General features: G+C 45.8%; 2 protein-coding genes and 1 pseudogene across 2 annotated transcripts; 1 reads left to right on the top strand and 2 right to left on the bottom strand.

Annotated features, from left to right (window-relative positions):
- Positions 1 to 28,280: 28,280 nt before the first annotated feature.
- On the bottom strand, positions 28,281 to 29,333 carry LOC147966995 (uncharacterized). The gene is made up of 2 exons (XM_087527436.1): positions 29,128 to 29,333; positions 28,281 to 29,041 (listed from the first exon to the last, which is right to left on the bottom strand). Exons 1-2 carry the CDS (start codon positions 29,282 to 29,284, stop codon positions 28,536 to 28,538), a joined length of 663 nt encoding a protein of 220 aa, XP_087383562.1. The 5' UTR covers positions 29,285 to 29,333; the 3' UTR covers positions 28,281 to 28,535.
- A 12,417-nt stretch (positions 29,334 to 41,750) lies between these two features.
- On the bottom strand, positions 41,751 to 42,679 carry LOC125513121 (uncharacterized). Its single transcript, XM_048678165.2, has one exon. The coding sequence runs from the start codon at positions 42,621 to 42,623 to the stop codon at positions 41,883 to 41,885; it is 741 nt and encodes a 246-aa protein (XP_048534122.2). The 5' UTR covers positions 42,624 to 42,679; the 3' UTR covers positions 41,751 to 41,882.
- A 10,675-nt stretch (positions 42,680 to 53,354) lies between these two features.
- On the top strand, positions 53,355 to 54,597 carry LOC147966994 (uncharacterized; annotated as a pseudogene).
- Positions 54,598 to 72,089: the final 17,492 nt, after the last annotated feature.

The raw sequence follows: 72,089 nt of genomic DNA, 5'->3' as shown, positions 1-72,089 counted from the left end.
AGACAAAGCAAAATGTAGAGGAAGAAGAGGCAGAACATACTGGCATCATCATCGTCCTGGTAGCGCATGCTACACATAGTCGTGTTGAACACCTTCACGGTGAGCATGGCGTCGTTGTCGTACCTGAAGAGAAGGAGCTACCCGTGCCGCAGGTCGTAGGCACGGTAGAACTGCTCCCAGCCACGACACAGGTACATGTGGTCGTACTTGATCACCAACTCCACGTCCCAAAGCCTGCGAAGCCCGCTGCCGGCCTATCGCAGCTTCACATTCTTTGGTCGATGGCCGTCCAGCATCGTCATAAAAGTGTCAGACAGCCTCTGCAGTTTGGGACAAGGAGTGATGTAGCAAACAACAGAGTTATCATAATGAGATGGGTGAAGGGTAGATCTCTCCTTTTATATACCTGCCTCTTGGAGGAAGTCCCAAGTATGATACTGAAGACCTCGAAATTATCCAACTCGTACTCCGGTGTGGCAGAGCGGAGCCTGCGGTGACGGCCTCCCCCCATCTCTAATAAGCAGCAGAAGAGACCAATTAGTATCTAGCTAGAAGCATATCTATAAACATAGAGCCAAGTTTCTAGACATGAAAGAAAACTGAGAAAAAAAGCAATGCACTTGTGCTCAACAACATCAACAACACTTAATTAATTTGGTAGGTTAGTTAGCAATGGCAATTGGCACCCTTCAAAACTAGGAATTTCTTTAGACGTGAAAGAAAACTGAAAATGTTGAAAAAAAGAGCATAGTAATCTAAAAATAGGGAAAAAAATACACTTCTCCTTCCTCCTCTTTATCTTCTTCTTCTTCTTATTTTTTTCATCTTTCATCTTTCTTCTTTCTTCTTAACCAAAACTAAACCTAAAGTTCCTTGTGTTGTGATCACATTGGAATACTTGTGGCAACAATCATAGTTGCACCATATTTTAGGTGATTCTAGGTACCACACACCAAGCAAACAAACATACCTCAAATCATAAACTAAGGGTAGTGTCCTAAAATCAATTTACTTTGTATGCAAATTAGAACAAGTACCACATCACATTACCATAGGATCCTATTACAGAAAAGGTATGTAAATGCAAGCTGGGGTAAGACATTATAACCATACTGCAATCTTATACTTGCTCAACTATGATCACAGGAGACGCAACTAACATACGAGTTTGAGGCACACACACCTCAACAATGATGTTGCCACTTGCCAAGACTGTGACCATCGCAGTCACTCCGATCAATACGGCCTCCTGTTTAGATTGAGATTATGCTTTCATGCCTATGCTAGTGAGAAAGACACGCTAGACTTTCCTTCGGCTTGCTGAATGTATAGTTTGCCTTTCCGCAAAAAAGAAAAGAAAAAGACGGGTATAGTTTGCCTCTTATGATAGATTCCATAAGCAATATGCATGCCTTGTTGTTTTCTCAAATTAATCTAATTCGAGTGTTGCTGATTACTTCAACAGGTTCATGCTTAATTATTTCAATATTTTTAAAAATGCTTTATTATGTATTATTCTTGTAGGGGGCAGAATTATCATATTATAGGGAACTAATCTAGTTATATTAATATCGTTGAGATGCTATCTCGTGAAAAAAGTAGCACTACAAACTCAGGTGTGATCAACAGCTGGATTATACACCATGCTTCACATCAGTGCACCAGCACCGCATTTCAGTAGAAGGCTACGCATCTTGAGCTACTGGTGTGTATCAGCAAGCTATCAGGTTCTATTCGCATGGACCCTAAGAACTTCCAAGTATGGATGAGCTATCATAATCAATTCTTGCACTGCAATATAAGCCTCTCTGCTCTAAACCTAAACTAAACCAAACCTAAAGTAAACCTAAACTAAACATAAAATACAGAAACAAAAAAATACAAGAGGTCTCACCAGGTGGAGGAGGGGGCGCCAGAGTGGTGGGGCGGCCGGGTGGAGGAGGGGGCGCCGAAGCGGCGGGGTGGCCCGCGGTGGTGCAGCAGAGGGGCGCCAGGGCCGCCGGGTGGAAGAGGAGGCGCCGGAGCGGCGGGGGGGGGGGGGGCGGTGGTGGAGCAGAGGGGCGCCGGGGCCGCCGGGGTGGAGGAGGGGGTGCCACGGCGACGTGGGTGGCGTGGGGCGGCGGCGGCTCGGGCACGGGGCAGCGCAGCGCGACGACGGGGATGGCGCGGGGCGGGGAAGGGGGTCACCGGGGCTGCTGGGGCGGCGCGGCGACGGGGGTGGCCCAGGGTGGCGGTGACACGGGGGCAGCGTGGCGCGGGGCGGCGGTGGCTCGGGCGCGGGTGGAGAGAGAGAGGGGACAGAGAGATGGGGCGCGGGCGACCGTCAATGGATTTTAGTTAGGGCACGGTTCTTTGCCGTCCGCCAGCAGACGACAAAGATCCTAGCTAACGGACGTTAGCTTCGCCACTTTCTTTGTCGTCTGCTAGCGGACAGCAAAGAAAGTGTCCATTAGGTCGTTCTCGGTAGTGGGCCACCCTAGCGGACGGCAAAGATTCTATGACGTCTGCTAGCGGACGGCAAAGAGTTGGCTGACGGTAAATAGCGTGTTTGCCATCAGGCCTGTCTTTGCCGTCCGCTTTGTGAAAACGGACGGCAAAGAGGCTCTTTGCCGTCAGCTGGCCGACGGCAAAGAGGAAGCAGACGGCAAAATGCCAGATTCCAGTAGTGACCAGGGACTGTTGGGGAACGTAGTAATTTCAAAATATTTCCTACGCACACGCAAGATCATGGTGATGCATAGCAACGAGAGGGGAGAGTGTGATCTACGTACCCTTGTAGATCTACAACGGAAGCGTTTGGTTGATGTAGTCGTACGTCTCCACGGCCCGACCGATCAAGCACCGAAACTACGGCACCTCCGAGTTCTAGCACACGTTCAGCTCGATGATGATCCCCGGACTCCGATCCAGCAAAGTGTCGGGGAAGAGTTCCGTCAGCACGACGGCGTGGTGACGATCTTGATGTACTACTGTCGCAGGGCTTCGCCTAAGCACCGCTACAATATTATCGAGGACTATGGTGGCAGGGGGCGCCGCACACGGCTAAGAATATGATCACGTGGATCAACTTGTGTCTCTAGGGGGTGCCCCTGCCTCCGTATATAAAGGCTCAAAGGGGGGGTGCGGCCGGCCAGGAGAGGCACGCCAGGAGGAGTCCTACTCCCTCTGGGAGTAGGACTCCCCCCCCTTTCCTAGTTGGAATAGGATTCGCGGAGGGGGGAGAAGAGGAAGGGGGCCGGCCACCTCTCCTTGTCCTATTCGGACCAAGGGAGGGGAGGGGCGCGCGGCCCATCTTCGGCTACCTCTCCTCTCTTCCACTAAGGTCCACTAAGGCCCATATAGCTCCCGGGGGGTTCCGGTAACCTCCCGGTACTCCGGTAAAATCCCGATTTCACCTGGAACACTTCCGATATCCAAACATAGGCTTCCAATATATCAATCTTTATGTCTCGACCATTTTGAGACTCCTCGTCATGTCCGTGATCACATCCGGGACTCCGAACAACCTTCGGTACATCAAAATGTATAAACTCATAATATAACTGTCATCGAAACCTTAAGCGTGCGGACCCTACGGGTTCGAGAACAATGTAGACATGACCGAGACACGTCTCCGGTCAATAACCAATAGCGGGACCTGGATGCCCATATTGGCTCCTACATATTCTACAAAGATCTTTATCGGTCAGACCGCATAACAACATATGTTGTTCCCTTTGTCATCGGTATGTTACTTGCCCGAGATTCGATCATCGTTATCCAATACCTAGTTCAATCTCGTTACCGGCAAGTCTCTTTACTCGTTCCGTAATACATCATCCCGCAACTAACTCATTAGTTGCAATGCTTGCAAGGCTTAAGTGATGTGCATTACCGAGAGGGCCAAGAGATACCTCTCCGACATTCGGACTGACAAATCCTAATCTCGAAATACGCCAACCCAACATGTACCTTTGGAGACACCTGTAGAGCTCCTTTATAATCACCCAGTTACGTTGTGACGTTTGGTAGCACACAAAGTGTTCCTCCGGCAAACGGGAGTTGCATAATCTCATAGTCATAGGAACATGTATAAGTCATGAAGAAAGCAATAGCAACATACTAAATGATCGGGTGCTAAGCTAATGGAATGGGTCATGTCAATCAGATCATTCAACTAATGATGTGATCTCGTTAATCAAATAACAACTCTTTGTCCATGGTTAGGAAACATAACCATCTTTGATTAACGAGCTAGTCAAGTAGAGGCATACTAGTGACACTCTGTTTGTCTATGTATTCACACATGTATTATGTTTCTGGTTAATACAATTCTAGCATGAACAATAAACTTTTTATCATGATATAAGGAAATAAATAATAACTTTATTATTGCCTCTAGGGCATATTTCCTTCAGTCTCCCACTTGCACTAGAGTCAATAATCTAGATTACACAGTAATGATTCTAACACCCATGGAGCTTTGGTGCTGATCATGTTTTGCTCGTGGAAGAGGCTTAGTCAACGGGTCTGCTACATTCAGCTCCGTATGTATCTTGCAAATCTCTATGTCTCCCACCTGGACTAGATCCCGGATGGAATTGAAGCGTCTCTTGATGTGTTTGGTTCTCTTGTGAAATCTGGATTCCTTTGCCAAGGCAATTGCACCAGTATTGTCACAAAAGATTTTCATTGGACCAGATGCACTAGGTATGACACCTAGATCGGATATGAACTCCTTCATCCAGACTCCTTCGTTTGCTGCTTCCGAAGCAGCTATGTACTCCGCTTCACATGTAGATCCCGCCACGATGCTTTGTTTAGAACTGCACCAACTGACAACTCCACCGTTTAATGTAAACACGTATCCGGTTTGCGATTTAGAATCGTCCGAATCAGTGTCAAAGCTTGCATCAACGTAACCGTTTATGATGAGCTCTTTGTCACCTCCATATACGAGAAACATATCCTTAGTCCTTTTCAGGTACTTCAGGATGTTCTTGACCGCTGTCCAGTGATCCACTCCTGGATTACTTTGGTACCTCCCTGCTAAACTTATAGCAAGGCACACATCAGGTTTGGTACAGAACATTGCATACATGATAGAGCCTATGGCTGAAGCATAGGGAACATCTTTCATTTTCTCTCTATCTTCTGCAGTGGTCAGGCATTGAGTCTGACTCAACTTCTCACCTTGTAACACAGGCAAAAACCCTTTCTCTGCTTGATCCATTTTGAATTTCTTCAAAATCTTGTCAAGGTATGTGCTTTGTGAAAGTCCAATTAAGCGTCTTGATCTATCTCTATAGACCTTTATGCCTAATATGTAAGCAGCTTCACCGAGGTCTTTCATTGAAAAACTCTTATTCAAGTATCCCTTTATGCTATCCAGAAATTCTATATCATTTCCAATCAGTAATATGTCATCCACATATAATATCAGAAATGCTACAGAGCTCCCACTCACTTTCTTGTAAATACAGGCTTCTCCGAAAGTCTGTATAAAACCAAATGCTTTAATCACACTATCAAAGCGTTTATTCCAACTCCGAGAGGCTTGCACCAGTCCATAAATGGATCGCTGGAGCTTGCACACTTTGTTAGCTCCCTTTGGATCGACAAAACCTTCCGGTTGCATCATATACAACTCTTCTTTCAGAAATCTATTCAGGAATGCAGTTTTAACATCCATCTGCCAAATTTCATAATCATAAAATGCGGCAATTGCTAACATGATTCGGACAGACTTAAGCATCGCTACGGGTGAGAAGGTCTCATCATAGTCAACCCCTTGAACTTGTCGAAAACCTTTTGCGACAAGTCGAGCTTTGTAGACAGTAATATTACCGTCAGCATCAGTCTTCTTCTTGAAGATCCATTTATTCTCAATTGCTTGCCGATCATCGGGCAAGTCAACCAAAGTCCATACTTTGTTCTCATACATGGATCCCATCTCAGATTTCATGGCTTCAAGCCATTTTGCGGAATCTAGGCTCACCATCGCTTCTTCATAGTTCGTAGGTTCATCATGATCTAGTAGCATGATTTCCAGAACAGGATTACCGTACCACTCTGGCGCGGATCTTACTCTGGTTGATCTACGAGGTTCAGTAGTTTCTTGTCCTGAAGTTTCATGATCATTATCATTAGCTTCCTCACTAATTAGTGTAGGTGTCACAGAAACAGGTTTCTGTGATGTACTACTTTCCAATAAGGGAGCAGGTACAGTTACCTCGTCAAGTTCTACTTTCCTCCCACTCACTTCTTTCGAGAGAAACTCCTTCTCTAGAAAGGATCCATTCTTAGCAACGAATGTCTTGCCTTCGGATCTGTGATAGAAGGTGTACCCAACAGTCTCCTTTGGGTATCCTATGAAGACACATTTCTCCGATTTGGGTTCGAGCTTATCAGGTTGAAGCTTTTGTTAGGGAACGTAGCAGAAATTCAAAATTTTCCTACGTGTCACCAAGATCTATCTATGGAGAGACCAGCAATGAAGGGAAGGAGAGTGCATCTACATACCCTCGTAGATCGCTAAGCGGAAGCGTTCAAGAGAACGGGGTTGATGGAGTCGTACTCGTCGTGATCCAAATCACCGATGATCCTAGTGCCGAACGGACGGCACCTCCGTGTTCAACACACGTACAGCCCGGTGACGTCTCCCATGCCTTGATCCAGCAAGGAGAGAGGGAGAGGTTGAGGAAGACTCCATCCAGCAGCAGCACAACGGCGTGGTGGTGGTGGTGGAGGAGCATGGTGATCCAGCAGGGCTTCGCCAAGCACCGCGAGATATGAGGAGGGAGAGAGGTAGGGCTGCGCCAGCAAGAGGAGAGGAACTCGTGTGTATTGGGCAGCCCAAACCTCAACTATATATAGGGGGAGGGGAGGGGCTGCGCCCCCACCTAGGGTTCCCTCCCTAGGGGTGGCGACAGCCCCCTAGATGTTGGAATTATGCCCTAGAGGCAATAATAAAAGCATTATTATTATATTTCTTTGTTCATGATAATTGTCTTTATTCATGCTATAACTGTATTATCCGGAAATCGTAATACACGTGTGAATACATAGACCATAATATGTCCCTAGTAAGCCTCTAGTTGACTAGCTCGTTGATCAATAGATAGTCATGATTTCCTGGCTATGGACATTGGATGTCATTGATAACGGGATCACATCATTAGGACAATGATGTGATGGACAAGACCCAATCCTAAGCATAGCACAAAGATCGTGTAGGTCGTTTGCTAGAGCTTTTCCAATGTCAAGTATCTTTTCCTTTGACCATGAGATCGTGTAACTCCCGGATACCGTAGGAGTGCTTTGGGTGTATCAAATGTCACAACGTAACTGGGTGACTATAAAGGTGCATTACAGGTATCTCCGAAAGTGTCTGTTGGGTTGACACGGATCGAGACTGGGATTTGTCACTCCATATAACGGAGAGGTATCACTGGGCCCACTCGGTAATGCATCATCATTATGAGCTCAAGGTGACCAAGTGGTTGATCACGGGATCATGCATTACGGTACGAGTAAAGTGACTTGCCGGTAACGAGATTGAACAAGGTATTGGGATACCGACGATCGAGTCTCGGGCAAGTAACATACCGATTGACAAAGGGAATTGTATACGGGGTTGATTAATCCTCGACATCGTGGTTCATCCGATGAGATCATCGTGGAGCATGTGGGAGCCATCATGGGTATCCAGATCCCGCTGTTGGTTATTGACCGGAGAGTCATCTCGGTCATGTCTGCTTGTCTCCCGAACCCGTAGGGTCTACACACTTAAGGTTCGGTGACGCTAGGGTTATGAAGATATGAATATGCAGTAACCCGAATGTTGTTCGGAGTCCCGGATGAGATCCCGGACGTCACGAGGAGTTCCGGAATGGTCCGGAGGTAAATAATTATATATAGGAAGTGCTGTTTCGGCCATCGGGACAAGTTTCGGGGTTATCAGTATTATACCGGGACCACCGGAGGGGTCCCGTGGGCCCACCGGGTGGGGCCACCTGTCCCGGGGGGCCACATGGGCTGTAGGGGGTGCGCCTTGGCCTACATGGGCCAAGGGCACCAGCCCTACTAGGCCCATGCGCCTAGGGTTTCCACCACGGAGGAGTCCAAGTGGTGGAAGGCACCCCGAGGTGCCTTGGGGGGGAGGGAAACCCTCCCCTGGCCGCCGCACCTAGGAGATCAGATCTCCTAGGCTGCGCACCCCCCCCTTGGCCATCCTATATATAGTGGGGGAGAGGAGGGATTTTATACCTCAGCCTTTGGTGCTTCCTCTCTCCCCGTTACGTCTCTCTTTCGTAGTATAGGCGAAGCCCTGCTACTGTGACGCCCTGCATCCACCACCACGCCGTCGTGCTGCTGGATCTTCATCAACCTGTCCTCCGCCCTTTCTGGATCAAGAAAGGAGGAGACGTCATCCGTTCCGTACGTGTGTTGAACGCGGAGGCACCGTTCGTTCGGTGCTTGATCATCGGTGATTTGAATCACGTCGTGTTCGACTACATCATCCCCGTTCTTTGAACGCTTCCGCTCGCGATCTACAAGGTACGTAGATGCATCTAATCACTCGTTGCTAGATGAACTCCTAGATGGATCTTGGTGAAACGAGTAGGAAATTTTTTTTGTTTTCTGCAACGTTCCCCAACAGTGGCATCATGAGCTAGGTCTATGCGTAGTTCTCTTGCACGAGTAGAACACAAAGTAGTTGTGGGCGTTGATTTTGTTCAATATGCTTGCCGTTACTAGTCTTATCTTGATTCGGCGGCATCGTCGGATGAAGCGGCCCGGACCGACCTTACACGTACTCTTATGTGAGACAGGTTCCACCGACTGACATGCACTAGTTGCATAAGGTGGCTAGCGGGTGTCTGTCTCTCCTACTTTAGTCGGATCGGATTCGATGAAAAGGGTCCTTATGAAGGGTAAATAGCAATTGGCATATCACGTTGTGGTCATTGCGTAGGTAAGAAACGTTCTTGCTAGAAACCCATAGCAGCCACGTAAAACATGCAAACAACAATTAGAGGACGTCTAACTTGTTTTTGCAGGGTATGCTATGTGATGTGATATGGCCAAAAGGATGTGATGAATGATATATGTGATGTATGAGATTGATCATGTTCTTGTACAAGGAATCACGACTTATATGTCGATGAGTATGACGATCTACAAGGATGATCATGGAGCCCCATGATGGAGATCAAAGGAGCTATGTGATATTGGCCATATCATGTCACTATTATTATTTGATTACATGTGATGTTTATCATGTTTTGCATCTTGTTTACTTAAAACGACGGTAGTAAATAAGATGATCCCTTACAACAATTTCAAGAAGTGTTCTCCCCTAACTGTGCACCGTTGCTACAGTTCGTCGCTTCGAAGCACCACGTGTTAATCGGGTGTGATAGATCCTTTCGTTCACATACAACGGGTGTAAGAAGATTTACACATGCAAAAACACTTAGGGTTAACTTGACGAGCCTAAGCATGTGAAGACATGGCCTCGGAACACAGAGACCGAAAGGTCGAACACGAGTCGTATGGAAGATACGATCAACATGGAGATGTTCACCGACGATGACTAGTCCGTCTCACGTGTTAATCGGACACGGATTAGTTGACTTGGATCGTGTAACACTTAGATGACTAGAGGGATGTCTAATCTGAGTGGGAGTTCATTAATAATTTGATTAGATGAACTTGATTATCATGAACTTAGTCTAAAATCTTTACAATATGTCCTGTAGATCAAATGGCCAACGTTGTATTCAATTTCAACGCGTTCCTAGAGAAAACCAAGCTGAAAGACGATGGCAGCAACTATACGGACTGGGTCCGGAACCTGAGGATCATCCTCATAGCTGCCAAGAAAGATTATGTCCTACAAGCACCGCTAGGTGATCCACCCGTCCCACAGAACCAAGATGCTATGAACGCTTGGCAGACACGTACTGATGACTACTCCCTCGTTCAGTGCGGCATGCTTTATAGCTTAGAGCCGGGGCTCCAAAAGCGTTTTGAGAGACATGGAGCATATGAGATGTTCGAAGAGCTAAAAATGGTTTTTCAAGCTCATGCCCGGATCGAGAGATACGAAGTCTCCGATAAATTCTTCAGCTGTAAGATGGAGGAAAATAGTTCTGTCAGTGAGCACATACTCACTATGTCTGGGTTGCATAACCGCTTGACTCAGCTGGGAGTTAATCTCCCGGATGACGCGGTCATTGACAGAATCCTCCAGTCGCTTCCACCAAGCTACAAGAGCATTGTGATGAACTTCAATATGCAGGGGATGGTAAAGACCATTCCTGAAGTATTTGCTATGCTGAAATCAACAGAGGTAGAAGTCAAGAAGGAACATCAAGTGTTGATGATGAATAAAACCACTAAGTTCAAGAAGGGCAAGGGTAAAAAGAACTTCAAGAAGGACGGCAAGGAAGTTGCTGCGCCCGGCAAGCAAGCTGTCGGGAAGAAGTCAAAGAATGGACCCAAGCCTGAGACAGAGTGCTTTTATTGCAAAGGGAAGGGTCACTGGAAGCGGAACTGCCCTAAATACTTAGCGGATAAGAAGGCCGGCAACACCAAAGGTATATTTGATATACATGTGATTGATGTGTACCTTACCAGTACTCGTAGTAACTCCTGGGTATTTGATACCGGTGCCGTTACTCATATTTGTAACTCACCACAGGAGCTGCGGAATAAACGGAAACTGGAGAAGGACGAGGTGACGATGCGCGTCGGGAATGGTTCCAAGGTCGATGTGATCGCCGTCGGCACGCTACCTCTACATTTACCTACGGGATTAGTTATAAACCTCAATAATTGTTATTTAGTGCCATGTCTGAGCATGAACATTATATCAGGATCTCATTTAATACGAGATGGCTACTCATTTAAATCCGAGAATAATGGTTGTTCTATTTATATGAGAGATATGTTTTATGGTCATGCTCCGATAGTCAATGGTTTATTCTTAATGAATCTCGAGCGTATTACTACACATATTCATAGTGTGAATACCAAAAGATGTAAAGTTGATAATGATAGTCCCACATACTTGTGGCACTGCCGCCTTGGTCACATAGGTGTCAAACGCATGAAGAAGCTCCATGCAGATGGACTTTTAGAGTCTCTTGATTATGAATCATTTGACACGTGCGAACCATGCCTCATGGGAAAAATGACCAAGACTCCGTTCTCAGGAACAATGGAGCGAGCAACCAACTTATTGGAAATCATACATACTGATGTGTGCGGTCCAATGAGTGTTGAGGCTCGCGGTGGCTATCGTTATGTTCTCACCCTCACTGACGACTTAAGTAGATATGGGTATGTCTACTTAATGAAACACAAGTCTGAAACCTTTGAAAAGTTCAAGGAATTTCAGAGTGAAGTTGAGAATCAACGTGACAGGAAAATCAAGTTTCTACGATCAGATCGTGGAGGAGAATACTTGAGTCACGAATTTGGCACACACTTAAGAAAATGTGGAATAGTTTCACAACTAACGCCGCCTGGAACACCTCAGCGTAATGGTGTGTCCGAACGTTGTAATCGCACTTTATTAGATATGGTGCGATCTATGATGTCTCTTGCCGATTTACCGTTATCTTTTTGGGGCTATGCTTTAGAGACTGCCGCATTCACTTTAAATAGGGCTCCGTCGAAATCCGTTGAGACGACACCGTTTGAATTATGGTTTGGGAAGAAACCTAAGCTGTCGTTTCTAAAAGTTTGGGGATGCGATGCTTATGTCAAGAAACTTCAACCTGAAAAGCTCGAACCCAAGTCGGAAAAATGCGTCTTCATAGGATACCCTAAAGAAACTTATGGGTATACCTTCTACCTCAGATCCGAAGGCAAGATCTTTGTTGCCAGGAATGGATTCTTTCTAGAGAAAGAGTTTCTCTCGAAAGAAGTAAGTGGGAGGAAAGTAGAGCTTGATGAAGTATTACCTCTTGAACCGGTAAATGGCGCAACTCAAGAAAATGTTCCTGAGGTGCCTGCACTGACTAGAGAGGAAGTTAATGATGATGATCAAGATACTTCTTATCAAGCTCCTACTGAAATTCGAAGGTCCACAAGGACACGTTCCGCACCAGAGTGGTACGGCAACCCTGTCTTGGAAATCATGTTGTTAGACAACAGTGAACCTTCGAACTATGAAGAAGCGATGGCAGGCCCGGATTCCGACAAATGGCTAGAAGCCATGAAATCCGAGATAGGATCCATGTATGAAAACGAAGTATGGACTTTGACTGACTTGCCCGTTGAACGGCGAGCCATAGAAAATAAATGGATCTTTAAGAAGAAGACAGACGCGGATGGTAATGTGACCATCTATAAAGCTAGGCTTGTCGCTAAGGGTTATCGACAAGTTCAAGGGGTTGACTACGATGAGACTTTCTCACCGGTAGCGAAGCTGAAGTCCGTCCGAATCATGTTAGCGATTGCCGCATTCTATGATTATGAAATATGGCAAATGGATGTCAAAACGGCATTCCTTAATGGTTTCCTTAAGGAAGAATTGTATATGATGCAGCCGGAAGGTTTTGTTGATCCTAAGAATGCTAACAAGGTGTGCAAGCTCCAACGCTCGATTTATGGGCTGGTGCAAGCATCTCGGAGTTGGAACATTCGCTTTGATGAGATGATCAAAGCGTTTGGGTTTACGCAGACTTATGGAGAAGCCTGCGTTTACAAGAAAGTGAGTGGGAGCTCTGTAGCATTTCTCATACTATATGTAGATGACATACTTTTGATGGGAAATGATATAGAACTCTTGGAAAGCATCAAGGCCTACTTGAATAAAAGTTTTTCAATGAAGGACCTTGGAGAAGCTGCTTATATATTAGGCATCAAGATCTACAGAGATAGATCAAGACGCCTCATAGGTCTTTCACAAAGCACATACCTTGATAAGATTTTGAAGAAGTTCAAAATGGATCAGTCCAAGAAAGGGTTCTTGCCTGTTTTGCAAGGTATGAAATTGAGCTCAGCTCAATGTCCGACCACGGCAGAAGAGATAGAAGAGATGAGTGTCATCCCCTATGCCTCAGCCATAGGTTCTATTATGTATGCCATGCTGTGTACCAGACCTGATGTAAACCTTGCCGTAAGTTTGGTAGGAAGGTACCAAAGTAATCCCGGCAAGGAACACTGGACAGCGGTCAAGAATATCCTGAAGTACCTGAAAAGGACTAGGGAAATGTTTCTCGTTTATGGAGGTGACGAAGAGCTCGTCGTAAAGGGTTACGTCGACGCTAGCTTCGACACAGATCTGGATGACTCTAAGTCACAAACCGGATACGTGTATATGTTGAATGGTGGAGCAGTGAGCTGGTGCAGCTGCAAACAGAGCGCCGTGGCGGGATCTACATGTGAAGCGGAGTACATGGCAGCCTCGGAGGCAGCACATGAAGCTATATGGGTGAAGGAGTTCATCACCAACCTAGGAGTCATACCCAATGCGTCGGGGCCAATCAAACTCTTTTGTGACAACACTGGAGCTATTGCACTTGCCAAGGAGCCCAGGTTTCACAAGAAGACAAGGCACATCAAGCGTCGTTTCAACTCCATTCGTGAAAATGTTCAAGATGGAGACATAGAGATTTGTAAAATACATACGGACCTGAATATAGCAGATCCGTTGACTAAACCTCTCCCTAGGGCAAAACATGATCAACACCAGAATTCCATGGGTGTTCGATTCATCACAATGTAACTAGATTATTGACTCTAGTGCAAGTGGGAGACTGTTGGAAATATGCCCTAGAGGCAATAATAAAAGCATTATTATTATATTTCTTTGTTCATGATAATTGTCTTTATTCATGCTATAACTGTATTATCCGGAAATCGTAATACACGTGTGAATACATAGACCATAATATGTCCCTAGTAAGCCTCTAGTTGACTAGCTCGTTGATCAATAGATAGTCATGATTTCCTGGCTATGGACATTGGATGTCATTGATAACGGGATCACATCATTAGGACAATGATGTGATGGACAAGACCCAATCCTAAGCATAGCACAAAGATCGTGTAGTTCGTTTGCTAGAGCTTTTCCAATGTCAAGTATCTTTTCCTTTGACCATGAGATCGTGTAACTCCCGGATACCGTAGGAGTGCTTTGGGTGTATCAAACGTCACAACGTAACTGGGTGACTATAAAGGTGCATTACAGGTATCTCCGAAAGTGTCTGTTGGGTTGACACGGATCGAGACTGGGATTTGTCACTCTGGATAACGGAGAGGTATCACTGGGCCCACTCGGTAATGCATCATCATTATGAGCTCAAGGTGACCAAGTGGTTGATCACGGGATCATGCATTACGGTACGAGTAAAGTGACTTGCCGGTAACGAGATTGAACAAGGTATTGGGATACCGACGATCGAGTCTCGGGCAAGTAACATACCGATTGACAAAGGGAATTGTATACGGGGTTGATTAATCCTCGACATCGTGGTTCATCCGATGAGATCATCGTGGAGCATGTGGGAGCCATCATGGGTATCCAGATCCCGCTGTTGGTTATTGACCGGAGAGTCGTCTCGGTCATGTCTGCTTGTCTCCCGAACCCGTAGGGTCTACACACTTAAGGTTCGGTGACGCTAGGGTTATGAAGATATGAATATGCAGTAACCCGAATGTTGTTCGGAGTCCCGGATGAGATCCCGGACGTCATGAGGAGTTCCGGAATGGTCCGGAGGTAAATAATTATATATAGGAAGTGCTGTTTCGGCCATCGGGACAAGTTTCGGGGTTATCGGTATTGTACCGGGACCACCGGAGGGGTCCCGTGGGCCCACCGGGTGGGGCCACCTGTCCCGGGGGGCCACATGGGCTGTAGGGGGTGCGCCTTGGCCTACATGGGCCAAGGGCACCAGCCCTACTAGGCCCATGCGCCTAGGGTTTCCACCACGGAGGAGTCCAAGTGGTGGAAGGCACCCCGAGGTGCCTTGGGGGGGAGGGAAACCCTCCCCTGGCCGCCGCACCTAGGAGATCAGATCTCCTAGGCTGCGCACCACCCCCCCTTGGCCATCCTATATATAGTGGGGGAGAGGAGGGATTTTATACCTCAGCCTTTGGTGCTTCCTCTCTCCCCGTTACGTCTCTCTTTCGTAGTATAGGCGAAGCCCTGCTACTGTGACGCCCTGCATCCACCACCACGCCGTCGTGCTGCTGGATCTTCATCAACCTCTCCTCCCCCCTTGCTGGATCAAGAAAGGAGGAGACGTCATCCGTTCCGTACGTGTGTTGAACGCGGAGGCACCGTCCGTTTGGTGCTTGATCATCGGTGATTTGAATCACGTCGTGTTCGACTACATCATCCCCGTTCTTTGAACGCTTCCGCTCGCGATCTACAAGGTACGTAGATGCATCTAATCACTCGTTGCTAGATGAACTCCTAGATGGATCTTGGTGAAACGAGTAGGAAAAATTTTGTTTTCTGCAACGTTCCCCAACACTAGATCCCATCTACGGGCGGCCAAGGGGAGGGGAGAGGGGGAGGCGCACCAGGGTGGGCCTTAGGGCCCATCTGCCCTAGGGTTTGCCCCCCTTTCCCACTCCCTTGCGCCTTGGACCTTGGTGGGGGGCGCACCAGCCCACCTGGGGCTGGTCCCCTCCCACACTTGGCCCATGCATCCCTCCGGGGCTTGTGGCTCCACTTAGTGGACCCCCGGGACCCTCCCGGTGGTCCCGGTACGTTACTGATAAAACCCGAAACTTTTCCGGTGACCAAAACAGGACTTCCTATATATAAATCTTTACCTTCGGACCATTCCGGAACTCCTCGTGACGTCCGGGATCTCATCCGGGACTCCAAACAACATTCGGTAACCACATACAAACTTCCTTTATAACCCTAGCGTCATCGAACCTTAAGTGTGTAGACCCTACGGGTTCGGGAACCATGCAGACATGACTGAGACGTTCTCCAGTCAATAACCAACAGCGGGACCTGGATACCCATGTTGGCTCCCACATGCTCCACGATGATCTCATCGGATGAACCACGATGTCAAGGACTTAATCAATCCCGTATACAATTCCCTTTGTCTATCGGTACGATACTTGCCCGAGATTCGATCGTCGGTATCCCGATACCTTGTTCAATCTCGTTACCGGCAAGTCTCTTTACTCGTTCCGTAACACATCATCCCGTGATCAACTCCTTGATCACATTGTGCACATTATGATGATGTCCTACCAAGTGGGCCCAGAGATACCTCTGCGTCACACGGAGTGACAAATCCCAGTCTCGATTCGTGCCAACCCAACAGACACTTTCGGAGATACCCGTAGTGCACCTTTATAGCCACCCAGTTACGTTGTCACGTTTGGCACACCCAAAGTATTCCTACGGTATCCGGGAGTTGCACAATCTCATGGTCTAAGGAAATGATACTTGACATTAGAAAAGCTTTAGCATACGAACTACGTGATCTTGTGCTAGGCTTAGGATTGGGTCTTGTCCATCACATCATTCTTCTAATGATGTGATCCCGTTATCAATGACATCCAATGTCCATGGTCAGGAAACCGTAACCATCAATTGATCAACGAGCTAGTCAACTAGAGGTTTACTAGGGACATGGTGTTGTCTATGTATCCACACATGTATCTGAGTTTCCTATCAATACAATTCTAGCATGGATAATAAACGATTATCATGAACAAGGAAATATAATAATAACCAATTTATTATTGCCTCTAGGGCATATTTCCAATAGCTTTTTCACATAAGCATCGCAGCCCCAAACTTTAAGAAACGACAACTTTGGTTTCTTGCCAAACCATAGTTCATAAGGCGTCGTCTCAACGGATTTTTATGGTGCCCTATGTAACATGAATGCGGCCGTCTCTAAAGCATAACCCCAAAACGATAGCGGTAAATCAGTAAGAGACATCATAGATCGCACCATATCTAGTAAAGTACGATTACGATGTTCAGACACACCATTACGCTGTGGTGTTCCGGGTGGCGTGAGTTGCGAAATTTTTCCGCATTGTTTCAAATGTACACCAAACTCGTAACTCAAATATTCTCCTCCACGATCAGATCGTAGAAACTTTATTTTCTTGTTATGATGATTTTCAACTTCACTCTGAAATTCTTTGATCTTTTCAAATGTTTCAGACTTATGTTTCATTAAGTAGATATACCCATATCTGCTTAAGTCATCTGTGAAGGTGAGAAAATAACAATATCCGCCACGAGCCTCAATATTCATCGGACCACATACATTTGTATGTATGATTTCCAACAAATCGGTTGCTCTCTCCATAGTACCGGAGAACGGTGTTTTAGTCATCTTGCCCATGAGGCACGGTTCGCAAGTACCAAGTGATTCATAATCAAGTGGTTCCAAAAGTCCATCAGTATGGAGTTTCTTCATGCGCTTTATACTGATATGACCTAAACGGCAGTGCCACAAATAAGTTGCACTATCATTATCAACTCTGCATCTTTTGGCTTCAACATTATGAATATGTGTGTTACTACTATCGAGATTCATCAAAAATAGACCACTCTTCAAAGGTGCATGACCATAAAAGATATTACTCATATAAATAGAACAACCATTATTCTCTGATTTAAATGAATAACTGTCTCGCATTAAACAAGATCCAGATATAATGTTCATGCTCAACGCTGGCACCAAATAACAATTATTTAGGTCTAATACTAATCCCGAAGGTAGATATAGAGGTAGCGTGCCGACCGCGATCACATCGACTTTGGAACCATTTCCTATGCGCATCGTCACCTCGTCCTTTGCCAGTGTTCGCTTAATCCGTAGTCCCTGTTTTGAGTTGCAAATATTAGCAACAGAACCAGTATCAAATACCCAGGTGCTACTGCGAGCTCTAGTAAGGTACACATCAATAACATGTATATCACATATACCTTTGTTCACCTTGCCATCCTTCTTATCCGCCAAATACTTGGGGCAGTTCCGCTTCCAGTGACCAGTCTGCTTGCAGTAGAAGCACTCAGTTTCAGGCTTAGGTCCAGACTTGGGTTTCTTCTCTTGAGCAGCAACTTGCTTGCTGTTCTTCTTGAAGTTCCCCTTCTTCCCTTTGCCCTTTTTCTTGAAACTAGTGGTCTTGTTGACCATCAACACTTGATACTCCTTTTTGTGACCAGTCTGCTTGCAGTAGAAGCACTCAGTTTCAGGCTTAGGTCCAGACTTGGGTTTCTTCTCTTGAGCAGCAACTTGCTTGCTGTTCTTCTTGAAGTCCCCCTTCTTCCCTTTGCCCTTTTTCTTGAAACTAGTGGTCTTGTTGACCATCAACACTTGATGCTCCTTTTTGATTTCTACCTCCGCAGCTTTCAGCATTGCGAAGAGCTCGGGAATAGTCTTATTCATCCCTTGCATATTATAGTTCATCACGAAGCTCTTGTAGCTTGGTGGCAGTGATTGAAGAATTCTGTCAATGACGCAATCATTTGGAAGATTAACTCCCATCTGAATCAAGTGATTATTATACCCAGACATTTTGAGTATATGCTCACTGACAGAACTGTTCTCCTCCATCTTGCAGCTATAGAACTTATTGGAGACTTCATATCTCTCAATCCGGGCATTTGCTTGAAATATTAACTTCAACTCCTGGAACATCTCATATGCTCCATGACGTTCAAAACGTCGTTGAAGTCCCGATTCTAAGCCGTAAAGCATGGCACACTGAACTATTGAGTAGTCATCAGCTTTGCTCTGCCAGACGTTTATAACATCTGGTGTTGCTCCAGCAGCAGGCCTGGCACCCAGCGGTGCTTCCAGGACGTAATTCTTCTATGCAGCAATGAGGATAATCCTCAAGTTACGGACCCAGTCCGTGTAATTGCTACCATCATCTTTCAACTTTGCTTTCTCAAGGAACGCATTAAAATTCAACGGAACAACAGCACGGGCCATCTATCTACAATCAAACATACATAAGCAAGATATTATCAGGTACTAAGTTCATGATAAATTTAAGTTCAATTAATCATATTACTTAAGAACTCCCACTTAGATAGACATCTCTCTAATCTTCTAAGTGATCACGTGATCCAAATCAACTAAACCATAACCGATCATCACGTGAAATGGAGTAGCTTTCAATGGTGAACATCACTATGTTGATCATATCTACTATATGATTCACGCTCGATCTTTCGATCTCAGTGTTCCAAGGCCATATCTGCATATGCTAGGCTCGTCAAGTTTAACCTGAGTATTCTGCGTGTGCAAAACTGGCTTGCACCCGTTGTAGATGGACGTAGAGCTTATCACACCCGATCATCACGTGGTGTCTGGGCACGACGAACTTTGGCAACGGTGCATACTCAGGGAGAACACTTTTATCTTGATAATTTAGTGAGAGATCATCTTACAATGCTACCGTCAATCAAAGCAAGATAAGATGCATAAAAGATAAACATCACATGCAATCAATATAAGTGATATGATATGGCCATCATCATCTTGTGCCTGTGATCTCCATCTCCGAAGCACCGTCATGATCACCATCATCACCGGCGCGACACCTTGATCTCCATCGTAGCATCGTTGTCGTCTCACCAATCTTATACTTCCACGACTATCGCTACCACTTAGTGATAAAGTAAAGCATTACAGCGCGATTGCATTGCATACAATAAAGCGACAACCATATGGCTCCTGCCAGTTGCCGATAACTCGGTTACAAAACATGATCATCTCATACAATAAAATTTAGCATCATGTCTTGACCATATCACATCACAACATGCCCTGCAAAAACAAGTTAGACGTCATCTACTTTGTTGTTGCAAGTTTTACGTGGCTGCTACGGGCTTAAGCAAGAACCAATCTTACCTACGCATCAAAACCACAATGATAGTTTGTCAAGTTGGTGTTGTTTTAACCTTCGCAAGGACCGGGCGTAGCCACACTCGGTTCAACTAAAGTTGGAGAAACTGTCACCCGCAAGCCACCTATGTGCAAAGCACGTCAGGAGAACCGGTCTCGCGTAAGCATACGCGTAATGTCGGTCCGGGCCGCTTCATACAACAATACCGCCGAACCAAAGTATGACATGCTAGTAAGCAGTATGACTTATATAGCCCACAACTCACTTGTGTTCTACTCGTGCATATAACATCAACACATAAAACCTAGGCTCGGATGCCACTGTTGGGGAACGTAGTAATTTCAAAAAATTTCCTACGCACACGCAAGATCATGGTGATGCATAGCAACGAGAGGGGAGAGTGTGATCTACGTACCCTTGTAGATCTACAACGGAAGCGTTTGGTTGATGTAGTCGTACGTCTCCACGGCCCGATCGATCAAGCACCGAAACTACGGCACCTCCGAGTTCTAGCACACGTTCAGCTCGATGACGATCCCCGGACTCCGATCCAGCAAAGTGTCGGGGAAGAGTTCCGTCAGCACGACGGCGTGGTGACGATCTTGATGTACTACTGTCCCAGGGCTTCGCCTAAGCACCGCTACAATATTATCGAGGACTATGGTGGCAGGGGGCGCCGCACACGGCTAAGAATATGATCACGTGGATCAACTTGTGTCTCTAGGGGGTGCCCCTGCCTCCGTATATAAAGGCTCAAAGGGGGGGGGGGTGCGGCCGGCCAGGAGAGGCGCGCCAGGAGGAGTCCTACTCCCTCTGGGAGTAGGACTCCCCCCTTTCCTAGTTGGAATAGGATTCGCGGAGGGGGAGAAGAGGAAGGGGGGCCGGCCCCCTCTCCTTGTCCTATTCGGACCAAGGGAGGGGAGGGGCGCGCGGCCCATCTTCGGCTACCTCTCCTCTCTTCCACTAAGGCCCACTAAGGCCCATATAGCTCCCGGGGGGTTCCGGTAACCTCCCGGTACTCCGGTAAAATCCCGATTTCACCCGGAACACTTCCGATATCCAAACATAGGCTTCCAATACATCAATCTTTATGTCTCGACCATTTCGAGACTCCTCGTCATGTCCGTGATCACATCCGGGACTCCGAACAACCTTCGGTACATCAAAACGTATAAACTCGTAATATAACTGTCATCGAAACCTTAAGCGTGCGGACCCTATGGGTTCGAGAACAATGTAGACATGACCGAGACACGTCTCCGGTCAATAACCAATAGCGGGACCTAGATGCCCATATTGGCTCCTACATATTCTATGAAGATCTTTATCTGTCAGACCGCATAACAACATACGTTGTTCCCTTTGTCATCGGTATGTTACTTGCCCGAGATTCGATCGTCGGTATCCAATACCTAGTTCAATCTCGTTACCGGCAAGTCTCTTTACTCGTTCCGTAATACATCATCCCGCAACTAACTCATTAGTTGCAATGCTTGCAAGGCTTAAGTGATGTGCATTACCGAGAGGGCCCAGAGATACCTCTCCGATATTCGGAGTGACAAATCCTAATCTCGAAATACGCCAACCCAACATGTACCTTTGGAGACACCTGTAGAGCTCCTTTATAATCACCCAGTTACGTTGTGACGTTTGGTAGCACACAAAGTGTTCCTCCGGCAAATGGGAGTTGCATAATCTCATAGTCATAGGAACATGTATAAGTCATGAAGAAAGCAATAGCAACATACTAAACGATCGGGTGCTAAGCTAATGGAATGGGTCATGTCAATCAGATCATTCAACTAATGATGTGATCCCGTTAATCAAATAACAACTCTTTGTCCATGGTTAGGAAACATAACCATCTTTGATTAACGAGCTAGTCAAGTAGAGGCATACTAGTGACACTCTGTTTGTCTATGTATTCACACATGTATTATGTTTCTGGTTAATACAATTCTAGCATGAATAATAAACTTTTTATCATGATATAAGGAAATAAATAATAACTTTATTATTGCCTCTAGGGCATATTTCCTTCAGGGACCCCATAATCCAGGACACCGTCACCGAGCATGGACAAGAAGTCATCATAGCATCATGCCGCCACCGGCGACAGGTTCGTTCGGCGTGATGATGGATGGGGAGTTGTGGTCGATTGAAGGCACACGGCTGCTAGCGACGAGGTCGTTTGGCGTGGTCATGTACGACATGTCCTTGTTGCGTGATACTTGCGGCCGTTGGCAACGATGTAACCCTAGCTCATGGAGGTGGGAGTTACATAGGTAGAGTATCTCATACAACAGGTGAGGACGGTGAGTATGTGACTGGAATTGGGAATTGGGAATTAGAATAAGGAATGGGTAATTGGGCAAAGTGGGATTATGAGGCTAATTGGTCCGCTGCCAAAGTTGGCATTGCCAATATTTGGCAAAACCAAAAGTTGCAAAAAAGTTGGCAAATTTTGGAGAGGTGGGAAAGAACCAATTGGTAGCCAACCAATTAAGAGCCAAATTTTTAGACTTGCCAACAATTGGCATGCCAATGATTGGCACCAAACCAATTAGGCTCTATGTGCTTTGAGATTGGCATCACCACGTGTCATCCATCGGGCGGGTCTCACCTACTGACCCGTGAGACCTGGTCTCATAGCATTTTTTTCAGTCTTCAGCATCCATAACTTGACACCAGGAAAAGAAGCCAATGTATCTTAATGATACTAACTTTGATGGGACAAGAGTCGGAAAGCCAACATCAACTTTATTGAGTGCCATTTCAATGCAGAGTCCCAAGTCGTTCTTGTGATGGAAAGTGTATATGAGGATTTGCAGTGTTCCTAGGATCTAAACCATGTCCTAAACCAAGAGGTGGTGAAAGAGCGTGAAACAGGCAAATACCGCAATAACAGAAAGAAACAATAAAGCAACAAATGGGTAGCTATGGCAAGACCCGCCATTATATGTGTTATACTATTCATGTCACTTCTAGACGGGGCCTTTTTCATCACAAGCAGCTTTACCAACAGAACCAGTCCGATTGCGAAAGTAGCCGTGTTGAACGCGTGCCGAAACAAGGTATCGTAAGACCTCCATTCCAGAGGCTAGTCCCAACCTCATGCTTGTTCTTGGAGTCAGATGCGGACGCACCATGTCCAGTTGGGTGCCCTACATAAATGTAGTTTTTGCCCATCCATGTGGGTGGTTGCATCGACGCCTGGAACACCATGTTGACGAAGAACGTGGCCAGCATCATCAGCCACCCGCACATCTTGTCCAGAAACTCCGCGTCATCTTTAGCTTGCTGAGCCGCCGCCGCCACCGGGTCCTCTTGTCCATCTGCAGGTCCTTCTGGCGCTGGGACCACACCATCGGCACCAGCACCAGCAACAGGAGCATCTTGAGGATTCACAAGAGTGTTGGCGCCGTCTCCTGCCTGAGGCGCAACGGCGTGAGGCACATCATCTACATGCGGAGGCTCGCCCTTAACACGTCCTATCTCGATGTTAACCTGCTTATCTGCCATCTATGATCTATGCGAAGATGTTGAGTAGCTACTTACTCTAAAGATTGCACCTTGGCTTAGATGTAAACAGAGTTGTTACCTTGCCTTATATACAGGGCATATACACATGTCGTTGCTTCTTGTGTGTGCCCTCCACCTAACAGCTGCATGGTCTTCACCCAACACCACCGTTAAAAAAATGTTCTTCTTCACTTAGCAATTCCATGTTCTAGTAATATATTGTTAGCACTATTCTTGACAGATGTTGCGCACGTGCGTGCATGTGCTGCATATCACGTGAGCACCAGTGATGCATTTTAGTGTTGGTGTTAGCGTTGAAGTATTTGGGTCAGTGATCCAGTGATTTGGCTGAGTAATTAATGGTTGGGGTCCTTTCCGACCACTTACCTTGGCTTGCCGGTTAGTGACAACTGTCTACTGGAGAAAGACTTCCGCCCTATAGTTGCCAGGCTCCAACCGCGGATGGAGCCTTGGCAAGGGGGATGGCTATCCAAAGCCGCTAGAGTGATTCTGATGAACTCCTCCCTTATTAGCCTCCAGTTGTACCTCACCCTCCATCAGGAGGTAACCAAAATCCTCTCCCGGATCATCTGGGCCGATGAGAACAATAAAAAGAAATACCACATGGTGAAGTGGTCTGAGATCTGTAAGCCTAAGGACCAGGGTGGTCTTGGGGTCATCTCATCCAAGCGGATGAATATTGCCCTCCTCTCAAAATGGCTCTGGCGGATCCAGACTGAGGAGGGCGGCCTATGGCTGGAGATTATTCGCGCTATAAGTACCTTCATGGTCAACCATTGGCCTTTGCCTCTAGATCAAGCGGGTCCCAGTTCTGGGAATCGGTGATCCGTCTGATGCCTGTCCTACGCATTGGGACAGCCTTCTCTGTAGGGTCCGGCGCTGGTACCCTCTTTTGGCTAGATAGATGGGCTGGGCCCCGCTCATTTGCGGTGTGCTTCCCTTCATTATTCTCGATCTGCACCCGCCCTCTCCTATCGGTTGCGGTTGCCTTAGTGGACTTGGGGGTTGTTACCTTCCGCCGTACCTTTGGGGCGGCGGAACGCGAACAATGGGACGAGCTAGTCGAATGTATTGCACTCCGCTCCCCCTCCCTCGAGTCGGACACGCTATCTTGGCATCTTGAGCCAAATGGCCGCTTCTCAACTAGGTCCCTTTATCAGGTGATTGTCCCCACGCCGGGACCAGCGGAATTATCCGTTCTTTGGGAAATCAAACTTCCCCTGAAGATCTGCATATTCTTTTGGCAGTGGGTTCGAGGCCGGCTACCCTCGGGAACGGAAGTCCGCAAGCATAGCGACCCTGGGGATGGCCTCTGCCCCCTCTGTTTGGTTCCGGAAGATTCCAACCACATTTTCTTCCGTTGCCCTGCAGTTCAATTCCTGTGGAGTTGCTTCCGGGAGGTCGTGGGTGGCAACTGGTGCCACGATAACCTCCCCGACCTATTTGGGGAGGCCTTTAGCCTCCCTAGCCCCCGGAAAGCCACCACTTGGGTGGCTTTGGGGACCCTTGTTTGGACCCTGTGGTGTATCCGCAATAAGCTTGTCATCGAGCGTGTGATTCCCAACCGTGCGACTGACGCTATCTATAAAATGTGTGGCTTCTTACAGCTATGGAGACCGCTTAGCAACCGGCGTGATCGGGACATCCTTGACAACATTAGTGCAGGCCTTCGATCCTCGGCAGCAGCCCTTTCGCCAGCACCACCTCCACCGCCACCCCCACCCGAGCCGGATTAGCTCTCTTTTTCTTTCTTTTTGGGGCTTGTTCCGCTGTGCCCCCAGCATGACTTGATGACTTGATTGATACTTGTACTCTTGTGTTGGATGCTTGGTCGTTGTCTTTATAATATAAAGCGGGGGGAAACCCTTTTTCGGAATTAATGGTTGCAAAAGGTGCATGCTTCGCAGTAGTGTAGACCACGTGGAGCTGGCTTTACTACTTTAGATATAGCCATGTCATGTATGGATCTTAGGGTGATTCCAGGATGGTTCAGAGTTAATGGATGCATCTTAAACGTGTGTTAGTTGTGTGCGTAGGCTCGGTGATAACCGGGTACCTAGAGGATAATAGTACCCGCAAAAAAAAAAGCACGTTGAAGCAATGGGGTGAGTTAGGAGATAATGTATTGTGTATGCATGTACATGTGTAAGTTGTGCGAGTGGACTTGGTGTTGACCAGGTTATTCGAGGTTAAGATAGCAAGATGAAGCAGTGGCGTGAGTTGTGCGGTATCGAGTAATGGAAACGGATGCCCTAAGTGTAGCAGAAACAATGTAGTCTTTGTAGTCATCAAGGAAGAGTATCTCTTTGCAAAGCAAGTGGTTTCCTACCTTTGGTGCTTTATATGTGTGCGTGTATTGTGTGAAACAACGAGAGAAAAAAGATAGAACTATTGTGAGAGAAAACGGAGGAGCTTGAGATGCAGTTCCAACCATAGTTCAAAAAACCAAACTGGTGATTCAACCGGCGAGGCCGCTGGTTTAGGTTTTTATCGGTCGAACCACCGGTTCACCGGCTCAATGTCTGATTTTTTATACCATAAATAATACATTTTGTGTACAAGTGGCGTACTAAATAGATATAAAATACAATCATTTACTTAAATTTGACAAGAAAGTTGGCTAGCCAAGATGGTTATTAGGCCAAAGGTCTAACTTACGCACCTATATCCAGCATCCTGGGTTTGAATTTTCTTTGAAGCAGATTACTTTTCTATTTTTGTGTGTGGCACTGGTTCAACTGGCGATTTTATACCTCTGGTTCATGCAAAAACCGACCGGTTTACATGGTTTTTTCGGTCCAATTGCAAGTCGGTCTACTTTAGCTTAAAAAACCGATAGGGGCGTCGGTCCCGGTTTTGCAGGTCGGTCTATAATTTAAACTATGGATCCATCAACAAAGTAAACACACATCTGCATGCGTGATATACTATATGAGTTAGTGCGTGTGCTCGGCAACCGGGAGGGTAACTTTTGTGAATTATATATCAGCTACAAAACCCACCTTTACAGTAGATGTTGACCGGACAAAGGTCACCAGATTAAGGTTGATAACCACGCTTGCATGTGCTTGCAAGCAGCTTTTGCAAATTTTTAATCATCAACAAACCATGCAATTCCGCATTTCAAGGCTCCTTCTCGCCATGCATAAACTAAACCCACAACAGAGTTTAGCATGAAAATGCATCTGTCGTCAAGGATCACAGAGAGTTTGTTGGCGTTTACCTCGTCTTACAACGTTTGTTGATGATAAATTTTCGCAAAAGCTTATAAAAGCTCGCAAAAGCTGCTTGCAGCACATGCGGGCATGCTGTCATATTCGTTGGTGGTATGTTGTCACGTCTCGCTGGCAAACAACTACTACTAAGAAAAGGGGTTTTCATATAGTAAAAAAGGAGGATATTTTTTTAGAAATACCTATAGATTTATTCAAGACGACGCCCATTTTAAGTACAATGTTTTGTAGTTCTTTCATAGTACAATCAGGTGAATATGGGCCGTTTAGATTCGTTTTATTACACCCTTTTTCGTGTAGTACTCCTGAGTGGCATTTTCGGTATGATTTTTCTACCTGTAGGCCATTGCACTGTTTGAAATACACAGCCATTTCCCCCTTGGAAGAATTCAAGGAGCATTTTTTTATACAATTTTTCTTCAATTTATTTTCCTTACCGTCACTCCGGTCCCCTCCTACACTACAGAGACACTAGGGTTTGAGGTCTTCGCTGTAAAATCGTTCCCATCCTATCGTCCGCTCCTTTTCAAAAACTCCTATGGTCTGCTGTGTCTGCATGCGCATCCACCCATTGGAGATAGATGAAGGAGGCAGTGTTATAGGTTCCGTTTGTGCGGTCACGGTGACACTACCAAGTGATCGAGATGAAGGCAGTGTGGTCGGCGAAGGCCGAGCGGTAGATGGTGACTCCGCAAAGAGTAGATGGGCATGCTTCCAGGAGCGACCTGGACTTGCACGATCATGAAGGGGTCACACGACTGCATGATGGTAAGCCCCAAATCTGCGGCCTCATCGACCACACCAAATATTGGTATGTACCTCACTTTGTGTTGATTTTATGTTTTGGTCGATGACGAGCCTGATTTTTGTGTAGATATGCTGCTTCGGCGGCGGCGAGAGTGATTTCTAATTGTCGATTGCTTTATGTAGTTGATTTGGGGTAATTGTTTCATGTATTTGGATCGTTTGATCCTATATGGATATTATTTAGCTCTACGTATTTGAAGGTAAATAGAAACATTGGGTTTGATGATAACAAATGAGTTGTACAACTATATATGATATAATGATTGATCACTAAGTTGAGACACTCGATGGTGTTTGGATTGATAGTGCGCGATTAAATTGTGGTCATGATAATTGAACTGCTGGATCATTCATCGTGTCGACTTATTCTGGGAAATGATTTGACTATTGATATAATTAATAATATATCATGCTATGCATTTGTTAATTTAATTTAGCTGACATGTGATAATTAGTTGAATTTGGATTGGTAGGCTAGGCAGAGAGGGTAATCTATTTATTTTGGATTGGAGTAATCTATGGAACCCTATGTGCGACAGTAAGAGTCGTTGAATATCTTAGATAAATATTGCTAGACATATGTATTTGAAATTCATAGATTCGATGAGATAGGCACTATTAGAGGATTTGAGGATTAGGGTAACTGTTTATTTTGGTTATTTAGTTCAACACTTATTAATGAATTGGGTAGTCCATTGAAGAATTATTTTTGTTTGAACAGAGAAATGAGCATCGGATTGTTAAGCAACGTCTGTTATTTGAATACTTATGCTAAGGTGAGAGCCTTCCGAGCTATTTGTTGTAAAATAGAATACATGCAAATATATTATTTTCTGGAAAAAATGAAAAGGATGAATGTTACTTCTTATGTTTATACTATGAACAGAACTGGAAAAAAATACAATAATTTTTCCTCTATTTTACAGGGCTATGACGTTACATAATGAGTCATAGCATTGCAGCGCCGTGCTGGTCGTCTCTTGACCATGTATACTAACTTGAACACAATTTTTTGTATTGCTGTGAGCCACAAAGGCTCAGTAAGTATACACAGAACAGGTTACTAAAAAAAGGAACAAGTTACTCCAGTATATGTTCATGCTATATTCGGTGGGGGGCCCTCAACAGGGGGCCAGCTCTCAGCACCATGCGCGCCGCTACGATGTACGCCAGGAGAGAAGCAAGAACCATTGAAGCAGCGAATGGATCATTGGAGATACCGGACACGTACGTAACTAGCCCAAACCGGGAGAGACTGGCCACCATGAATCTTATTTGATTAATGTCACTTGTAGCCGGGGTCTTTTCAATCGCCAGCAGCCTTTTCAACAGAACCAATCCTGTCGCGAAAGTCATGGTGTTCGACAGTATGAACATAGGTGCCGCAAAACTCTCATAGCGCAATCTGAAGGGTTGACGTGTGCCCACCGGCCGCCAGTCTCCAAGACAGTAGTCCTTGGGCATCCAGTCAGGCGGGTGCATCGCCGCCTGGAACGCGAAGCCGACGAAGAGCGTGGCCACCGCCATCAGCCACCCGCGCATCTTGTTCAGAAACTCCTCGTCATCTTTAGCTTGCTCGAGTACGGTATCTTTTTTTGAAGCCTGTACTGTAGAACAGTTGTTCTAAGGTTAATTATATTATAAATAAAGTATATATTTACAAAGTCTAAGTTCCAAAAAAAAACTGAATTACCCAATACCGGCTCGAGTACGGTATCGGCCACCGCAGCCGACCCCACCGGCGCCGCGTTACGCGCGCCACCACCAGCACCACGAGCGTTGGAGCCGGCTCCTGCATTAGGCGCCTGCTCACCCTCGGCAACTATCAGTTGGATCTCACGCTCAGCCATCTACGCACGATTTATTTGAAGATGTTGGGCAGCTTCTTACTCTAATGACTGCGCCTTGGCGAGATGCAAACGAAGACGTGTGTCCTTCCCTTATATATAGGCACATCGAGCGTTCATATATTGTCGTTTCTTCTGCATGCATGTTCTACACCTAACACTTGCATGTTCTTTCAAATAATGCTTGCATGTTCTTCACCTAACACTTGCTTCTTCTTCACCTAACGTTTGTTAGAAAAATTAGGTTTTTTGGAACTAAACAGCCTACCCTCTATTCCTCTGCCTTATTGGTGGTGCCGCTCACAATGCATATTGAGGCTAGAGGGTGGGACCTTATATAGACTCCAAGTTCCAGATATTTCAATCTATTTTTAGTTAGGACTCGTGACTTGTCAAACCAACCACAATAATCAACAGCCAGTTACCGAGTCCAAATACCGTTAATCAATTTGGTCCCATACACGCATGTGTGAGTCATGCGCCGAGTTTGAATTCAAAATCAAACTCGCAGGCTTTAACAAAGCCAATCATACGGACAACCTGGCATTCCGCTCTATACTGTTCCCGGGTATAATTCCAGTGTATTCATATAAACTGTGTTCTGTATCCAGTATAGTCGTACCGGCTTCCTTAAGTATATTTTCTTAAGTACAATTCCACATCAAGTATTCCCGGTTATTTCCGTGAATACTTCCACACCGAGGTTTTTATTCCGGGAGTATAATAATGTAGTGGACATATAAAAATATTGCAAGCCACAAATTCCTACATCTCCCACTTTGCTAGAAATATTTTATCTAACAAAGGGAATTCCCATGCGATTAACACACCTTTAATCTCTAATCACCGCTCATCATTCCAAATCATCTAACTTCCCGAACGGTCACCCATCCTCTCACTACTCCAGCCTGAGCACGCTTAACTTCCGGGTTCTATTCTCCCTCGTTTCCAAGTCTGCACTTATTGTTTTCCTGACAATAGTAAGATATCAATCCTATTAACCCTCAGGAATTTAGCTTGCGCATGAAGTCACACATTTCACTGTTTGAGTTTGAAACTATTGTTCTAAAAAACAATAATTATCTAGTAACACTAATATTTCTTGAATAAGTAGTTTGACCACAGTTTGACCACACTTTGACCATAACTTGACCAGATTTGACCAAAATTCAAAAAAACTGAAATAATTATTTAGTAACACTAATATTTTTTGAATAAGTAGTTTGACCATTGTTTGACCACAGTTTGACCATATTTGACCAAAATTCAAAAAAACTGAAATAATTATTTAGTAACACTAATATTCTTGAATAATTATTTAGTAACACTAATACTTCTTGAATAAGTAGTTTGACCATAATTTGACCAGATTTAACAAAAATTCAAAAAAAAACTGAAATTTGAGCATAACTTTTTTTCCTTTTAGAATTTGAGGATTCTAAAAATTTGCAAACAGGTCGTAGGCTGTCAAAATCGGAAGCGGATTTTCGTTCTGAACATTTTGATATATTATACGTTTTTTTGCGACATCGTATGCAAAAGTTATAGCCGTTTTACATTTTCCCTACATTTTTTGCAAAACATGTGCATATTTTCGTTCTGAACTCTATGTGAACTTGTTTAGGAAATATCAAACAAACTGTTTTATTCATATACTCCCTCAGTCCCAAAATAAGTGTCTCGGCCTTTGTATAACTTTGTACTAAAGTTAGTACATAGTTGAGACACTTATTTTGAGACGGAGGGAGCGAAGACTGTCACCCATACACGCATAAGTACTTATATGACTTTGCTAGTTGTTAGCGTAGTTTGGTTGGTGCTTATATGGTCATCATTTTAGTTTGCAAATTTTGTCGATTAGTTCTTTTTTTCTTTTTTCCTCGTCTACACATAGCTTTGGCTGTATCACTCTGCTAGTTATTGACGTGTATTTTTACGTGTGTTAGTTGGTGTTGATTGTGTGCATCCTAACTATGCAGAGGCTGAGTATGTGCTCATTGTATTATGTATATTCTTGATGCTCCATTCCGAGTCAATAAAATCCACCGTTTATCAAAAAATACATGCGTAAGTACTGCAACTGTTACAATTTTGTTGATTGTATTAAGAATTTTTTTTCTTTACAAGTAGAGTTTGTGATGGCCCACGACAATGTTAGTCTTTCTTCTCTTCATGTTGCTATCCTTAACAACCATCTACTTGCATGAGAGTCGGCATATGGGCCACTCCGCCACTGACTATGGCATGATGAAGAACTATTATGGTGTTTTAGCTCTAGTATACAAACTAGTTTTCTTTTGCGAATTATGCAAACTAGTTATTGTATGTGTAGTTTTTATTTATTCATGTGGTATTGATCATTATTTTGCATCTCTCCAGAAGTATTTACAAATTAATATGTTGCTATATATAGTGCTATGTCACATTAACTTTGTATGTGTGCTTGACAGTATATATGTGCAATATGCCTCACATGGGCTCGTCTTCGAGCAATGTATTATTTTTAACTAGGCAAAGTTGAATTTGTTGATTCTCAAAAAAAAAGTTGAATTTGTTGGAAGTTGTAAAACTTTAAATGCTGATTATATCACACAGCTAACATCATCAACGACTTGGATTTAAGATAATCATGTGTTGGGTATCTCCCTCGACAGTGACCGAAAGCTCCCCATGATGTTCACTTTTCTTTCTGATTTGCTAAATTAAGTCGACATTTTCTTAGATTTAAGTATATGACTACACGTGTAATCTAATGCTGGCTCGTCAGCCAAACGTGTTAACCAATTCATCTGCCACCATCTCCCATGAAGCATTATTTAAGGGCCTTATAATCATGATCATCCGCACGCTGAAGTAATAAATGACCACATATGGGTCCTATGTGAAAAAAGTAAAGGAACAGTCGTTCTTTTAAAACATGATTGTTCCAACAATTCTGAATTGCCCAAAGTAAGACACACTAACTATGATTGTCCCACTTGATATGTCCCTTAAGGTTATGTTGAATGCCCGCTAACCAGCTTACTAACTAATTTGATATACTAGTTGGAGGAAACAAATTATAGGGTATATGAATTGCGCGTGGAATCAAGGTGACTTATAAAAGTATATGTTGTGAGGAAAATGTGAAAGGCATAATCAGTGCGCATAAACGATGTTTGTCATCTCCCCGACCATCAATGTCATTGAGAAGAACATTGACGCAATGTGTGCCCACCCTAGCTCCCAAGCAATAAAGAACTTATTATGGAAAAATAACTAATTTTGAAATCTGACTATGTTAAAGACTTGAATCGAACTATCTAGACACCAATCCATCCAATAGGGTTCACTGCACAAAGCAGCGACACACGTGACCTAGAACGTGGCACCACCTCGGCATTTTCTTTCGTTTATTTGGTGCGAGGGCTGAACTCAAACACCTACCCTCTTGGTGCAAAGACAGACCAGCATGTTGCTGGTGACCAGGATGCCATGGTAGGCTACCTCCACGAACATATCGGCATACCACATGTCCGATTTTTACATAGAAGCTGCTCAAGGTGATGCAAAGGATGAGATTTGACACTAGCAATTTTGTGGAACCTTGTAACATCAAAAATTTGAGCACCCATGATAATATAACGCGGTGGTGCATTTATATATGAAAATGGAAGTCCATGGCATGCGAATATATTTGTGAAATCTTACAATCATGGAACAAATGCCGAAACATCTGTCGCTCATCGCAAAAGGCTACATATGCTGCCTTGTCTATGCAGTTTAATGATCTTTTTTGATGTAAAATGAACAAAGGCTACACATGTTCAGAATCTCAATCCATGGGTTAGGGCATTGTCGGGACCCCCAAAAGAATAACAATGAAAATCTACACCATGTGAAGTTCACTGCACCAGGCGGCGGCGCTGGGCCCAACCCCGACGCTGCACCGGTACAGCAGCTTCTTCCCGGCGAAGCTCCACGGGGCCTGTAGCGTGACGTCGAACACCTGCTCCCCTCGCCTCGTGTCCGCCGCGAGGGCCTCCATCACGTCTGCCGGCACACGCACCTCCTCCCGCCTTGCGACGACGGGCTGCTCCGCCACCTTCCGTGCGCCAACGCAAAGCCGCGAGGTCCTGGCGTCGGCGAGCGGGATGCCACGGTAGGCCACCTCCACGGACATGTCGCGATCGACGCACGCTCCCCCGATGTAGTTCCACGAGGCGACGCCGAGCGTGAGGTTAAAGGCCGGGTCGACGACCGTCGCAGCCGCGGCCGGGACGCCGGAGACTGAGCCGATTCCGACGTAGTAATGCGGGACTGGCCAGATGAAGAACAGACAAGAGATGAAGATGATGACCCAGATGGCGATGAACACGGTGTCGCACAGGCCGGGGCACCTGATCTTGTCGATCCACCGGTCTCCTTGAGGCGCGACTGCCTGCTGCCTCTCCACGTCGGCGTCCATCTCCGGTTGATCGATCGTATTGCTTTTGCGACTTTTAAATAGATCGGCACCGGCGAGCTTTCTAAATCGATTATTTGGGTGTCCCGATAGAAAACAATTGGAGCCAACCGATCTGATCTCCGTGATAAAACTGTTTGCTAGCCAGAGAAGGTCGTGCACGAAATAGCAAAAAAAAAATCATAATTTATTTTATATTTTGACATGACGTAATAGCAGTGCTAGTTATTTTTTCCTTTTTAGGATCAACGTGCTTCTTGGGTTCCCATATCTGGAATTTCATCATAAACAATTTGATAGCAATACTACTTGGTCAATGTAGCCCGGTCAAACGGAGGGACACGGCGACATCATTGTGTTATCTATAGGTTGTGTCGTTTATATTTTTTTCTTCTTTCAAAAAGGAGTATTCAACAAGTATCGAGCTCAGCAAGTCAGCATAAAAAATATTTGACGCCATCTAAACCGCACCATCTCATAATAGTATATCTCAACAAACCTACCATGGATCATTACATGCGTCATAGACTCATAGTACGACCTGTTTGAGATCTGAGCGAACAAGGAAAAATATGCTACTCCTAGACAAGGCATTTAAAAAGAGGGCACCCCGCGTGTGCCGATGCTCGACGTGTCCAACCGAAGGTCAAATTTGTGATTTTTATCCCTGGAGCCGAGCTTCAAATCACACCTTCAACAAGAACACAACGCATGCATGTCAAAAATGCCCGATCTAAACATTGGCGAGTTCATGTGCTTTCGCCAGGAGAATCTACATGTACTTGTTGAAACCGTCACCATAAGTAAGGTCTCTACCAGCTGGCACATTCTCACTTGATGAATCATGGTGAGAGAACCCAAGGCCCTCCCACACCATTGAAGAAAACATGAAGAAGTTAAGGAAATCGCGTCCCCACATCGATCCACTATCGCACCACCTTTGGTCCTCATCACCTAGAGATGGATGGCCATAGACAAAGGATCTGCCACTGCAACCACCTCATACTTATGGAATGGATGCTCCTACAATGCATATGGATTACTAAACTGCTTTAGAAGCAACTTGCATATCGATCGGGCCTATTTGTTTATAGTTTCCATTTCTCTCGAGGGTCGATGGATAATAATAGAGTAACTACTCCGTGATGGTGGTGGTGGGATTAAGATTCTCCATCCAAGTCAGTAATGCCATGCATGTTCACCCCCGAAGTCAAACACTCTTGCACCATTTGATGAAGATGATTGCTTGTCCCACTGGCTGGTCGAGCTTCACTTGTGGTCTTGTGGATTAATGGTATGGCTTTGCTCCAAGTAAAGATCGGAGGGGACCACGTCGACTAATATATATGGATCGATCGATTTCTTGCGTATTTTTGCTTCTAAAAAACACTTGCCATGCATAAACCTCCTCTCTAGCTGAAATGTTCGAAAGGAAACTAATAAATTTCTGTGCTTTCCTTTTATGTTTCATGGCTAATATATTTCCAAGTTTTCAAAGAAAATGCAATGCTTCAATCCTCTTATGTCGGTTGTGACCTGGGGAAGCAAATTTTAATATGCATGCCTTCCATTTTTTTCCAGTGAGATGGCAAACTATTGTAGTATGTGAAAGTCACGCTCGTGGTGCGGGTGGATTTGAGATTCTAACAGAGCTACATCACTGCGTTTGTGTGTGTGTGTGTGTGTGTGTGTGTGTGTGTGTGTGTGTGTCTAAATTACAATATTAAACACTAAACTATGATGCTAAGTAAGCAATATTAGTACACAGCGGATGAAATCCAGTGCATTCAACCACGCATAAAAAATAATCAAATCATATGTATGCAAAAGTAAAATCAACGACTATTTTAGTTCATCGATGGTTACTATAAACAATGTTGATTCAATACCAAGTTATGTAACATACACATATTATGAACTTATTGTTCAACCCAACTTGATACACACATTTGTCAAATTTCAAATTATATTCTAGAGGTTTCAATTCATATGTTTATATAATGATAGACTAGAAACCCCTACTATGATACAAACGAGAAAACACACATACTCCGAAATACATATGTAAACACTATAAAATTTACATAATTATCAAAAAATAATCAAAAGAGGACCTTTTCAACAACACATAACTTAAATTTGGCATAATAATTTTTTTTCCTAATATACATTATATCTATGTAATGAGAAACACTATAATTAATATTTTTATGTGCTAAAATATAAAATCTAATTGATGGAAAAATTATACTCATTGAACCTATAGCATGATAAACGAATAAGTCCAAAAGTATAAAAGTTTAGTATAAAAAATATGTATATTAATTCATCCACTGTCTGAATTGTGTAAGGTGAAGTTGAACGTCCGGTTTAGTGTTCGGACACTCTTCCGTTGAGGTGACTGAGGAGAGTCATCCCAACGCACACGTTGGGACAGAGTTTACGGGTGTTCACCGGTAGGTTTCTGGCAGGTACACGGCGCACGCCAAAGACGAACGAGGTAGGCAAAAACACTTGCGGAGCCCTGAAAGCCCAAAAGGATGTCATCCTGAAGCTCGAGTAAAGAAACAGTTGAAAAAAAGAAGAAGAAACATCCAAGGAATGGAATACTGAAAGAGAAAGAAAAAGAGTGCATTGCGCTTGAACAGAAAGTATTTTTTTAATCAGGAACACAAATCATCCTGAAACTTTTGTGACGTTTTTACTGCAAAATAGTAAATATTATAGAAGGCTTAATGTTCATATTAGTATCTTGTAGTAAGCTTCTGATTAGTGATTTTGCGTCTAATACTGCCAGTCCCCTACCACAATGTTGGTTAATTAAATACATGGTCAAACTTAAATCTCAGAAAACATGTTATAAACCAAAACGGGTGAACTATCTACAATCACACCATCTAAACATGGTTAAAACTCTCAAAAATAATTTAAAACTTGATATAATTAAGATAAATTGTCATAGTATGGCTTGGCCTTTTTTTTACTTGTGGATTACATTTTGAAATTAAGTCTGCACGTATGGTAAAGAATTTTGAATCAATGTTCTGAAAAGAATTATGCGGTTTGTGTAAACTTTTTTAGTCATAATTTTATTTGTAGATAGCATGGGAGCGCCGAATATCTAGTCGTGTGTACAACATGCTGATTTTTAATCTAGTTAACATATTATATTATATGGATGGTTGTGCACGTACTGGATAGCAAGAGCAGCAGCGACATGCAACAAGCCAAGGATCAGCGACTGGACATGCCCTGGTCGCCGCCCGCCCATGGCTGGACCAAATTAAATACAGGTGGAAGCTACATCAAAGAAACAAGGGCGGCTGGTGGTGGAATGGTGCTACGTGATGACACCGGTGCTATTATCTTTACTGCATGCAGGCAGAGCACCACATGTGATGATTGACTAGAGGCAGAGCTCATGGCGTGCAGAGAAGGCCTTGATCTTGCTCTTCATTGCACCGGATTACCCATTGCGATCGAGTTGGACTGCGCTCAGGCAGTCTTGATGCTAAATACGAGTCATGGGGACCACTCTCGAGACAGGACTCTTGTGCGCGACATTCAGTTACTAATGTCTGACGACCCATGGGAGATTTCAATTACGCATATTAGACGTACTCAAAATAAAGTTAGTCATAGTCTCGCGGCTTACGGGCGGAGCACACCCCGCTATTTGGTTTAGTACGGGCACAGACGAAGTTGTAAATTTGTGTATGGATGAAAAGCCGCATTTAGTAATGAAATCTTCCTATTTCCTGCAAAAAAAAATTATATAGATGGTGTTGCATAAACATGAGTACTCCCTCTGGACGGGGGCATAGGACGTACGGGTATACTAGGTCGTCAATCACTAAAAATTACTCCCTCCTTTCCTGTTTATAAGGCTTAATTCAAAAATCTCACCAACCAAGGTAGATGATGAGTGGTGGAATATTTTTTGTAGTTTGCAAAAGCACCCAATTAATGCTCTTGTTTTCCTCAAAAAATTATGTTTACAAATGCATTAATTGCAATGCATGCATGCATAAAGTGCATGCATTGGTCAGTTTTCTCTTAATACTTGCATGCAATGATTTAATACGCCTTGAAGTCTGAACATGTGATGAGGAACAACCAAATTAAGCCTTATAAAATGGAAAAACTAAAATTTTGAGATAAGCCCTATAAACTGGAAAGGAGGGAGTATGTGTTAAGAAACTTTGTTTGAATACAAATTCAATAATATGCTTTTGATGGTATATAACACTTCTTTCATTTCGAGCTGATGGCCTACAAACCCCGGCCTATTGTATTAATCCGCCCGGATAGTAATAGTACAGTGTCTATTTTGTTGTTGTTTATCAACTGAATGAAACCGAGGTTGGGTGTTATTGTCTAAAAGGAGCAATATATATAGCCCAATTTTGAACAAAAAATAAATATTTCTATGTAAATAGTAAGCTCAAGTGAGATATTTAAAGATCAGGCGGCAATAGTTTCTACATGACTTAGCAACTAGGCAAGCAGGTGTTCCGAAAAGACTTTGCAACGAACGATTAAAACGAGTAGGGAACAACAAAGACTTCAATCCAAGCTATTAACTAGAGGTCCATCCAATAGAGATCACTAGTGCACATGGCGGCGGCGGTGGCGGCGGCCCGAGCACGGCACTTCCTCCCCAACCTCCTCCCATCGATCTCCCCCGGGAGCTTGAGCGCGATGTCGAACACCGCTTCCCCTTGCCTCATCTCCTCCACTAGGGCATCCATCACAGTCTCCGGAACACGCACCGCTTCCCCCCTGGCTACCACAGGCTGTTCAGTCGCCATCCGAGGCCCGGCGCAGAGCCGCCCCACCGTGGCACCTGCGAGTGGGACGCCGCGGTAGGCCACCTCCACGAACGTGTCTCGGTCCACACAGGCGCTCTCTTCGTAGTTCTTCGAGGCCACGCCGAGGGTAAGGTTGAACGTCGGGTCGACCACCCCAAGCGCCGCCGCCGCAGGGGCGTCGAGGCCGGAGACGGAACCGATCGTGATGTAGTAACGCGGTTGCGGCGAGCCGAGCACGAACCAGGTGACAAGGAGGATGGTGACCGGGACAGTGAAGAGCACGGCCTCGCACCACATCCGGGCGTTGCGCTTCCTCTCCTCGGCCTCCGGGTCTCCGTCAGCCATGACCTCCTGCCTCTCTGCGTCGGCGTCCATCTCCGGCTCCTGTCGACTTGCTTTTGCGGCGTTGCTGCTTGCAGGCAGATCGGTCGACGTTCGTGCAGGAGTAGTATGGGTAGGTAGATAGATCGGGATTGGCGAGCCAGTTTGATGGCCGGAAACTCCTTTCCTTTTCTCTGTGAGCGCACTTTCCTTTTCGTTTGGGTTTTTTAGGGGTTTTCGTTTGGGTAACGAACGATTCCTTTTGCACTGGGCCGAACGTTCACGAACCGCAAAGCCCATATATTAGAGGCACCACAGTGCTTGTCAACTTGCCATTGTTGTCTCAAAAATAAAAATTGACATTTCTCAAAAATAAAAGAGAAACTTTGTCATTACTAAACTGTCACAAAAAAAACTTGAAATCGTTCTCCTCAAAAGAAAAAGAATAACTTGCCGTCGTGTTGTGCCATTGTGCCAATTCGGCAAGATGCATCGTTCATTCAATAGCTCTCAGAATGAAACCTATGCTTTAACTATCTTTTTCCAAATTTAAGTCAGACCATGAACTAGTAGAAGAAACCTAACGTGTAGACATAAGTAAACATGTCAATCTATATTGGTATTAGGTTCCCAGTATCATCTGATGGAAATGTTTGATGCTCTAAGTTGTTCCCGCAAAAAAAACATTTAGTATACCGGCACTCACATGTCTGGAAGTCGGATGCGAAGAAAAATTATGAAACTGCATTCAAAAACTTCGCCCGTGCATTAGGATTATTCTCCTGTTGTGTACCTTTAAAGGGTTTGACTGTGATATTAGATAAAAAAACAAACGGGGTAAAAACTGATGTAATATTTGTTTCGCTATTTGTCTTTTTAATTTGAAGAACGGATGGTGGCTGCAATTATTATTATAAAATAATTCATTACCTCCTAAGTTCATCTCAGTGGAGGTTACCATTGTTGTACTCACTCATGCTGTATTCATCGTAATTGTGGACAAATTGTTATGTTTTATGCAAAATTCTTGCATTCTAGACATGCCTCTATGGTATATTTACCACAAAGTTTAGTGCCACAAGATGATAAGAAGTCGAAGAATGAGGATACTTAGCAGCAACAAATGCTCATGGATTGATTAACCATTATAATACTTCTGGTTCATTCAAAAGTTCCAATTTAATGTAGCAATATGATGGTTAACTGTATGATTTCATGTTTTTTATAGGATACACCAGCAAATATCTACGCCCCCAAAATTGGAAGACCACCAAGAATTAGGAGGATAACACGAGTACTGAATTCTGGGAATGGATCATGGGTGTTATGCTCAAAGTCTTCGTTCCAGGAAGTACTATATCTGCAGTTTCAGGAGATAATTGTTCAATCTTGAGTGATCGTGTTGACGCATGTGGTCTCCTACTGATACCAAATTGATCCAAAACTAGGTTTTCATCATTAATTGTTGAAAGTTTTCTCTGCACAAATTGCAATACCTCCTTATAGCCCACATTACTTCCTTAACCTCCAAATTCTCACACTCTGACTAAGCACTCCAAAAATTACTCATTTAATTGGCAACCTCCTGCTTTTAGTTTTGCAAAAACGAATTCCGCTAATAAAATCCTCCTTGAATAAGCTAGCTTTCTTTGACAAGTTGTTCCATTTTTTGAAATATTATAAATAGTTAAAGATTCTCCATCAATTCAGTTTAGTGTACCAACGAGTTGCCTACATTATAACATCAATAGTAAAGATATACGTCAAGGAGCAATGTTTGATGACACAGAAAATAATTTGGTACGCAGGAAAGTAACCTTTTCTATCAAAACTGAGACAAACATTTTTTTTTGTTTTATCTGCATGTATTCGATTTTCAAAGATATGAGATAAAGAGAACCGCGTAATGAACCATGCATGCAACGATTAGGCTAGGAAAATGCTCTAGAATTGTGGAGGCCCTAGTGCTAATGATGTATAAGAGGGTAACATAAATACTTTCATCAATATTATTGCACATCATGAAAAATATTATAAAGGTATGAACTTTCAAAATGTAATTTATTAGCAAATAAAGTCTTACTACACCATGTATAAGTGATTACATGATGCAAATAATGATTATAAAATACATGTACTTAGCTATAAGTGCAACCGCGCGGGGGGGGGGGGGACGCCCGTGTCCACCCCACCCCGTAATATTTTTCAATATATGTTCTGGAAATCACATATTTTTATAATTTATTTAGGTAAAAATGTGAGTTTCAAGAAGAAGAAGGATATTATTTTATCTTAAGCATTGTGGATTTAGTAACAAGTTGGGAGAATTCGGTAGACGCGTAGTTGCGTCGGTGATCCTGCTGTGACAACAGAGAAGATGTATGGAATGATTTAGTGGGAAGGCCACAACATACATGGGAGGGGAGGTCGAACGAAACGAGGGTTTTTTTTGGTGAAAACGGAGACATGCGGACGGGGTGGAAGAAAAAATATCTAGGAAAAGTTGTGATTATGACTCAATAAGTAGAGATGTGTGCGATTAGCGATTTGTTATTGAGAAATATCCAATATTTTGTTTTCGAAGGTTATCGACAAAAAATCTTTTGTCTGTCTTTTAGTAAGGTGATCTCACATATATGTTGTGGTGTCTAAATTCTTAATTACTTAATATTTACGCGAGATTGAATTGAATCGGCATGTGCCAAAGCAAGCACAAAAAACGAAAGGAAGGTCGGGCGAATCGATCCATTTTTTAGTGTGAGGGGGAAAAACTAGCATGGAGGGGGTGGTGGGATGCGGAGGCGAAAATAAACCATAGAAGCAAAAATAAACCGTGCGTACCGGCCTACCAACTTCCTTTTGGGAACAGAGATAACTTTATTACCAGCCCAGCACAGGTCGAATGCAAAACACAAAGAAACAAGGGTACTTGTATGGCCGATTGAGAAATAAGCTTTTATTGGCCGGCTGAGAGGTAGATAGACATAGACCCATATAGACACTCAGTCACTGGGGTGGACACGCTTCACCGTGACCTAAACCAACTTCCATAGTTACTTAACCAACCGTTCACACTGACGACCGTCCAGACGCCATATGTCGCCAGAAAAACAAGAACCAGTGAATCAACGAGTGGACTGCCCGAGACACCGGAGGCGAAGGTGCATGCCACAGTCATGGCGAGACCCACCACCATGAAAGTAACGAGCTTCATGTCTCGTCTAGACGGGGTCTTTTTCATCAGCAGCAGCTTCACCAAGAGACCCAGCCCTATGGCAAGTGTAACCGTGTTCAAGAACATGAAAAGAGGTATGGTATGACCTGCATTCCTGAGGGCGAGCAGGGCATTGTGCTTGGTCTTGGAGTCTGGATAGGGAGTATGCGCGGCTACCCACAGCAGCAAATAGTCCTTGGGTATCCAGTTTGGCGGGTGCATCCCGGTCTGGAACGCGAAGCCGACGAAGAGTGTGGCCACCGTCATCAGCCATCCGCGCATCTTGTCCAGATACTCCGCGTCTTCTTTAGCTTGCTGAGACGCCGGAGTCTGGATAGGCTCGCCGTCTGCACGCAGCGCTTGCACATGCAGCAGCAGCTGCTCGATGATCTGCTTGCGGATCTGGCCCTCATCACCGGCGCCGGCACCTGCAGCAGCAGCTGCTCGAGGATCTGCACGAACTTTGGGGTTGCCTCTTGTCTGAGACACGCCGGCGTCTGCCTCGGGCTCAGCCCCGGCCATTTCGGCGTGGCTATGCTCAGCATTAGACATCTTGATGTATGATCTATACGAAGATGTTGCATGCGCAGCTTCTTCTAACTCTAAAAGCTGCGTCTTGGCGAGATGTAAACAGAGCTGAGTTTCCTTTCCTTATGTATAGCACATGGAAATGCGGCATCTTCTACGGGTTTTCACCTAACAGTTGCATGTTCTTCACCTAACATTTGCATGTTCTTTGCCTAAACCGTTCAGACAAAAAATTGTCCAAACCTGAAGGTTGCATGTTCTTCCAAATAACATATTGACCTTGACAGGTTGTACGCGTGCATGCATGTGTTGCATATCTTAATAATCACTGGTGAAGCAGTGATACACCTTATTTTGCATGGGTGTTTTTTAAATAACAGGCCGGCCTTACAATGAGGCCCGTTATGTTCATAACAAAGTGCAGAGTAGCACTCCCTCCTTAGAGAAATATAAGAGCATTTAGATCACTATTTTAGTGATCTAAACGCTCTTATATTTGTTTACGGAGGTTGTACGATACAATGTGAGAAGACCAGTGAGGATGTGGGGGCACATCACTCAACGGGATCATCAATTGGATCATGAGTTTCGTCATTAAACCCATTAAGCTACGTGGGAAGGGCGACCAACCAGCTATGCCATGTGGTGCAAGCTGGTTGGCCGCAGTGAGAACTTTTTTGAATTTTCTTTAGATGAAGGTGGGGATTATTTTTATATGTATTTTTTTCTTTTTAGATGGAGGTGTGAACCTCTGATATTTTTTAAACGGAGGGTTATGCAAAGTGACACTCGCTAGTAGGCTGCGGTGGCAATTTTTATTTATTTATTACTTTTTCTTAGATGAAGGTGAAGGTGAAGATTTTTTTTCTGAGATGTTCTTTTAGACGGAGGCGAGGACTCTATGTAATTTTTTTAAAATAAAAATGTGCGCACAACTTTCTCTTAAGCGATGCCACAGGGTGGCGCGCCAACCACCAGTTGCTATTACCCATGTACCATCATTTATCCTTATAGCATGGAGGTGGACCATTCGGCTCATTGTCTTCGCCTCGATGGAACTGTTCAAGTAAACCTAACTCCCTCAGGTTATGAACCACCTCATCGTCGTCTTCTGCACTGTCTGCTTCTATACCCTCATCTTCATGTTGCACACTGTCTACTTCCATGCAAGGGTTTTTCTCACGATTTCGATTTTTTCGGACGGAGCCCGAAATAACCGGTTTTCATAATTTCTCGGAAATTATTTGCCCAAAACATTCAAGCAAATTTTGAATTCAAAAAATGAGTGCCAAAAATTATTGTATTTAACCCATTACGTGCAACAAGTGTGTCTTGTTCTACTACACCACACCTCGCTTTCATCTCAAGGGCAAGGGTTCGAGACTTTGCTTCTTGTTCTTGTTGTTGGTGTGTCAGCTCCCCTGCTGACAAATTGCAGTGATTGATGTTGCATTCTCGGAAATAGAGGCTGCTAATCTTGGATCAGACGACATGTTGGTATTATTATTGATAAGGCTTGGATTAACAAATTAGCACTGCTTGAGTACAGGTATTCGAAATAGTCATCCTAACCAGAGATAACCTGGCACGACGAAACTGGCATGGGTCCAAGACATGTGTCTTTTGCCAATATAACGAGACTATTAAACACTTATTTTTCAAGTGTAAGTTTGCTCGGACAGTTTGGGCCATGGTCCAAGTAGTTTTGAATTTATACCCACCACGTAGTGCACGGAATATATTCGGCAACTGGTTGCGGGGTATTGATAAACAATTTTCTGCACATATTCTTGTGGGAGCGTCGGCCTTATGTTGGGCAATGTGGCTCACCAGCAATGTTGTGGTTTTTAACAATAAATGTGTGTCATCTCCTATGCAGGTTATCCATGTTTGTACACAATGGCTCCGTACGTGGTCTATCCTGCAGAAGCCGGAGGACAGGGACCTTTTTATGATGGCGTCTACACGGCTGGAGCGTACGGCCAGGGAGGTTTTCTACCCACATGGATGGCGGTACGATCATTTTTGGCTGTGTGCATCTAGCTATGCAGAGGCCGGGCTTTTTTTCAATACGGTTGTATCATCTCGATATATCTATTCAATGAAAAGTCCTTTACAAAAAAAAGGTATTCGAAATAGTGAAATACATAAATTATCTATCTCAAGTATGTCACCAACTTATCTTGAGCCACCAGTCAGATTGAATGCGGCGCCCTGCCGGCAGCTCCCGACCTTTAATTCCAATGGGGGGAAGAAGTAGGGGTGGGCAAAAAAGACCGAGGACAGAAAACCACACCGAAAAAACCGGGACCGAAGCCGATTAAACCGAAAATCGAAAATCCGGTGCTCTGTTCGGTACTGAAGTGGAGAAAACTGAATTTCATTCGGTGATATCGGTTTCCATGCACGATGCACCGAAGTGACTGAAAACACCGAACTGCAGGCTAAAAAATGAATGAGCCCAGAAGCCCAACAACGAAAAGTGGCCCAGCAGGCCGACATCCTTCACACGCACCTTACGGGATCCATAGAAAAGGATCGTACTTCCACACAAGGATGACACACCGAGGGACTCCCGATTCCCCAATCCTAACCTAGCCGCCATGCTTCCTCGGTTCCTCCTGCCCTCGTCCCCAGTAGACGACGGCAGTGCGCCAGCGCCACAGCAGGCTGACCGCCTCGCAGCCAGCGCGAGGCAGCTTATTTCTTCCCTCCCCTCGTATCTTCTTGTTCCACTGGATTGCATCTTCTTCCCTTTATCTCTTTTATCATCCACTGGGAATTGTTTGTTTTCTTTTTGTTCATCCCTTGACGAGAAGTTGACTACTGCAGTAGTACACAGGCATGCTACTGCTAGGAAGATTTGATTTTGCGTTCTTCCTTTCTTCCGCCGCTCATTTTTTCTGTCAATTTTCTTTCTTCCATCATCTGGAATCGCTGCTATCAAACATGTTCGGTTTCCTTGTGTTAAAACCGATCGCCGAACGGGCACCGAATTGTCGGTCAGTTGATTTTCTATTACCCGAGCGGTTAGCATTTTCTAAGAACCTAAATTGTAGGCATAATTTGATTTATGCCCCTAGTTGTGTCCTACTCGTCTGTTTTATTCCTAATTTTCAAAAGTCACCGGTTCTGTCCAAATCACTTTGCTCCTCTTATGCTTTTGCCCTTTGACCGTTTGACCGTTAGTTTGAAAACTTCATAACTAATTCATACTAAGTCAGAAAAATGCAAATAAGATATCAAAATGTTCAAAAAAATATCACCTATATGTCAGTGTTATTTGTATCCATGAAAAAAGTGTTGGAAAGTGCCCATCCGAGTTTTAGCTCTTATGCTACCACCATGAATAGTAAAATCTAAAAAATTAAAAAAATTCAAAATTAATTTGGTGGCAAAGAATGACAAATGTTTTAAGTGTCTGCCAAGTTTCATCAGGGAATAACATTCGTGGGTGCCGCAGCAAAAAAAACAATCAGCACTCCAAAATAGATTATTTTCTTGCCACGACTTCCACGAATGTCGTTCCCTAATGAAACTTGGCAAGCACTTAGAACACTTGTCATTCTTTGCCACCATTTTTTTTGAATTTTTTTGATTTTTTTTAGAGTTTACTATTCATGGTGGCATCAAAAGAGCTAAAACTCGGATGTGCAATTTCCAACACTTTTTCATGAATGCAAATGACACTGGTATATAGGTGATGTTTTTCTGAACATTTTGGTATCTTATTTGCATTTTTTTTGATTTTGTATGAATTAGTTATGAAGTTTTCAAACTGACGGTCAAACGGTTAAAGGGCAAAAGCATAAGAGGATCAAAGTGACTTGAACAGAACCTGTGACTTTTTGGAATTAAGGATAAAACAGACGAGTGGGACACAACTAGGGCATAAATCTAATTATCCCTAAATTGTAAAAGGACCGAAGCACCGAACCATTCGGTTCGGGGAAACCGAATGCCCAGCCCTAGGAAGAAGGTGTGACTTTGGAACCCAAACTATAACACAACACCCTTCTTCTTATAGCGTGGGTAAGTGATCAATAAAGACAAAAATAAAGTGCCAACCCTCTATGCTACTATGTGTGTTGGCATCTTCATGTATAAAGTGATTTCCTTGTGTTGTATCACTCGTCGCCTGCGTGCAACATTCATTGGTGCTAGTCCGTTCTTATGGTGGTAGTCCCCTACAAGAAGCTCCATCTCTTCTCTTGGAATTTTGCAGTTTGAATGATGCTTAAAAATGCTCTAAGGTGCGACGTAATCTAGGCGTGCAACCCTTCGACGTGATTTGCCTCCAGGAGTCAAAGGCCCTGTTTGGTTCATAAGTTCTAGGACTTTTTTTAGTCCCAACTTATAAGTCTCAAGTCCCTAAAAAGTCCATACCTGTTTGGTTCCTGGGACTTAACATGGACTAAGGAAGTGTTTATTTCGAGAGACATATTGGTTTAGGCACTTAAAAAAGTCCCTATAAGTCGCATCTAAACCAAACAGGAGGGATTTATAGGGACTTAAAGTGGTGATTTGTGACTTATCAAAAAAGACTCTCAGGGATGAACTTATAGGGACTTTTTCATCGATTCCCCCTGCCCCGCACCTAACCTTATCGCTTCCCCGCATCGCTCCTTCCCCGCACTCTGCTCCAATCGCCGCCGCCGCCGGCAGTACCCTGAACCGCCGCCGCCATGGCCGACGATGAGGAGGACCGGATCCCCTTCTTCTCTCAGTTCCACTCGCATCATCAGGAATCCTAGGGCTCATCCGCCGGCGGAAATCTCGGGAGGGGAATGGGATTCTTGGATCTCAACCACAACGTCGACGACTTCCTGGAGTTGGGCTCGTACCAGCAACTCCTCCTCGACCAGTCCGCCGATCATGGTCTTCCTCCTACTGGTCGTGGGAGGCCCGTGTCCCAGGGCGGAGGAGGCCTGTTACACCCTCGATGCGACTATATCTCCCACGTGTCGAGGCACGACTTAGAGGCATAATCGCATTGAAGGCATATGTCGCAAGTTAGGCAATCTTCACAACATCCCATATAATATAGATAATAAAAGGGGAGATAACATAGTTGGCTTACACTCGCCACGTCAATCAAGTACATAAATAACATTACATCATTCAAACACTCATGGCCCGTCTACAGCGCCAAAATAAAAGATAACCCAACATGCGACACGATCCCGATCACCCCCAACTGGACACCACTACTGATCATCAGGAAAGGAAACATAGTAACGTTGAGAGTCCTCGTCGAACTCCCACTTGAGCTCAAGCGCGTCACCTGGAGCGGAATCATTAGGCCTTGCATCTGGTGTAATAGTAATCTGTGAGCCACAGGGACTCAGCAATCTCGCACCCTCGCGATCAAGACTATTTAAGCTTATAGGTATGGCAAGGTAAATATATGGAGCTGCAGCAAGCGACTAGCATATATGGTGGCTAACCTGTTCGCAAAAGAGAGCGAGAAGAGGAGGCAAAGCGCGAATGAGTAACTAAAGAGGGCAACCTGCGACAAGCATTACTCCAACACCGTGTCCACTTCCCGGACTCCACCGAGAAGAGGCCATCACGGTAACTCACACGGTTGATTCATTTTAATTAAGTTAAGGTTCAAGTTATCTACAACCGGACATTAACAAATTCCCATCTGCCCATAACCGCGGGCACGGCTTTCAAAAGTTCAAAACCCTGCAGGGGAGTCCCAACTTAGCCCATGACAAGCTCTCATGATCAACGAAGGAATAGACCTCCTCCCGAGACATTCCGATCAGACTCGGTACCTCGGTTCTTCAAGACACTTCGACAGGTTAAAACAAGACCAACAACACCACCCAGATGTGCCGACAAATCCCGATAGGAGCTGCACATATCTCGTTCTCAGGGCACACCGGATGAGCAAGACGTCGGGTAGGCCAGCCCAGAGTTGCCCCTGGTAGCCCCGGACATCGCTCGGTTGGACCAACACTCAGAGGAGCACTGGCCCGGGAGGGTTAAAATAAGATGACCCTCGGGCTCCGGAAACCCAAGGGAAAAGAGGCTAGGTGGCAAATGGTAAAACCAAGGTTGGGCATTGCTGGAAAAGCTTTAATCAAGGCGAACTATCAAGGGGTTCCCATTATAACCCAACCACGTAAGGAACGCAAAATCCGGGAACATAACACTGATATGACGGAAACTAGGGCGGCAAAAGTGGAACAAAACACTAGGCGAGGGGCCGAGCCTTCCACCCTTTACCAAGTATATAGATGCATTAAGATAACAAGATAAAATAATGATATACCAACAAGTGAATAATGTTCCAACAAGGAACGGTCTCCAATCTTCACCTGCAACTAGCAACGCTATAAGAGGGGCTGAGCAAAGCGGTAACATAGCCAATCAATGGTTTGCTAGGACATGGTGGGTTAGAGGTTTGACATGGCAATTTGGGAGGCTTGAAAGCAAGTGGTAGGCATCGTAGAATTGGCATGGCAAAAGAGCGAGCAATCTAGCATAGCAAAGATAGTAGTGATTTCGAGGGTATGATCATCTTGCCTGCAAAGTGGTCAGAGTAGACTGGATCCTCGAAAGCAAACTCAACGGGCTCCTCATTAGCGAACTCGTCTCCCGGCTCTACCCAAACGAGACAAACAAGCAAACGGAACACAATCAACCACGTGCAAGGATCAAACAATATGATGCAAGGATGGTATGCTATGCGAGATGCGATGCGGGATGCATATGTAAGATTTGACAAGGGATGCATGAACCTGTCCTCAACTTGGAAATCCAAGTGTGCCACTGGAAAGATGAGATGAAATCGCTTGAAAACGATATAAAGAACGTCGGAATCGGACCTACGGTTTGAAAATGGCAAGCAAATCAAATATGGCCACGTTCTGCGATTTACTGCAAGTAGCCATCTAAATGCAACAAGAAGAACATGCTACAACACCCAAACATGACAAAAAAATACATGGCAGGGATGCATTCGTGATGCTTAACAAAAGTCTAGCACTGAGCTACGGCCAATTCATCCATTAACAGGTTCAAACAAGCATGGCAAAAATGCATATGGCAAACAGATTTCAGACTTAGTGAAATTAACACTTGTCTGGAATTTCAGATCAGGTAGCACACTTCGGAGCAACAAAACTACATGCTACAGGACCTGAACATGGCAAAGTAAAGCATCGCATAGAGCTACTCAAAGAGCTTAACAAAAGTTCCTTAGTGACCTTGAGCCAAAAGGGATCAGAAAATACAATTGCAAGCATGTGAACATGGCAAAAACATAATCAGTTCTCAGACTTAGTGAAAACTGGAGCATGCTGAAAACAGATATCAAGTAGGCATGTTTACGAGCTCGATGCACTCACCACGGAGCAAGTCATGATAACCTAAGCATACACCCATCAAGAATACACAAAATACAAGCTAGACATGGCAAGAACAATAACATAGCATGCACGGATCAACTACAACATCCTCGGCAAAATCGCTAACAAGTGGACAATCTGCCCAGATTCACGAAGTAGCAAAAGTAGAGCTTGATTGACTCAAGCTAGGGTGCTCCATAATTGCAAACGAAGACATGGATGGATAGAGCACTAAAATATTAACAAAACATCCTTACTGACCATCCTCAAAAGAGGCACGGATCACTAGGAAACAACATGAACATATGGCCATATGAGATAAACAGGTCAAGGACTTGGTGGAAATGCTAAGTCCCTGAAATCAGCATTACCAAGTGCCTCACTTTGCAAGCTTGTGCTAGTCACCACACACATCACAAAATTACATGGGTTGCACCTCTGGAAAGATGGCAAAACCCTTAACAGAACACATGTAGAGCTCATGGGCATATCATGCACACAATAATCATGGCAAAAATGACAAATAACTAAATAGAACAGCACATCTAACAATTAACTCAAGTAGCCTCCTTCTAACAGCATTTCTGGCATCAAGATGAACTCAAATGAAAATGATGCAATGAGATGAAATGATGTACTCCCTGAGGCGAACATTTTGATATGCTATATGCCCAAAACGGAGCTACGGATGAGGAGTTACGATGCAATGAAGAGGAGCATATGAGCTAGGGTTACGGGCAAAAAGTCAACCGAGTTTTGGATCTCAGATCCAGATCGGGATCCGGGCACGATTTACGAGGTTTGCCGGAGCTGTGGGAGACGGCGGCCGGACTTGACGCTTGGAGGATCCAGCGACGAGGGGAGGAGGAGGCCGGAGCCGGCGGTGGCGATGGCGGCGCCGGGAGGCGGCGGACGGCGGTGAGGCGGCGGCCGACGGGCGAGGCGGCGCGTCGGGCGGGCGCGCGGCGGCCGGCGTCGATTGGCGGGGTGGCTGGCGTCGGCGGCCGCGGTCGCTGGCGGCTCGGAGTGGCCGGGCACGGGGAAGACGCGGGCGGCGCCGGCTGGGGCGGCTCGGCCCAGTCGGGCGGCGGGAGGGCCGGCCACGGGCCTTGCGGGCCCACGCGGCGCAGCGATGTGGGCACGGGCGGTGGCGAACAGGGTGGCGACACGTGGCGGCGGCGGGGCTGGGCGGACACGTCCGGCGCCGGCGGACGCTGTCCGGCGCGCGGAGGGAGAGGATCTGAGGTTAGGGATGGAGGGGATCCGGGATTTTTAGGACGGGTTCTTTATATAGACATTGAGGGAGCTAGGAGTGTCCAAATGAGGTGCGGTTTTCGGCCACACGATTGTGATCGAACGCTCTAGATGATGGAAAGGGTTTAGGTGGGTTTTGGGCTAACTTGGAGGGGTGTTGGGCTGCAACACACACGAGGCCTTTTCGGTCCCTCGGTTGACCGTTGGAGTATCAAACGAAGTCCAAATGATACGAAACTTGACAGGCGGTCTACCGGTAGTAAACCAAGGCCGCTTGGCAAGTATCGGTCCAATCCGGAAATGTTTAATCCCCACATATGAAAGAAAGGTAGAAATGACCACCGGAGGAGAACGAAGCGCCGGAATGCAAAACGGACAACGGGGAAAATGCTCGAATGCATGAGATGAACACGTATGCAAATGCAATGCACATGATGACATGATATGAGATGCATGACCACGACAACAACACACGGAGACAAAAACCCGAACCCGAGAAAATAAAATAACTTAAGGCCGGAAACGGCAACAGTTGGAGTACATATTGGGTAAGTTACATCCGGGGTGTTACAAGGCCGCACACGGTCTCTGAACATCGGAGGCCGAGCCGGCTCTCATCTGCGTCCGTTCGTCGCCCCGGGCACAGCTGCTGTTGAGGGGGGCGTCGTAGGGCGTGGGAGGACTGTGTCGCAGGTCACTAGACGCGGTGTAGGTCGAGCCCATGGGTCCTCATCGACCGGCAGTAGAGGAAAAGCTGCGAGGAAGCAATGTGTGTCGTCAACTGCTGCGTCTTCAGAAGATGTCAATGAGAATGAAGGCTTTGAAGATGAAGATGAGGATTTTGCTTTTGGAGAGGTAAATTTCTGATTGGTATACATAGTTAGCTTTCTGTCACAGGGTGCAAATTCATCTTCTTTTTATGCTAGCTAATTGTGTGTACAATGGTATACCTTGGTGTAGAATTTGAACCAGCTTGATTCTACTTTTGTTTGAATTATGTACTTGTTATTTTTTGTTTAGAAAAACATTGCCAAGGCTGATTGGACAGACGAGCATATTACTGTATTTTGTAACATCGCCTGTGAGGAAGCTAGGGATGGGCACTGTGTGAATGGTGTTTGGACAAGTAGAGCCTACAATAACATGAAGAAAAAATTTTATCAGCGTGCTGGCCTCCTCCATACTACCAAGCAATTCAAAAATTGCATAACTAGACTCAAGAGCCACTATACTGCTTGGGTGTGGTTGGGGCAGCAAACTGGTTGTGGCCGAACTGGAGATGGAGCTATAACCACATCGAATGAGTGGTGGAAAAAGTAGTTAAGGTACATGCATTATTTTGCAAATTACATCTGAATTGCTCACACTTGGTCACATTATTTAGCCTTGTCCTAATTACCTAACTAATGTTGCAGGAGAGACCAGATGTCAGAAAATTCAAGGGTGGCAATCCTGAGTATTTGGATATGCTAATAGAGCTATTTCAAGGTGTGGCAGTTGATGGATCATTAGCTTATGTGCCCATAGATGAAGATGAAGAAGAATATGTTGTTGCTGATGATGGAAATGAGGAGAGTCCAATGAGCACCACCAGCAGGAAGAGGGGAAGCAGCGGCGGTGAACAGTCAGCTTCAAGCCCAGGCAAGAAACACAAGATGGTGAAACTAATGACAGGGCTCATCAATACTATGACTAGTGAGAACACTTCTGACATGATCAATGAATATGCAAACAAAAGGCAGGAAGCAAAGGACAAGGCAAAAGAGAAGAAAGAAAACAACACTAAGGAATCCATTACTCATTGTCAACTGTTGGCAGTTCAATGTGGTGCAGAAGAAACAAGTGTTGAGTACTTCATGGCAACTCAACTGTTTGCAGATGAGGCAAACAGAGTCATATTTCAGAACATTTCAAGTGATCAGGCTAGACTGACTTGGTTGAAGAGGTGGTGCATGATGAAGAAGTTGTCCTAGTGTAGTAGTGATCTTGTTTGCCCTTTTTCTAATATATGTAATGGACTTGTACTGTGTGACCTTGTTAAATGATCATTGCATGTTACTGTGTGTCCGTTTTCATGCATGTACTAATGTTTTCAAGTTGAAGAGGTGGTGCATGATGAAGAAGTTGTACTAATGTTTGCATGTTTCAGGACGATGACAACAGTGTTGATGGAATCAGCAGTGATGATGGGAGCAGCAGTGATGATGAAGCACTAATGTTGTAATTCATGCACCAAAAAGGAAGAGAAGAATGATGCAGATGGCCTGCATAATTGGTATGTACTACTTGGACTCTTACTGTAACAAAGGGCCTAGAAGAGTACTAATAGAGTCTGGGCATGATTGGGTTATGACAACACTAGGCAACGAAAAAGCCTGTTACAACATGTTTAGAATGCACAGACTAGTGTTTGAGAAATTGCATAGTGTGCTTGTTGATTCCTATGGTTTGAAGTCCACCAAAAAATGTCATCTGTTGAGTCTCTAAGCATGTTTCTGTGGATAGTAGGTTCCCCTCAATCTGTTAGACAAGCAGAAAACAGATTTGTTAGGTCATTGGAGACAATTGTAAGGAAGTTTGATAAGGTTTTGGTCTGTCTGATCAAGCTAGCAAAAGACATCATCAAGCCAACAGACCGTCAATTCAGAACTATGCATTCAAAATTAAGATCTAGAAAGTATGCACCATTTATGGACAATTGCATTGGTGCAATAGATGGGACACACATACAAGTTGTGGTACCAGTTGCCACTGCGGCCTAGCATAGGAATAGACATAAGGAGAAGAGTCAGAATGTGATGTGTGTGTGTGACTTTGATATGAGATTCACATTTGTCCTAGCTGGTTGGACAGGATCAGTGCATGACATGAGGGTCTTCAATGATGCTCGATCCAGATTTGGTGACAAGTTTCCAAAACCACCACCTAATAAGTTCTATCTTGTGGACTCAGGGTACCCAAATAGACCAGGTTATCTTGCACCATAGAAGGGTTTAACCTATCATTTCCAGGAGTACCGTGATGGCACAATGCCTAGAGGAAAAAAGGAACACTTCAATTTCACCCATTCTTCACTTAGAAATGTCATCGAGAGGTGTTTTGGAGTCCTGAAGAACAAGTGGATGATTTTGTTTCACTTGCCTAGTTATCCACCATAGAAACAAAGCAAAATCATTGTGGCTTGGATTGCACTGCACAATTTTATTAGACAAAGTCAACTACCCGATATAGAGTTCGACTTGTGTGATCAAGATGAAAACTATGTACCATTGTCTATGCCAATGACTACAACAAATGATTCAACAAATGAGATGGACAGTGCTGCTATGAATCAATTTAGAGCTTGGGTCGATGATGGGTTGTGGTCCTGGAAACAACAATGATATGAACAAGTGTTCTTCGCTTATGTAATCTCTGTTATCTCGGTTGTTATGTAATCTCTCTTATTTCGCTTGTTATGAACAAGTGTTGGCACGAACAAGTGTTAATTCGTTTGTGTGAACAAGTGTTATGAACAAGTGTTATTTCGGTTGTCACTATTCTGTAATTCATTTGTATGAACAAGTGTTTTTATTACTAGGGGTAACATGGACTTATAAGTTCCTGTAAACAAACAGGTAGGGACTCGGGACTTATAAGTCCCTGTAAACAAACAGGTAGGGATTCGGGACTTATAAGTTGGGACATAAAAAAGTCCTAGGACTTATGAAACAAACAGGGCCTAAAAGACCATATTACAACTACAAGTCCCTATAAGTCCCTCCTTGAGAGTCTTATTTCATAAGTCCCAAATGCCCACTTTAAGTCCCTATAAGTCCCTCCTGTTTGGTTTAGATGGGACTTACAGGGACTTTTTTAAGTCCCTAAACCAATAAGTCCCTGAAAACAAACATCCTCAAAGTGTGTTAACGTATCCCTGACTAAAGCTGCGTCATTCCTACCTGGTGGATTCTCCTACACGGTTAAAGGCTTGGCGAGCGCCTCAGGTGGTATTATGATGGCCTGGCGACACCTTTGTTCATCGCGTCGATGAAATTACTCTGAAATCTACCCTCACTACATTCTTTGAGTTCGTTGTTGATTCCTCCCGCTTCCCGACGACAAATGTGTATGCCCCTTGTCAACCCGAGTGTCACGGTGTGTTCCACGACGAGCTTTGCTTGCTAGCTAGGCGTTGTGATCTCCTCTGGATCCCTATTGGGGACTTCAACATGCCCAGGCCCTGGAAAACAAAAATAGCATGCACTTTGGCTACAGTGGTTGCTGAAGCTTTCAACTCCACCATCGATGACATGCTGCTTCAAGAACTTTCTTTATTGGATTGCAAGTTCACATGGATGAATTTCACAACGTTCCCACATGGTCTCAGCTCGACCGTGCCATCATCAACCCCCTGTGGAGCTTGATCCTCTTCGGGTCTGTTTGGTTACCCGCAACAATTTCTAGAGGTTACATTGAAAAAGGGCCAGGCCGAACAGAGCCTGGTTGAGGAAAAACTATGCAAAAAATGGTGTGCAAATGTAGTTTGGTTCTCTACATATGAGTTGTCTGCATTGTGAAAGCAGTTTTTCTCTGGTATTTGGTCGTCTGCATTGGGCTGGGCTGATGCTGGACATGACATTTGGTTGCATAAAAGCATTGTAATTAGGAGTTAACAGGGTACACGTGAACAAAGAGGTTACAGTAGAGTACGTGCATGCCTGATGAAAGATCGATGATGTCGCCTAGAGGGGGGGGTGAATAGGTGTTTTAAAATAATTATGATTTAGGCTTGAACAAATGCGGAATAAACCTAGCGGTTAATTTGTCAAGCACAAAACCTAAAACAACTAGGCTCACCTATGTGCAACAACAACTTATGCTAAGCAAGATAAGCAACTATGTGATAGCAAGATGTATGACAAGAAACAATATGGCTATCACAAAGTAAAGTGCATGAGTAAAGGGGCTCGGGTAAGAGATAACCGAGGCACACAGAGACGACAATGTATCCCGAAGTTCACACCCTTGCGGATGCTAATCTCTGTTTGGAGCGGTGTGGAGGCACAATGCTCCCCAAGAAGCCACTAGGGCCACCGTAATCTCGTCACACCCTCGCACAATGCAAGATGTCGTGATTCCACTAAGGGACCCTTGAGGGCGGTCACCAAACCCGTACAAATGGAAACCCTTGGGGGCGGTCACCGAACCCGTACACTTTGGCAACCCTTGGGGGCGGTCACCGGTACCCGTCAAATTGCTCGGGGCGATCTCCACAACCTAATTGGAGACCCCGACGCTTGCCCGGAGCTTTACACCATAATGATTGAGCTCGGAACAACACCAGCCGTCTAGGGCGCCAAGGCACCCAAGAGGAACAAGCTCTAGGGTGCCCAAACACCCAAGAGTAATAAGCTTCTCAAACTTCACTTCCACGTATCACCGTGGAGAACTCAAACCGATGCACCAAAGCAATGGCAAGGGCACACAGAGTGCCCAAGTCCTTCTCTCTCAAATCCCACCGGAGCAACTAATGCTAGGGAGGAAAATGAGAGGAAGAACAAGACGGAGAACACCAAGAACTCCAAGATCTAGATCCAAGGGGTTCCCCTCACATAGAGGAGAAAGTGATTGGTGGAAATGTGGATCTAGATCTCCTCTCTCTTTTCCCTCAAAAACTAGCAAGAATCCATGGAGGGATTGAGAGTTAGCAAGCTCAAAGAAGGTCAACAACGGGGGCAAAAACGAGATCAAGAGTTAGGGAACCATTGGGGAAGAAGACCCCCTTAAATAGGTCCCCACGAATCTGCCTGATATGTACAGAATAACATAGGAGCGGTACAACCTCTATGAGCACCGGTACAACCGGTAACAGGCAATAAGCGGTACAACCGGCCCACAACCGCACCACAACAGAGACCAGTCCGGTGGTAGAGCGGTACATGACCGGTACAACCTCCGGACCAATTCTGGAGCGGTACAACCGCTCCAAACACCAGTTGTACTGGTCAAGCGGTACAACCTCTCCATGGGGCGGTACAACCTCTCTGTGTAAAACAGGTAATATCAAAACAACCACAACTTTCGCATACGAGCTCCGAATTCAACGAAACCAAGTTTGTTGGAAAGCTAACGACAAGGGCTAACACAATCTTGAGAGAAATATCAATAAGAAGAAAATGAGAAAAGGACCATAATAAAATGGTGAGAACCCTTCCTCGGATAAGACCGGTAAAACCTCCAACACCGAAAACATCATAGAAGATGCATGCGAACTCCGTTTTCGATGAACTCAAGCTTGTCATCAAGATGACCATAAGCTCTAAGACTCGCAAATGGAACCAAACAAGAACCAAGAAAGATGATGCAAGAGTGCAATGGTTTGAGCTCTCTACGAATGATACGACCAAGCTACTCATCGAGAGCCCCCCTTGATAGTACGACAATCGATCCTATAACCCGGTCTCTACCATGAGACCGGTAAAAGAGAAAGCCTATCAAGGGCAAACCTTTGCCTTGCACAGGGTCCACTTGAGCTAGATGATGACGATCTTGACTCCCTCAAGTTGGACCACCTTTCTTGATTGCATTGGCTCGATGAAGACTAGATGATTGCTCCCCCATACTCCACTATGGGTGAGCCACTCTTCGGCACATCTTCACAAGTCCATTGATATCACAATGGGTGCAAGCCTCAAGCACTTGATATCTTCGTGATGCTCCACTTGAACTTGCACACTACAAACTTGATGACGATCCCCACTTGATGTCATCCTCCATGGGTTGTATGAGATCTTCCACTTAACGCAAGGCCATGGAAACATACCTAACCCCACAAAGAACTCTCACGTAGACCATGGGTTAGTACACAAAGCGTAATGGACAATGCTTAACATACCATGGGATCACTTGATCCCTCTCGGTACTTCTTCTACGCTTTGTGAGTTGATCAACTTGATTCACTCTTGACTTAGTCTTGATCAACCTTGAATCTTTCCAACTCTCTTCATTTGGATGATGTCTTGAAGGTAAACATGAATGATCACACAATCTTCAACTCTCTTCATTTGGATGATGTCTTGAAGGTAAACATGAATGATCACACAATCTTCTTCTTCAAGACATGCCTGCAATAAGCTCAACTCACACATGACCAATCTTTGGATAATTCCTTGAAAAACACTTTGGCCATCTCATAAACTCCTTGAAACCAACACATGGACTTCAAGACAATCCTATGGACAAATCCTTCAAATATAACTCAAGGCAACCGTTAGTCCATAGAGATTGTCATCAATTACCAAAACCACACATGGGGGCACCGCATGTCCTTTCAATCTCCCCCATTTTGGTAATTGATGACAATCACTTTCAAGAGAGTTTATATAAGGAATTATTTATCACCATGCAATGCAACAACCAATAATGCATGTGTATGAGATGCAAATGCTTAGGTACAAAACCAAAGCAAGAAGAAAAAACTCTCTAAACTTATCAACAAAACTCTCTGAAATTTCTCCCCCATTGGCATCGATTGTCAAAATGGGCGAAAAGCTTAGAAGGCCAATATAAATTGTGTTCCTCCATAAGTTATATATGTATTTCTCAACAAGAGAGTGGAATGCCATACACATATCCAAAGGTAATACTTGGAGGAAGATCAACTATATTGAGGCACCAAGATTGCTAAAGGAAGATATGCCACAAAGACATAACAAAGAGAGACACAAGCAATCAGAAGATACCAATTGAAGCAAGTAATCAACGGATATCAATTGAACCAACTAGACCAAACATCCTACGTGCCACAAGAATAAACACTACTAGGAAAAGGCCTACTAATGGCGCACCAGTTTTGCCTACTAATGGCGCATCACTGGTGCGCCATTAGTATCACGCCACTAGTATTTATTACTAATGGCGCACCACTGGTGCGCCATTAGTATCTGGTATTAGTATGCATCCCAGGGCCATATTTAACCATGTGCTTTGGCACACTAATGGTGCACTGCGGATGGATGTGCCATTAGTATACTTGGCATACTAATGGCGCACTCTGTAGTGATGCGCCATTAGTATGAATATTAGTTTTTTTTTTACTTTTCTGATTTTTGCACAGGTTACAAAATATATTATTTGACTGAATATAGACAGTAGCACACAACAACAGTAGATTCATCGAATACAATAGAAGATTAGTCTCCGAATACAATTCATCATATTAGTCTCCAAATTCAAAAGACCGAACAAAAATAAAACATTACAAGTCTCGAGACCGCGAGTATCGAGTTTGTCGGAAGTAATACTAATCCTAACAAGTCCTACTAATCATCATCATACAACTTCTACTCGTTATTCATAACAAGTCATAAGATCATCATCTTGATAGTCATCGAACCAACCCTACTTAATTGTTCTTAGCACATGATCATCAGTATTAGGCAAGACCTAAATACCCCATTTAAGCTAAAATAGCATAAAACAATATAGACCCTGACTCTCCATTATGGAGAATGGAGAATATCCTGTGTCCAATTCTTGCGCTTCGCTTCCTTTTGCTTCCAAGAAGCTCCTTACGACTGTTCATACATTTTTTCCATCCTTTGATTTTCATGTCTCCACTTCTTTTAGAAATCTCGTATGGATAGTTGAGATTCGTATGATGACCTGGCTGTATGTTCAAAACATTAAGACTACCTTTCTGATACATCATATGAGGCGCACAATTCTCTGGGATTATCTGTTGAAAAACATAGTAATAACTTCATAGTTAGCAATGATGTACTAGTTTTAGAAGTATGCAAAAGATGCACGGATGTCGTAATAGTAAAAATCTTACCAGGGTATCTCCATAGTAGTTACCGTAGTTGAACACATGCACTAGTCACACGTATTTACCATAATGTTGAGGAGTTTGATTGTGGATATTGTAATTCTCAATGTGAGTACAAAATCCGACCAGATGATTTTTCTCCTTGTAAGTTGTTAATTCGGAGCCATTGGTGTAGTGGGTTTTGTCTACCATCTCCCGCACATTCTTTGAACAATAAAAATAAGCTGTCAATGGAAATAAGCTGTCAACTATTTTGAAATAAACAATATAAATTAGCTAATAACTATGTTTGAGAAACTCACATAGCGGTAGAACTGGAGGCGTATCAACAAGGACCCAAATGTCCATATTGTCTTGGTTGATGTCAGGATTACCAAGATCCATGGTGATAAGCATACCCTCATCAAAACCATATCTTGCAAAATGCTTCCCATTTTTTGCAACCAAAATGGGTTACGCTCTCAGAATTATATAGATTTACTTCAAAGTCCACATCGTGATGAGTCCTTAGGTGAATTTTCTTTGTTTCAGAAATTTCATGGTCTTCAAAATCCATCCTCTCCAAGACATAGCGTCTTGCATGGCATGGGATAAGCTATAATCGAATTGTAAAAGATGAAAATTACACGTTGAAATAGTTGAAGTCATGCTTAATTATGAAAATAACACTTGTCGTCGTTGTGTACCGTTTCAACTTCGAAGGTCTCCTCGAGCTTAATGCTGAAGCGCCGATCATCGTCCAGGTGAGGCATGTCGCACAGACCTCGATCATCGTGGCACTAGTCGCACTCCCCATGGAGACTTTCATCGTCCGATGATGATGACGACATATCCTACGTTCATAATTCAAAACTACATCATTTAGGGTTTGTCGACACCGAGGCATCCTAAAAGCTAAGCTTTTATCATTTAGGGTTTGTCGACGCCGAGGCACCCTAAAAGCCTAAGCTTTCATCATTTAGGTTCTTATCGACACCGAGGCACCCTAAAAGCCAAGGTTTTATCATTTAGGGTTTGTCAACGTCGAGGCATCCTAAAAGCTAAGCTTTTATCATTTAGGGTTTGTCGACGCCGAGGCACCCTAAAAGCCTAAGCGTACATCATTTAGGTTCTCATCGACACCGAGGCACCCTATAGAAGCCAAGTTAAGTTTTCATCATTTAGGGTTTATCGATGCCGAGGCACCCTAGGTTGGGCCTAATCACTTGGCACTAATCACGTGGCTCTATTGCCACCTATGTTGGGTTTATCATCTAGGGTTTATCGATGCTAAGGAGAATTCTATGTTGGGCCTAATCACTTGGCTCTATTGCCACCTATGGTTTAATGCAGCAAGAATGGCGGGGCAGTTGATCCTACTTAACTAAGTACTACGCCCCGGCCCATGCATTAGTCGCAAGTACCCCATATGTCCTATTTTTAGCAAAGTCAAGCTAAAATTCACGGAAAATTTCAGCATGACCTTTGCTGAAAATAGGACATATGGAGTTCCCGGATTTGCCGGAACGGAAGTTAATCGACATTACGGCAAACTCAAGGGCCTCTCGGGGTACCTGCAAATTCATCATGACACAATGGTCAGAGACAAAACCCAGCCACAGACCATATGGTCCTCTGCTTTCATATGGAAAAAAATCAGCTCAACTTATGTGAGCTTCCATTCCATATATAATAGGTCACCAAACAAAAAATCATCCAGATGTAATGGTATAGCAAAGAAACAGCTTAATCCATGCCTCAGCTTATGAACAGTCATTACTTCAAATACAGAAGAAGGAACAATTTATTTGTGACATAGTTACAAATGATGATAGAATAAAGCAACACCCTGCACTAGCCTAAAAACAAGTGAAGTTTCACCCATATAAGAACAACTTTATAAAATTAGAGAAGTTGCTAAATTTTTTGTCTCCTTCATATACACTAGAGTACAATGCTTTTATAATGTTCCATCATCATTACAGAAAATTGACAATTGTCCATAACAGTTAACTGAAATTTTTGCCTCATAGCTTGGGTGGGTTAAGTACTAGGAGACTTTGTAATGTGCAGTACAGGTGTAGTAACAGGCTTTTGAGTTAAGAAAACATTTCTGTTTGATTTTCAAACCACACACTTACTTTCAACTATAAACAAAACTGACTTGCTGTTAATGAAACTCATGGTGGAAGTAACTACTAGCAGCATGTCATTATCATGGCAGTCCACTATATATTTTTATGACAAAATACATCATTATCAGGGCACATTATGACCATTTTCTTACATGATGCTAACTGTACCTAACTGATTTTTTTGACAGGAGCTCCTAACTGTACCTAACTGAATTTTTTGACAGTAGCTCAAGTTTTTGACATTAGCTCAAGTTTTTGACAGTAGCTCCTAACAGTAGCTCCTAACTGAATTTTCTGCTTAAAGGGAAGGCTGACTTAAGTGGCAAGATGATACAATTTGCGTAACATAACAATATATGCATCTTAATATAACACCATCTCCTAATAGAAATAGTATCCAGATCTACTAGGGGGCAAAGTAGAACTGATATTCTTTTGCTGACCTCTAGTACAAGGTATAGAAGAGGAGGTAAGAGAAGAAATAGTGACATTTCTCTTAGCAGGAGACTTTTTCTTTCTTCTAGAAACTACAGTAAATTTCTCCTCCTCTTCCACTACAGTATCATGCCAACTTAGACACAGGGAGGCGACATTTCCATTCGAGTCATGAATATCTAAACAGTGTTCAGTTTTCTTACTAATTTGTTCCCTGGATAATTCCAATTCCTTGAGAACATGAATAAAATCAAAATTATCCAAAGGTATATCAACACCCATCATTGATGCTGTAAACATAATCTCCTTAGCTACTTAATTCCCCAACCCTAGCTACTTAATTCTCCAACCCCTTTTCTTGTCCACAATTCTCCAACCCCTAACCCTAGAACACATCAGAAGGAAATCAAGAGGGGGAAGAGGGGGAAGCGGCTCGGGTGCTCACTGGGGAGGTCGAGGGCGACTCGGGGTAGCCGGAGCTAGTCGAGGCGGCGCGAATTCGGCTTCGAGCGGTGGCGATGGTGGCCGAGGCAGAGGAAATCGGCGGGCGTCCGAGGGCGTCCGAGCTCGTCCGGGTCCTCGTAGTCGAAGAGGAAGACAACGGCGGTCCTCCTGGGCAGGCCGCGCGGTGTTGGACGGCGACCACGAGGTTGATGCAGGCGGGGCCGTGGGGGGAGGGGGCGCTTGGGCGGGAGGACGTCGAGGGCGCGGGCGCGGGCAGAGGGGGGACGACGAGGGAGGCGGCGCTCGGCTCGAGGAGGCGCGGGGGCGGCGACGGAGACGGAGGCGCGGCGGTGGCAGCGGCGGCGTGGGGGCGGCGACGAGACGGAGGCGCGGGGGCGGCGGTTGCGTGGGTCCGGGCAGCGGGGGGAATTAGCTAGTGGGGCAAGGGAGAGGGACGAAGGGGATCTGGCGAGAGGGAGGGAATTAGCTAGGGGGGAATCTTACTAATGGCGCACTCGCGGTCGGTGCGCCATTACTAATCTTTTTTTTACATAGCAATGGCGCACCAGGCAGAGGTGCGCCATTAGTAATCTTTTTTTTTACATAGCAATGGCGCACCAGGCAGAGGTGCGCCATTAGTAATCTTTTTTTATATATATAGCAATGGCGCACCAGCCAGAGGTGCGCCATAAGTAATTTTTTTGTTGCATGTAATAATTTTTTAGAAAATGAATATGAATATGAAACAGTAATATATTTTTATAAAAACAGTAATAATTGTTGTTTAACAACAATTGTAGTCTACACTTTTTTTTATTATTTTTTGAAAAATGAAGAGGGGAGAGGAGGCGGAGCTCACCGGGGAGCGGGGGAGGGTGCGGGGGGTGCTCGTCGGTGGTGGTGGAGCGGGGGAGGGTGCGGGGGGTGCTCGTCAGTGGTGGTGGAGCGGGGGAGGGTGCGGGGGGTCGTCGGCGGCGGCGGTGGAGCGGGGGAGGGTGCGGTGGGTCGTCGTCGGCGGTGGAGCTAGCGGAGGAGGGTGCGGGTGGGATCGAGATCGAGATGGAGGGGGATCGAGATCGAGTGTCCTCATGAATATTCAATATTTTATCATATTGAATGTGAAAAAATATCATCAAATTTGAAAAAATATTCATGGATTCAAAAAGTGCCCATGAAATTTAAAAATATTCATGATATCAAAAAGTGCCCATGAAATACAACCGAGAAATGAAGACTACGATTTAAATACAGTCGATCTTAGCTAGCTATCTGTTCATAATCCTCTTGCCCTTCTTTTTCGCAAATGGAGTTCTTCTGTGGAACGGACGTCCTTTAGGTAGGGTGGTCCTGCTTCTTCTTGTGGTGTATGCTGCTACTTCATCGTCGTCGTCATGTTCGATCTTCGGGTCGCCATACTTGTCGAAGTATTTCTCATTTGCTACTCCATCCATTCCGATGATCTTCCTTTTGCCTCTCTCACGACAACACGACTGGGCTTTGACGGGTCGGTAATGAAGCATTGGTCCACTTGGGAAGCCAGTACCCATGGCTCATTTTTCGCGGTGATGTTTGCACCCGCGGTCTTGGATTTGGCTTTGGGTATAACCATGGTGGTGAAATACCGGTCTTCTTTTAGGACGCTCTTGGCCCATCTGACAGAGAACATCGGGACCTTCTCTACAGCGTAGCTCAGCTCCCAGATCTCCTCGATCCTTCCGTAGTATCTGTCCTTGTCGTTACCGGTGTAGGATTCCATCGTTACCCCGGAGTTCTGATAACCATCGCTCTTCATGTCCTTGTCCTCGGTGTAGAATGTGTAGCCGTTGATATCGTACACCTCATAGGTCATCAGGTTGTGCTCGGCGCCCTGTGACAAGGCGAATATGAGTTGTTCTTTTGTGGAAGAATCCTCATGTAAAGGGTACGACAGAAGCTTCTGCTTGAACCAACGCGTGAAACATGAGTTGTGCTCTTTGATTATATCTCCGTCTGTCCTCTGTTGGCCTCGGTCATTGTACGTCTTCTCAATAAAGGTTTTGTGCTCTACCACCCAAGGATCGACCACGTCTATGTGTTGTAGCGCGACTAGGTTTGCTCTTTCAAAGTCGGCGAGTCAACCCTCGAAGTCGACATGCATTTCGCGGCGACCCTCACGGTGACCCCATCCAGCGAGCCTGCCGAGGTGCCTATTGACGGGCAGACCAACGGGGTTCTCGATGCCTAGATAATTCTGTTGGGTTTCGTAGTAATTTCAAAAAATTTCCTATGCACACGCAAGATCATGGTGATGCATAGCAACGAAGGGGAGAGTGTTGTCTACGTACCCACGCAGACCGACTGCGGAAGCGTTGATACAACGTAGAGGAAGTAGTCGTACGTCTTCCCGATCCAACCGATCCAAGCACCGTTACTCTGGCACCTCCGAGTTCTTAGCACACGTACAACTCGATGACGCTCCCCGGGCTCCGATCCAGCAAAGCTTCGGGGATGAGTTCCGTCAGCGCAACGGCGTGGTGACGATGATGATGTTCTACCGACGCAGGGCTTCGCCTAAGCACTACTACGGTATGACCAAGGTGGAATATGTGTTGGGGAACGTTGCAGAAAACAAAAATTTTCCTGCGGTTTCACCAAGATCCATCTATGAGTTCATCTAGCAACGAGTGATTGGATGCATCTACATACCTTTGTAGATCACGAGCGGAAGCGTTCAAAGAACGGGGATGAGGTAGTGGTACTCGACGTGATCCAAATCACCGATGACCAAGCGCCGAACGGACGACACCTCCGCGTTCAACACACGTACGGAGCGGATGACGTCTCCTCCTTCTTGATCCAGCAAGGGGGGAGGAGAGGTTGATGATGATCCAGCAGCACGACGGCGTGGTGTTGGATGCAGCAGAACTCCGGCAGGGCTTCGCCAAGCAACTCTGGGAGGAGGAAGAGGTGTAGCAGGGGGAGGGAGGCGCCAAGACTCAGGGTATGAGAGGCCCTCCTTTCCTCACTATATATAGGGGGGCCAAGGGGGGGGGGGCGCCGGCCCTAAGAGATCCAATCTCCTAGGGGGGCGGCAGCCAAGGGAAGAGTCCCTCCCCCCAAGGCACCTAGGGGGTGCCTTCCCCTTGTGGGACTCTTCCCTCTTGAAACCCTAGGCGCATGGGCCTATTTGGGGCTGGTGCCCTTGGCCCATGTAGGCCAAGGCGCACCCCCTACAGCCCATGTGGCCCCCCAGGACAGGTGGCCCCACCCGGTGGGCCCCCGGGACCCTTCCGGTGGTCCCGGTACAATACCAGTGACCCCGAAACTTGTCCCGATGGCCGAAACATCACTTCCTATATATAATTCTTTACCTCCGGACCATTCCAAAACTTCTCGTGACGTCCGGGATCTCATTCGGGACTCCGAACAACATTCAGGTTACTGCATATTCATATTCATACAACCCTAGCGTCACCGAACCTTAAGTGTGTAGACCCTACGGGTTCGGGAGACATGTAGACATGACCGAGATGGCTCTCGGGCAATAACCAACAGCGGGATCTGGATACCCATGTTGGCTCCCACATGCTCCATGATGATCTCATCGGATGAACCACGATGTCGAGGATTCATGCAACCCTGTATACAATTCCCTTTGTCAATCGGTATGTTACTTGCCCGAGATTCGATCGTCGGTATCCCAATACCTCGTTCAATCTCGTTACTGGCAAGTCACTTTACTCGTACCGTAATGCATGATCCCGTGACCAGAAACTTGGTCACTTTGAGCTCATAATGATGATGCATTACCGAGTGGTCCCAATGATACCTCTCCGTCATACGGAGTGACAAATCCCATTCTTGATCCGTGTCAACCCAACAGACACTTTCGGAGATACCCGTAGTATACCTTTATAGTCACCCAGTTACGTTGTGACGTTTGGTACACCCAAAGCACTCCTACGGTATCCGGGAGTTACACGATCTCATGGTCTAAGGAAAGGATACTTGACATTGGAAAAACTCTAGCAAATGAACTATACGATCTTGTGCTATGTTTAGGATTGGGTCTTGTCCATCACATCATTCTCCTAATGATGTGATCTCGTTATCAATGACATCCAATGTCCATAGTCAGGAAACCATGACTATCTGTTGATCAACGAGCTAGTCAACTAGAGGCTTACTAGGGACATGTTGGTGTCTATTATTCACACATGTATTACGATTTCCGGATAACACAATTATAGCATGAATAAAGACAATTATCATGAACAAGGAAATATAATAATAAGGCTTTTATTATTGCCTCTAGGGCATATTTCCAACAGTCTCCCACTTGCACTAGAGTCAATAATCTAGTTACATTGTGATGGTTCGAACACCCATGGAATTCTGGTGTTGATCATGTTTTTCTCTAGGGAGAGGTTTAGTCAACGGATCTGCTACATTCAGGTCCGTATGAACTTTACAAATATCTATGTCTCCATCTTGAACATTTTCACGAATGGAGTTGAAGCGACGCTTGATGTGCCTTGTCTTCTTGTGAAACCTGGGCTCCTTGGCAAGTGCAATAGCTCCAGTGTTGTCACAAAAGAGTTTGATTGGCCCCGACGCATTGGGTATGACTCCTAGGTCGGTGATGAACTCCTTCACCCAAATTGCTTCATGTGCTGCCTCCGAGGCTGCCATGTACTCTGCTTCACATGTAGATCCCGCCACGACGCTCTGCTTGCAACTGCACCAGCTTACTGCCCCACCATTCAAAATATACATGTCGGGGGAGACTGATCCACGAACACCTATGGGACCCGGCGGACCGAGCCCCTTTCGGTTCGGCGGGGAGGCGGAGGTCGCGCGAAGAGCGGATTGAGGCGAAGCACACGAGCAGTTTACCCAGGTTCGGGCCGCCTGGATGCGTAAAACCCTACTCCTGCTTTGTGGTTTGTATTGAGTTCTTGCTCGGGAGCGCTGAGTGCTACAGTACACACCAGCAGCTAACGAGACCGAGCATGAGTGTCCTTTTTTTCCTCTCCTCCCCCCCTACGTCGCGCATGGGCCTCCTTTTATATGCTCAAGGGGTCACCGACAGGTGGCAACGTAGACAAGGGTAAAAATGAAAAGGTGTTGCGGTTGGTACAACTACCAGTACAGTGTATCATACCTAACCCTGACGGCAGGGGACAAAGGCATTGAATGTCCGTCTGCGTCGCCCAAATAGTGCAAAAAGGGACCGTCAGGGACGCCACCGCTCGCCACGATGGCAATCTTGTCAGCGCCGCTTGCCACCGCGCACCGCTAGCTGCACAGCCTCCCGCCACGTACGCCTGGAAGGGTCCCAGAGCGACACATTTGTGGATGTGCTGGAGCGCGGGTACAGAGTGGTAGCTTTGACGCGGCAAGCGCCTTGCCGCGGTCGTTGTCTTGTCGCATCCGGGAGCTTGCCGCTCACCGGGTCTTGCCGGGACGTGTGGCGCATCGTGGCAAGTTCCTTGAGATGCCTTGGTTGGCCTTCCTGGCAAGCTCCTCTTGCCGGGGTCTTGTCTCCTTGGCTTGAATACTTTGTTCTTGAATGGCTCCAAAGGAACCACGGAGGACCTTGGCGGTCACTCGGCAAGCCTTGCCGCGGGATGCTGCGACTGCCCGTGCACAAGTTCAGGATACTAGGGTACCCCTACTCTAGTACACCGACAGGAGCCCCCGGGCCTGGGCCATACACGGTGCCGAGCGCTGTTGGGCTAGGCCCAAAACAGGGCACGGGCACGCGCGGCCTGGGCTACGCCGTATCTCACTCCGTATCCACCGCGCCCTCCCCGAACGGCATGCGTTGAATGCGGCGTCGTGGGAGAGATCGTGGGTGGTTTCTTTATTCGGAAAGGCGGAAAGTCCGCCTCCTCCCTCTTCATAAGCAGGGGAAACAGGGGCAGTTCGCCCATTCGCCGGTTGATATTCCAATCTCAGAAACCCCCGCCGCTCCTCCGTCTTCCCAAAGCAGAAAGAGAGCAGCGCCCTGCCCCCCATCGCCACCAGCACCACCAACGCCGTCGACCTCCTCCACCACCTCCGCTATGGCTCCGCAAGCCAACAAGGGGAAGGCTGTGAAGTCGACCGAGGCGCAGCGGCTCGCGGCGCTGCGAAAGGAGCGGGCAATCTTCCCCCCCAAGCTTGCCGCGAAGGAGCTGAAGGAGTATTACTACCTCTTCTGGTCGACGGAGACGCGGGCGCATCCCCGCACGAAGGTACTCCCAGCCGTCGCTTGGGAACGAGCTCCAAATGGATATCCCTTCTTTGCGCTGTTCTTCTACTGCGGGCTCTGCCCGCCTTTCTCTGAATGTTTCTGCGACATCATGAACACCTACGGATTCCACCTCCTTGACTTCACCCCCAATGCCGTTCTGACCATGGCAGTTTTCGCACATCTCTGCAAAAACTTTGTCGGAGTCTACCCAAATGTAGCCCTTTTTCGCCACTTCTTTATTCCCCGAGTAGAGAAAGGAGAGCCTTTATCCGGCGGAATCGCCTGGATCTCGAGGGCCGGCAAGAAGGACGCTTATCTGGAGTGGGAATTCCGCGGCAAGTGGGAGGAATGGAGAGCAGACTGGTGCTGGATTGTCAAGGAGAACCCGCAGCCGTTTACCGCCCGGCGTCAAACTCCAGCAGCACACGGCAGCGATTGGAGCCACGTGGCCCCGGAAGACGATAGGCTGAATATTGCCGTCACCCGGATCCTACGCTCAGGCTTGCCGGGCTCTCTGTAGGCGCCGTTGGTGCAGATTTTCTTCGCCGCCGCATCGCCCCTTTGCAGGAGAGGGGGAGACCCGCCTGGGAATTCAAGAATGCGGCAGACATCATGAGGCTGCGCCCGGGCCTCAACTTCAACTTCACTGTTCTGGAGCTTAACGCGATGCTCCAGGAGCTGTTCAAGTATGACCCTGAACATCCCGAAGTGTTTAGGTTGCCGAAGGGCGTCGTTCCGCTGTGCAACAACTCCGCGCTCGACCGCATCCGTGCAATGATGCCGCTGTGCGATTCGCATGGAATTGTCCCAACTTGGCAAGAGCCTGCAGACGATGTCGTGCAGGAGTTCTTTGACAGCTTGGTGGAAGTGCCGGTCCGCCCCGACGAGAAGAAAGGCCTCACTCGCGACAGCACCGATGCGGAGATGAAACGGATCGCCACCAGGCTAGAAGAGGCGGCGGCAGCTGCAGCCGTGGGCGAGTTTGGATTTACCGTGGAGGAAGCAGATGCAGCAGAGGCGGCAAGCCAAACCGAACGCGAGGAGCTTGCCGGCGAGGAAGAGCTTGCCGGGAGTGACGTCGAGCCGAGCGAGCCCGCCAAGGATACGAGCGGCTCGTTGGAGATCAACTCCTCTTCCTCCTCGTCTTCAGAGAGCTCGCCACAAGCAGAGCTCCCAGCTCCACCAAGAAGGCGTCTCCGCAAGGTCGGAGACGTAGCGGAGCGGCAGACGAGTCGACAGCCGCCGCGCCGCGCGATACGCTCCACCACGGCAAGCACTGTTGCCGCGGGAGCGCCTCACGCCGCTGCGTCAACTGGAGCGGGGTCTTCCCGGGCCACCGCTTCTGCTCCTGCTGCTTCTCACGCCGCGGCGGCGACCGGAGTGGGGTCGTATCAGACCACCGCCACCGCCCCCGCCAAGCGGCCAAGGGAAACTACTCCTCCGCCTCGTCGCGCCGGAGGCGAGCCAGGTTTCGACTTCTCCGTGCTCAGCTCCGACGAGGAAGAAGAAGAGTAAGATTCTTTGCTGTACTTGTAGTTCTTCAATTCTTGCTGTCTTGTCTTGTATCTCATTTGCTTTACTCCGAACTCATTCCTTTTCAGGACTCTGGCCAAGAGCGGCGAAGAGAGTCAAGGTCCCGGTGATTGTCATCGAGGACGAACCCACCGCGATAGCAGGGGGTGTGTCCGAGACCACCTTGCCGGACCCGGCAACTATTCCCCAAAGCAGCCCCCAGCGCAGCCCCCAGCGTAAGTATATGGTTTACTTCCCGCTGTTAGGCGCGCATGGGTGCTCTTTCTTTGCTGACACCTGACTATTGGTTTGTGTAGGAGCAGATCAACCTCACCAGGAGCGCCCGGAGGCCGCCCCCGACATGCCATCCGCTTCGACTACGCCGCCAAGGGAGAGTTCCCCGGCAAGGGAGCATCCTCCGGCAAGGGAGCGTCCTCCGGCAAGGGAGAGTACCAGCGGCCCCCCGGCGGCGGAGACCGTGACGGTAGGTCCCGGCATAGGTAATCTTCTCGCTTGAAAACTTCCCTTGGGTTCTTCTTCTTTTTATCTTCTTTCTGGATATTTGCTTGACTCTTCTCCCCTTTTTCGGCTGCCAGGCCCATCTGCCGCGGAGCTGATGGAGATCGAGGTCGCCGGCGATGACGCCGCTGCCACCGAAGAAGCAGCCGGCGCTGACGATCCTGCCGGCGCAGAGGCCGCCAAGGCTGCCGCCGCAGAAGCTGGCGAGGGGTTTGGCGATCGTACTGACGGCCCTGAGGCCGCAGGAGCGCCAGGCACTACGCCGACCGCCGACCCTCCCGCCGCTGCCACAGCGTCAGGCTCCGAAGAGCCCCAGCCAGGCGTCTACTTGAAGGCCGGCGATGGCGTCTTCATCAAGCTCCCCTGGGCGTCGAGCTCCAGGGCGCCGGTCGAAGTAGAGAGCTTCGACGGAGAGGTGCTCGCCTCCGCTGGGCTGGCGCTGGTTGACGCGCCGAGCAGCAGCAGCAGCGAGCCTGAGGAGGAGCGGCTGCTGCGGAAGCTCATGTCGCTCTACCGTGCCCGGCAAGCCAAACTGGAATCCCGCGAGGCGCTCATTGCGAAGGCGGGAGTGGACATCGAAAAGCGCGCGGACAAGCTTCGGGGTGTCAACCAGGAAGCTCTCTGGTCCCTGGCAGAAGAGCGGGAGCAACTTGCCGAGGAGTAGAAAGCCTTCTTCCTCGAAAAGGCTGAAGCTGAAGAGCAGCAGCGGCTTGCCGCCGAGAAGCTGTCTGCACGGGAAGGCGAGCTGGTGCAGCGGAAGGTCTACCGTGACAGCCACGAGGAGGAGCTTGCCGCGCGCGAGCAAACATTCGGCGGGGCCCT

The sequence above is a fragment of the Triticum urartu genome, chromosome 6A, assembly GCF_056163025.1.
Source record: "Triticum urartu cultivar PI428250 chromosome 6A, HENAU_Tu73, whole genome shotgun sequence".
Taxonomy (NCBI): Eukaryota; Viridiplantae; Streptophyta; class Magnoliopsida; order Poales; family Poaceae; genus Triticum; species Triticum urartu.
The sequence above is the reverse complement of the archived record's forward strand: the minus strand, read 5'-3'. Positions and strand labels throughout refer to the sequence as shown.

Excerpts from the sequence above, each read along its gene's own strand:
- LOC147966995 (XM_087527436.1), bottom strand. The coding sequence starts at position 29,284 with ATGGCTGAGCGTGAGATCCAACTGATAGTTGCCGAGGGTGAGCAGGCG. Across the intron at positions 29,042-29,127 it reads CGTACTCGAGCCGGTATTGG|TACAGGCTTCAAAAAAAGAT; the intron begins GTAATTCAGTTT and ends ACTGTTCTACAG.
- LOC125513121 (XM_048678165.2), bottom strand. The coding sequence starts at position 42,623 with ATGTCTAATGCTGAGCATAGCCACGCCGAAATGGCCGGGGCTGAGCCC.